Source organism: Melozone crissalis, unplaced genomic scaffold (genome assembly GCF_028551555.1).
Source record: "Melozone crissalis strain CALT ecotype California unplaced genomic scaffold, PUWL_Pcris_2 ptg000023l_1, whole genome shotgun sequence".
NCBI classification, from domain to species: domain Eukaryota; kingdom Metazoa; phylum Chordata; class Aves; order Passeriformes; family Passerellidae; genus Melozone; species Melozone crissalis.
Genome location: NW_026535801.1, coordinates 19181772 through 19242819, shown reverse-complemented (window position 1 = coordinate 19242819; position 61048 = coordinate 19181772). Strand labels below are relative to the sequence as shown.

At 38.9% G+C, this 61048-nt stretch overlaps 1 protein-coding gene across 1 annotated transcript; it reads left to right on the top strand.

The window, feature by feature from the left end:
* Positions 1 to 9458: 9458 nt before the first annotated feature.
* AGPS (alkylglycerone phosphate synthase) lies at positions 9459 to 58667 on the top strand. The gene is made up of 20 exons (XM_054277873.1): positions 9459 to 9652; positions 20137 to 20226; positions 23771 to 23861; positions 28032 to 28152; positions 28234 to 28308; positions 29911 to 29982; positions 30779 to 30858; positions 32455 to 32535; positions 33602 to 33727; positions 35771 to 35879; positions 36304 to 36431; positions 39033 to 39084; positions 40221 to 40297; positions 41465 to 41577; positions 43106 to 43175; positions 44158 to 44219; positions 45856 to 45945; positions 46332 to 46431; positions 48095 to 48152; positions 55202 to 58667. Exons 1-20 carry the CDS (start codon positions 9459 to 9461, stop codon positions 55321 to 55323), a joined length of 1911 nt encoding a protein of 636 aa, XP_054133848.1. The 3' UTR covers positions 55324 to 58667.
* The last annotated feature ends 2381 nt before the right edge of the window (positions 58668 to 61048 follow it).

Genomic DNA, 61048 nt, shown 5'->3' with positions numbered 1-61048 from the left:
GGGAATGATTGCCCCGAGGTTTCTCACCAAGCTGCTTTCAGCTCACAAGGGCATGAGGAATCACTTAGTACCTCTTTTTATGCCTAGTCATTAGGTATATTTACAGTAGTACTTTCTCCCTCAAAGTCTGGCACTGCTTTCTTTGCCCCTACTTTCTGTTTTACAACTGTTCCTTTGCTCCTAAACTTCCAGCCCTGCAGCGCTGAGGAGCCATGAACACAAGGACAGCTTGTTTTTTCACTTCTCAACACACAAAGAATGTTGTGTTAAAGAGAAAATAAATTCTGTTTTTCTCTCATTTCAAAATGCCTACCTTCTTCAGCGACATCACTGCATGTAATGGAGCAGTAAGCTGGTCTCCTATCAAACAAAGCAAGCAGCAGAGATTAATTATCTCACAAATATTTTGGAGAATCAAGCAGTTCACCCATTTGTGCTGCTCCATTTCCCGTGTTTTCAGCTGAAAGAGCAGGCTGCTGTCTAAATTGATGGCATCCTTTTCAGCTGAGACCAGCTTAATCTATTTTGTGTTCTTCAAAAAAGGAGCTGCCTTTGTTGTCCCTTGTATGTGCCACATTTCTCTGTTGAAACAAAGCACTGGAGAACAGCACTGGCTTGACAGTGCCCGAGACTGGAGTCCTCAGGTCTGGCAATGCAGCAGCAGCAGGAGCATTAAAGGTGTCCTGCTGCTGCCAATTCCACAGGGTAAGCTGATGCCAGTCATTAATTGTATATACTTAATTAAACTTCTACAAGGCACAAATCAAATATGCAGGTTAGTTCAAATCACATCATCATCAGGAAGGAAACAACATTTTAAAAAAGTTAAAATCAACAAATAACCAATATTTCTAAAAGGAAAGGGAGACAGACGGCCAGGCTGCCTGTTGGTGACTCTCACTGTTCTGTCTGCTTTAGCAGTGCTTGCTTACTTATTGGTAATGATGCTTTTTAGTGGTTCCTACCCATGAGTGTCCACTTTTCTCCATGAGGGTCTCTCTCTCATCACAAAGACAGTTTAGCTGCCTGTGGAGCAGCTGCTGAACTGCTCCAGTTTATGGCCTTGCATATTCAGATAAATTGCCACTCATTTCTCTTAATATACTGTGCTGTAATTTGAAAAACCCTGAAAATCAACCCTTTCTATCAGTATTCTGATGTTAAAACTATATTTTCAAAACAGCAACAGATTTGCATCTGAGCAGAAATGTTGCTTTTACTCATTCAGATATTCTGTTCAGCTGCCTTGGACTGCCCCAGCCTAAACTAGAGTTGAATCAACATTTGTTTTGTTTCGCATAATGGCAGAATTAGCTACATTTGTTCAAACTCCTTTGATTTAATACCTGATCTTATTATTCAGAATTCAGTCTGTCTCCTCCTTTTGTGTTTTTTTGAGCTCTGAAGGGGCAGAACTGAACAACTTAGATCCAGTTCCAGGAAAAAGGAGAGTAAGTTATGGAAGCTGTGTGCTTCTGCCCCAAACAAAATGCAAATGGTCTAGTACTGGCATAATAACAATTTAGCTGTAAACCATTAAATCACTACTTTTCTGCTGTGGTTGACCACCAGTGCAACACCACATGGTGGATGGTGCTCACTAGCCTGTGTTTAGATTCCTTGTTCACAGCTCTGTGACTCTGGTTCCTCTTTCACTGACTGCAATTCCTCCTTCCCATTTCTCCATTCCTTGAGTGACAGGAGAGGTACAAAAGAAACATGGTACAAGGAAAGAGAATATCCTGTGTTCATGACATTGGCAGTCTCCTGCCAAAGCTTTCTGTGGCAAGCTCAAAAAAAGCCATTTCTAGATGTTCAGTTTGCCTCCATTATCTTGCCATGTAATTGCTTAGGGTGCTCAATTCCCTCTTGGCACAGCACATGAAGGGACCATTAAATGCCTGATAGCACCAGGTGTGTTTGTCCACACTCTGCATGACTCTCATCTAATCTGTTCTCATTAGCTGCGCATGTATTCCTGAATGTCTTCATTCTGAGGCATGTCTCTCAAAATGGATTGTATTACTCTCCTACATTACTTCAGTACATACAGGGAGAGCACCTCTGTTTTGGGAGTCCACAGGGAATTTGAGCCAGATTAGAAGGAATCACAGGAAACTTTGGGGGAACAGACTAAGAAGGAAATGAATAGCTCTCAAGGCTGAAAAAGGATACAAGTTCATGGGACAGGAGAAAGTGGCTATTTGGATAAGCATATCTAAAAGTAGTTTAGTGCATAAACTGCAAATCTGCAGAACATCAGGAGTCAGCCCAACCCATCTCCCCATCAGACCTTAAATGACAGTGATAGTCTCTACTCTTAGCTGTTTGTTAAAAGACTGTGCATCTGATTTATAAAAAGGATATGGGTGCCTGCACATTTCAGAACAAATACAGATGCCTCCATTGTAAACTGCCTTCCACTTTCACAAAGCATCTGGAATTTCAGATGTTTAATAAAATTTCCTCTTTTTAGCTATATAATCTTGACTTTCCATTAGTAGCTACCTTTACAGGGCAATTTTACTATTGTGGGGGAGATAACTATCAAATGATGTGATATGATATGATATGATATGATATGATATGATATGAAAATTATTGAGAAAGGCTTAATCTAAGATGTAGATATTTTATTATTTTCTGACATCTAGTTCCCTCAAGATCATGAAAACCTATTGTTTTAAGCAAGGGAAAAGACACTGTTCCACATGAAAAGTGACCAAACCAATGGCACTATGTGAAGGGAACCCTAGAAGTAGAATCAAACACGTAAGGTGGGTTTTGTTCATTATAAAGAGTCACTTAATTATTTGTCAGCTTTCTTTTGGGAACAGTTTTTGCACAGTCTGTTCAAACACTCTGCCTGTCCCAAACATTGTGTTTACACAATTACATTGCTCAATTGTGTGTCTGATGTTGCATACCTTGGTTTTCCCCAGAGCATACATAGGGAATTGTCTTAAAATGCAATAATCACTAGAAGAAAATGTTCCTTCTCTTTAAACTCCAAGAATTTGCAATAGCTGATTTGTTTCTTAAGTTGCCTGGCTATCTGATCCAGGAAAGGGTTTTTGTGAGTCAGCTACAACAGTCAAGTGTTAGAGTTTTAACTGAAATATGTCAAACATTTCTGCCAAGTCATCTGATAAATGTCCCTGTTCAGCTGGAAAGAACTCTGTAAAAGATTCAGTCAAGAACAGTACAAATACACTAGGCTTTTTATTAACACCTTTTTCTTATTTTAATTGAGTAAAAATTCAACTGACTTAAACTGCATTCAAGCACAATTAGCCCTCTACATACCCTTGTATTTAGCCTCCTCCTGAGAAGCTGTTCTCACCCAGAAATTGTAGAGCTCTTGTCATACTTAAAATCTTCTCAAAAGTATATAAAAGGATTGAGCTTCTAAGTAAAACACAAGCAACAGTCTCTTTCTAAGGGTGTATAACATATAAACAATACAGTTTATATGTTATACACCCTTAGGAGTAACAACAGTTATTAGAACCAATACTTCTAGGGACATGAACAAGGAAAGTGCAGAATTAACCAAATGTCATTATTATGTAATTTCTTCTTTCTCCTCTAAATTCTGAGAAATTGCAGGAGATTGGGAGAATTTTAATGTAACACAAGTAGTGCATCAAACTACATTATTAGATTGGATATTAATTAATGTAGTCTAATAACTATATTATTAGACTGGATATTTCAGCAGAGTGCTGTAATATAATCTATTTTACAATATGGAGAACTGAGAATAGTCATGAGATAATGTCATCAAGACAAAATGCAGGTGAACTGGAATTGCAACAGGCAGGAGAGTATAGATGCAAATAGTTTCTACAGAAGCTCCCTTGTCATGCTGGGCAGTTACATTTCACTTTAACTGACAGCTCTCTTAAAAAAGGGGAAGTGGGAAAAGTCTTGGGGCAGTAAAAAAGGAGTGTGCACTTGAGCTCCTTTGGGATATGGACCTTGTATGCTAACTGTCTGTAAATGTCAAATTATGCTTAACTTCACTGACCAAGCCATGAGAGGACATCTATGGTAACTATGGTTTTACAGAATTGCCTCAAAAAGTAAATACAAAAGATTTTTCTCTTGACAAGCTTTTGACATACACTGTGGAAGAGTTGAAACTGGCAGGGCTATATATCTCCATGCAGTTTTCTCTGAAGCTTCTCTCTCTTCCCTTAGTTTTTTGGATGCAGCAGGACTGTCATTCCAGTAGAATGAAGAAGGTGAAATGAGTTCACTGTGCACCTGCAAAGTATGTATATTGATAAACACACCTGCCACTATTGCTACCAGTGACAGTGCACAACTGGTTTGACTACCAGAAGTAATCAGAAGAAACAGATGCATCTCCTTCTGTTTGCTGAGGCAAAAACCTTTGTCAGCTTTGAACAGAGGGATGCACAAACTTATCTGTGCATATAGCTGACAATTTAGAAAGTATTTTTCTTCCATGCAAAATTGGTATACAGAAAATTTAGGTCTGGACTTACTAAATACAGCAATAGTAAAAGAATATCACTGATAACTCTGCTTTGGAGCACCAGTGGAAGGCTTAGTGGAGTTACAGCAATTTCAGTGAGGAGTCTAGATACATTTTTAAATATACCATGGAGAAGAACTGGAATCAAACAAGTTTGATTCTCAGTGAACATCTCTTGTTCAGATACATATTTACTTTTAAGTTCTGGCATTTCTAAGATTTCAGATCATCTTGTTGACTGAAAGCTGAAATAGTTAAGCTCCTTTTACACTTTCTCTCTTTATTAGGAGAGAGTTGACCATCATGTACAAAAAATCTGCATTTCTTGTATGTTTAAAGACAGAACATAGTGCCCACTAACCTTTTCTGTATAAAAAAGGTCAGCTTCTGTTTGGAGATGCCAACATTAGAGGTTTCATTCATGGCCAATGCTCTCTCTCATATTTTTTTCTCTATCATCATTCCTATCCTTGTGTAATCTTTCAAATCCAGGCTGATCCTTGCCAATGGCTTGAGGTCCTGCAGGCTGCTTTGTATCTCTGAGCTCTGAGACCTGGGCCTTTCTTCTGGGGCACCGAGGCTGCCAAGCTGAGCTCATAGTGCTGTAAGCTGGTAGTGCATGGATGGACTGAGGGATGAATGCAGTGCCTTTTCCCAGGGATTCTGCTGACATTGTAAAAGTGACACAATGCCTAAGTAGGTGTTAGAGAAATTGGCTACTTTAGGGAAACTTCTTGGGCCATTCCATATCAACAAACTCCTCCCAGAGCATGAATTACTTGGTGTTGAATGACATGTTCATGAATGTGTGTGTGTGTGTAGGCTTGTTTTGTTGTTTTTTCCCCCTCTGGTGAAAAAAGGAGTAATCCAGAGGTTATCTCAAGGGCTTATGCCTTTTTCACGCTTTTATTGCCTCAACAGCTTCTTCTGAGTCCATGATTCAGCTGTGGATGTCCCACACCCACCCTAAACCTAGGGCAGGCAAAACCCCACCTCTTCTGTAGGCGGTGTCATTTTGTACAGGGATACAGAACAAAAAGGTGTTCTAATACATTTGTGTCAATCACATCTTAATAGTGGCTGAACTGGAGAGAGCAAGAACACCTGGAACACGCCTTATTCAATAGGTGTTTCCTTCTGTTTAAACCTTTCAAGCAGCACCATGAAATGAAGAGTCTTGAAAAAATTAGTTTCTACTTTTTCATTTATCTAGAAAGCAAAAGCTTCTTTATGTCTATTTTCTCAAAGCCTAGTATTATGATAATGTTCTTCTGTTGCCTTCAGAAGCAGTGAGGTGAATTAAGAATTGTAGCTCAAAGCCATGTCATTTTAAAAGGAAAAATAAACAAAAAGATTCCCACAACTTTTTCTGCTATTTAGTCAGTAAAGGAATAGCATGGACATGTACTACAGCACTGCGCTTCCTGCCAGGACTGGGAACTTTCTCATGCTTCTATAAAACTTCTTTGAAATGTTTCAAAATTCTTACCACAGTTTAGGTTGAACACTGTACCTTCTCTCAGGTGTTTGTATAGTTGCTACTTGCCATCAATTAATTTTCTGCATCTGATACCTGCATCTCAGGGGCTTTCATGCTACGTTCGGTGATTCTCTAGACCCTGTTGCAGGACTCCACTCAAGGCAAGAAGATTTATCAGAAGAGTCTTTTCTTTGCACAGCCTGTGTGCAGGTTGCCTAGGAGTGCAGTGTTTGTCCTGAGAACATGCTCCCTCTGTGGTCTCCCATGGGACCACTCTGTAATGGAACTCTGAGACACCTTGTTTTGAAGACCTCTCTGAAAGTTTACAGTACTTTGGCAACTTTATTTTGTATTACACTGTCAACTGGCTTTAAAATTGTGTTTCCTGAAAATGCCCATGTGCAGAATTCTGGAAATGCAGGCCTTGTTGACATGAGGTGTCACACTGAGCTGGCATCTCACTTATGCTTACAGATGCACTCTGTTTTGTGGGCAGGACAGCTCATGGAATGGCAAAGGCTGCTGCTTTGGCTCAACAACAATTAGAATGCTTCCAACTACTGCATTGTACATCTGCTGGTATTTTTACTGATACGAGTTTTCTTCCGTGTCACAACATATTACTTTCAAAATCCTGTTCCCTAAGTTTTCTTCTCAGCACTACTACTTACCAGAATGAATTATATGGTTAAATTAGATATAGTTTTTGAAAACATGCCAGTGGTTCACTTCAGCAAATGAGAAGCAGTGACCTCACAATCTGATAGCATATTATGTGATTGCTGCTTTTTATGAAGATTGCCATCCTTCCAAGGGAAGCAGAGATTGCATGCAGAGCACGGGTAGGAGCTTAGCATTCTTACTGTAAGAAAAGACTCCTGTTGCACAAAAATGAGGTGTGACTTAGCTATTCCTCTGCTTTGCAAAAGACAAGGCTCTCAACAGTTTCCAAATCATACCCCTATGTCTCTAGCATACCCAGTTAAACCTTCATTCACACACATACTTTAAAACTAATTTGGAACTTTTTTGAGAAATAAGTTGTGAGGTGATGACAAATATTATTTATCAGATTCTAGTTGAGGTCAATTTTTTACTGTGAAGCTCAACAATTAGGATCAAATAAATGACCAATGGGCTCACTATTGTTCCTTACAAGTGACTGGGATACAAGGAAACATTCTAGGAAAATGTGAAGCCTACTACAGGGGATTTAGTATCCGTTTGGCAGCATTCAGCAGTGTGGAAAGTTTTAGGTAACTGTGACTGAAATTCCCCCCAGCTATACCCAGAACTTCAGTAAACAATGTGAGTGGAAGTTCAGTCAAGAACTGTGTTTGTTCCCTACAGACTGCCTCCACAGCAGCAGACAGCTAAATGTGGGTATGCATGAGTTAATCCAGAAACCTGTACACAAATTATTCACTGGGGGGAAATTTAACTCCATAACCAAACTATCGAACTGCCACAACAGCTGTTTATGTTGCACTAATACCAGAAACCTAACTTAAGGCTGAGATCCCATTGCAACTAGTGCAATCACTGCCCCAGGAAAATTGCAAGCTATTTCCTAGACAAAGTACACAAAGGGCATAAAATCAATTAACAATGGTGAGAATAAAAGCAAAACAAACAGTAATAATACCTGGGTGGCTTTTGTGAACTGCTTCTCATCAGTAGGCATTACTGGGGTTGGTTCTATGTTGTGACACAGTCCACAGTGTGTTTATCTTCAGACCAGTCTCTTTAGGGAGATAGTGTTACCTTTGGTTTATATGTGGGGAGCTAAGAGTCGAAGAAGCACCAATATTGCATGTGAGGTAAGGAACTGAGCCCAAGTCCCACTGCTTGTGCAGTGCAGCCTGCTCCCTGGAGAACTTGCTGCAAATTGCTTACTTAATGGAAAGGTACCATGTTGAAGTATCATGAGGTCCCTAGAAGAGGTTTGAAAGAGGGTAAGAGCTTTATCAATTTTCATGGGATTTTATTTTACATAGGTAACAGACATCTGAGGAAGAAATGAACAAATAAATCAACATTGATAGTTGATTAGTATCAGTCACATAGATTGCAGCAATCCACTTCAGGACTTCCAAAGAGCTGGTCAGTGCCAGTCAGTGGCAAAAGCCAATCATGAAAGTAGGTCCTGTGTGACAACTGAGTAGGCTTCAACAGCGTGAGATACTTCATGTCACAGAGGAAAAGTTGGAATTAATCTGAGCAGGTCATCTAGCCCATCACCTTGCCCTGAGCAGAACTGCTTATAATGGTATGTCTGATAGATGTACGTTGTCCGTTCTTAACGTTGTCTAATGAAGGTGACTTTGTTCTCTACTTAGGCAGACTACAACAGTTTTTCATTTTCACTGCCATTAGAAAGTACTCTAATGCTAATACTGAACTTATATCTTGCAGTTTGAGCTCATTACTTCTCACCAACCTAGCTGGGACATGAAGGGCAGATTGATTGCTTCCTTTCACTCTGTACCAGTCTTTTACATATTTGAAGACTGATAACCTATCTTCCTTAGTCTTTTGTAAGGGACTCGGTTTGTTAAATGTTTTTGCATTCCCTCATGGAAAAAAGTCATCTCATCTGTACTACTTTAACATGTTTCCAGTTTTCACATCCTTTCCTGAGTGGAAATCCAAAGCATTCTAGTGCATCGAGGTAAATTCATAGCAGAAAGCACCTGGGGTTGGCATCAAATCTGTATCTCCCCTTAAATCCCAGTTCCTCTCCCTCTTCAAAGTGATGCTACAAAGTGAATCCCAGATGTTCCCAGAAGTCCCAAATATGGTCAGGATTGTCAGTTTTTGCAAGGATTGGCCCGACGCTGGGTATCCCAGTTAGAGAAGGGGATGCATTGCCAGCAGTCGGTCAGGCTCAGCACTCATTTCGTGGCGCGGGCTGAGCGGGGAGCAGATCCCGGGGACCAGGACGGTCCCTGCCAGGACAGCCGGGCTGCACAGGCAGAGAGAGACCCGGCTCAGCAGCCCGCACTCACCGGGACCTTGTGGCCCTATCAACAGCCATGATAAAATCTGCAACACCTGTAGATTATCTGCCACCTCACCGACCTATTTCTTAAGTAACCCGCCTATGCTATTGTCATTAATTAGCATTTCATCATTAACTTGGGCAATCCTCATCTCTAAAGGACACCTTTGTGTTCTCTCAAGTTTGTTCAGCGACCCAGAGGGGCTGTAATTACAGCACCGGAGGCGGGAAATCTTTAATAAACGCTTTCTGTCTCTCTGTCTGCGGTTTGCCCCCCGAGCCCAGCGCTGCCGCGGCAGGAGCTCCGGCAGGACGCGCGGGCCGCGCCGGGGCACGGGGAGCGAGCGGCGCGGGGCTCCCTGCGGCCGGGGGGGGGCGGGCGGTGCGGCGGGGCCCGCGCGGGGAGCGCCGGGCGGCGCCTTCCGCCCGCGCGCCCTCTCACCCGGCGGCGGTCGCGGCACAACACGGAAGCGATGGCGGCCGCGGCCGGGGAGGCAGCGGGAGGCGGCGGCGGCTCCCCGTCCTCCGCCCGGCGGCGGCTGCGCATCATCTCCGGGCACCTGCGGGGCTCGCCGCGGGCGCCGGGGCGGGGAGCGCTCTCCCCGAGCCCCTGCAAGGCGCAGGGCGGCTCCGCCGGGCCGGCCTCCGGCTCCATCCCGAAGAAGCGGTGGGTGCGGGCGGGGGTCCCCGCGGGCCGCGCCGGCGGGGCCGGGCCGGGCGGTCTCCCGGAGCGCGGGGCTGCGGGCCGGGGCCGGGCTCTGGCAGCGCTCTGCTCCCGGCGGGAACGGGCGCGGGCCGGCGGGGCCCGGGGAGGCCCCGCGTGGGCTCTGCGGGAGCAGCTGGGCTCCGGCGGGCGGGAAGGAGCGGCGGGAGGAGGGTGAGGCAGGTGCCGCTCGCGGGTGATGTACATGGATGAAGCCATTCGCCGCTGCGGGCACTGGAGCACAGCGAAAGAAGGTGGTCTTCAGCCTCTTACCTGTTTCTGTAGTAAGTGGGATGGTGATAAAATGGGAAGTCGTTCATGGTCATCTGATTCACGTCTGCAGATGTGATGGAGAAGTTTTGTTTTTGTAAAATACTTGAGGCTGCTCTAATGAGGATTGCAGCACGTGTGAAGACCAAGGTCTGTGTCTGGTCTCTCAGTCCTCCCCTGTTCACAGAAGCCTTCAGCTGATGTGAATACTGGCAGAGTGTGCTCATGCATTAGGTTCTAATAAAAGTTTCTTAGAAATGAATAATTTTAAAGCTATGAAATACTTTTTCTGGTGTTTGCTGTGTGTAGTAGTAAGGAGTCAGTTCTTATGACACCAAGGGAAGACAATCAAATTCTCTAGGTCACAGTTATTTCACTGGCTCTTGGATTTGTTTTTCTGCTAGAATTTTTTAAAAATGCTGTGGTTATAATACCATTATGTAGTTCCATATAACTTATTATTATGTGGCCCCCTTTCTGCTGAGGTGGACTTGTATTAGTTTTGTGACTTTCTTTTACTGCTCCCCATTTCTCAGATGTGGATTCCGTATGTGTGTGTTGGCTTGCTATCTTACAAGAGCATTTTAAGTCTTAGGTTTCAGACAGCCTCCTGTTCTCTCTTGAGCTGTGGGCAGGAACTAGTGTGTTAGTGCATGGGGGTAGTCCAGAGGCAGACTGGGCAAGCAGTGAATAGAGGAGCTGTTCCTCGTTTGAGGAAAATGCATTCAGCCCATGCTTTGCTCTCAGCCTTTTCAAAAAGAGAGCAAGGAACAGCCTGGATTCTCCTGACAGGCAGTTTGTGGCCTACGGTCACAAGCTGAGCGTGCCTGCTTTGGGAGGACTGAGCTGTCATGCACATGCAGTCGGATGTGAACACTTTGAAAGCAGTTAGTTATCATTGAGGGGAATTTGATGCTTGTGCTGCTCACTGGGACAAATGGGTTGTTCTGAAGTTGCCTTCCATATTGAGTTTTTGTTTGGTGTGAATCCAGGAAGAAATAACTATTTCCAGAAAAATACCAGCTTAGTTATTTTTCAGGGATTTATTTTAAATGGATTGCTGTATAATTTCTGCAGCCAGTTATTGCATCTGTAAAGAGCAGGAGAAACAAACTTCTGTGAAAATGCCTGTGACTTGAAAGCTGGCTTCTTTCTCTGTGGAAACACAGGCTTGGGGAACTTAACATCTCTACTATTACAAGTTACTGACATTGCTCTTCCCTATTAGGACTTGCTATAGGATCATAATGGGTTAGTGTTTTTACTCTAGGTAACTTGATCTGGAGTCAGAATAAAAATTTGCTGTGGGAGTGTAAGGGAAAGCTTAGCTTGTTCTTCACCAGAGGTACAACCTTCTTGCTGTACTTAGAGCCCAGCCTATTTGTATGTGTAGAAACACAAAAAACTTAAAGGGAGCTTTATCTCAGTCCTAAGTTTCTGTCTGAACATCTGAGATATGGTTGAAACACACTGAAGATGCTGCATGTGAAAATTGAGACTTCAGTGTAGCTAGGATATGAGGATCTTGGTTGAGCTCATGTTTGAGGATGATACCCAGGTTTTGGAGTGGTGGAGGAGAAAGTTCTGTTGCCTACACTGGTGGGGGGGGGGGGCAAGTCATGAATGCCTGAGTCTTGTTGCAGCTAATCTGGAGCTGATTTTTATTTGTGAGGCCAAGAAGGTTGCTGGAAGAACTTAGTAAAAATAGCTGACCTAGAGACAGTGCATGCCTCTTTTTGGTAATATTAGGACAATGCAAAGCTGGATGATGTTTTCTTGTAGTCTGTTGAATGCTGATTCAGCTCTGCTGCCTCTTTTGAACTGTTACGTTAATTTTTCCTAGCAAAGCTGTAGCCAAAATACCTTAAACAAAATTTTTGTTCTTTACACCTGTTGCATCTTTCCTGTAGTGTCTGAAATAGTAGCAAAGCTGTAGACACTACTTTAGCAGACTCAGGTGCACTCTTCTCATGTTCCATTTCTTCTGCAAGTAAATGGCTTTATTTGATGGAAAAAAAAAAAAAACCCTTTGTAGTACTTTAGGTCTGTGATGACAGAATTTTTTTTCTGGCTTTTCTGGCTGTTTTTCTAATAGTCAGTAGACAGTGGCCTTTGGAAACATGACTTTCTTGTTGGTAGTTCAATGACCAAACTGCTAAAGATCTTATCCAGACATTATTTCTCACCAGCCAGGGGAGGATGGAGGGTACATGGTATTGGCTGAAAGTCTGTGGGTCTCATCCAATTCTTCTTGCTTCCAAATAAAAATGCCTTGGAAGACTGAGCAATGCATTTGCATATTGATGTGTTTAAGGATTATAATACACTTTCTACTTCTTCAAGTTTTAGTTATTGAGATGGGAAAATTCCTCAAAAGACAAGTAACTATGTATTTGTCTGAGTACCCTCTTGAGGGGAATCTTAGGCACTGTAAGAGTAGAGAGATGTTATTTCTCAGTGGCGTTCCTGGCTTAAATGTAATATTTTAATTGAGTGTTGCATTGAAAGCTGGAATCATAGTTACACAATGTGTGTTGAAGCCTGAAGAGGATTATAGGCATGCTGAAAAAGTTGGTAAGACAGTTGAGCTGAAAATAGCTCTTCCTTGAAATTTGCCTGTCCTTTTATGTTATGCTGTTGACTTTTGTTGACTGGTAAGTTCACTTTGCTGGTGAGACTTGAATTGAAAACTTACTTAATCTTCAGAATAACTGTGTATACATGAAGTGTTCAACTTGTACTGCTTTGGAAGCAGTCAGGTGCTACAAATTCCTAGAACAGAGTTGTACCAGGGTAACTGCTGGGTGTGCTCAAAAGTTAGACTCCCTTATAGAAGGAATATGCACTGATGCTGAGCTCATCAAAACTTGTATAGTATAACTTACTCAAGCTTTCAATAATTTGGTCTTTGTTAAAGGGGCTAATTGATGAAGTTCAACTAAATGTTGACTCAGTAGCTTGTAGGCTTAAAATTGATTCTGTGCTAGAGCAACAGAAAGCCGGAGAGGATCTCCTGATTATCCTCTCTCTGTGGAGAAGCTGCTTTCCTAGGGGATGAAGAGAGGCTTGTGAATATCTTTTAATTATTATGGGCATAGTGTTACACAGGGTAAACTAAGGGATGAGTGTGTAGTGAGCTGCATGTCGAGTTCACAGGCAGGTTGTTCAGGGCAATGTGTTAATGTTGCTGAACCTTCTTCATACAGACCCTTGCAATTCTTGCTGATAATGATTATGATATTGTTTTGCAGCAACATGAACTAACGCCTAAAGAATTGGTACTACTTGAATATAACAGTGTCTTCAGAGAGGCTTTGTATCTTACCCCCAATACTCAGAGCAATCTTTATAATACAGACTTCAACCCTTAGAGAGCGGTGTTTAAGCAACACGTGGTGCTAAGCTGTATCCTGGTGTAGCTGATTTCTGAGTTTAAGGTGATGAAAAAGGATGGGGAAGGAAAGGGCTGGTGGCACTTCACACCAGTCTTAAGAAATCAGAAGAGTAAGAAGCTGTTGCATTGAGGAAGGTGTGGCAGTTCACAGGAGGTTCTGTGATTGCATCAAAGCAATTAATTGTTAGTCAAAGTTAATACTTGAGGGACAGATAAAAAAGATTCTCTCATGGAAACATTAACATGAAAAAGTGTCATAATCTGATGGTAAAAGTGACTTCATATGTTACAGCAATTCGTGTCTAACACACAGCTCCAAGTAGTTGCGTGTCAGGAAGATGAAATATAGGAAGTCTATAAAAATTCAAGTAACCCAGTATGTATTGTTAGATCATTTGATACCAAGTAAGCCAAACTGGATATAGTCATTAGCTAAATTTTGTTAGAAGAACCTAGATGAAAGTGTGAAGTGTTTAATATGTGGAGCTCAATACAGATTATTGTATGAAAATAAGTAGCAGTTTGCAGCACAAACTGAAAGACTTTGTAGATCAGCTGTTTGATTTCTACTGACATCTGAACTGTTATGTACAAGAAAATGAATATGTATATAGCTGTTTATTTAAACTTGATGTATTTATTTAAACTGAATAGAATTAGAATAATCTGATAATGCAATAGATTAAAGTAATTACTTGGACTAGAAGCTACTTTGAGCTGAAGCAAAGTAAGGAGATCAGTAGTGTACTAGACTGCAGTCAACACTTTCCTGAAGTGTTAGTGTACCTCTTTGTAGAAAATAAATAATGTGGAATATAAAAATTAATTGCAGGTTGAATGTGATGGACAAGCTAATGCCTCTATAGTGTTGTTATATCCCAAACTGGGCTATTTGTGCAACACCATTGGAGTTGATGGTGTAGGCCAGAAAGTTTTCTTGAGCTGTGATGTATTTGCTACAAAGCATGCTAAAAGGTTCTCTATGGGGTGGGTAAAAGGTGTCCAGGAACTGAATTTACTTGCACAGAAAAATGGCAGACAGTTGATTCCTTCATTAAGTTATTTCTTTTAAGACAGCAAAGCAAAACTCCTGATTTTGCAAGCTTTCAGAAAATACTTCTCAAAGGACTGATCTCTTTGGGCTGTCTCATTTACTGCCTGGAAGTAGCCATGTGTGTGCATTTTGTAGTAGAGCAGTCTCTTCAAAGATAAAAGTGAAACTGGTGTCAGCTGAAGTAGTAGGTGGAATAGAGAGAGCTTCTAGTGAAGTATTCTGTCAGATAAGAATCATAATTTGGCCAAGTGTTTACTGAGAAGAATGATTATAATGTCTTGGCTTTGCTTGATCTTTAATTCACCCTAATTGACTTTATTTATTGTGGAAGAACACTAGAGAAACACTAATTTCCTTATTCCTTGGGGCTTTTTTAATTACACTGTGGTGAAATGAAGAGTAATGAAATAGTCAAGGCTAAGAACATGTGTAAGGAAAGTGAACACTTGTTTTATCAAAACAGTTTAAAGAAAAGCACTCTGTTTTTGGGTACCTAAACCCTTGATGTTATGCCTAAAATCTGGTTGTCTGCATTTGCTGCTGTAGGTTTAAACTGTAATTAGGAGCCCAGGTTTGTGTTGTATTAGGTAGTCAGCAAACAGAAGAGCAACTGAATTGATGTATGTGCAGCTGCAGGGGCTTAGCTGGAAGTGTGGACTACAGACCCCAAAGTCTAAATAGCTTTGACTGATCTTTATGGATACATTTCCTGGAATCAGTTTGAAAGGCAGCGGTAAGTACACAAACTTAGAATGTGTCTAAGGTTATAAAACAGGTGTTACTGGACTTCAGCCTTGAGAACAATTATATTGGGTTTGCTGCAGGGAAGGTCTTCCAAGAGGGAAAAAGCATAAGAATGACAAACAGAGCAGATACTCTCTGCCTGGAGCATGGCATTCCTCTCCAGATAAACAATGCTTTCACAAAGCAGTTCTTGAAACAATTCCTTGGGCTGCATGTTCTTTGTTTATTTCAGGCACCTGATGCTGATTTACTGCTGGCTTCAGAAGCACTCTTGAGTGTTGCTTGGTTTAGAAGTGTGACTATAATCTGAACAGAGACACTGCTCCAGGGGAGAGGAAGAGGGATCTTCTGGTACCACCCATGGAAAGGGTTCTGAATTTCCAGCTGGGGGGTGGATGGGTAACCCAAAGTCCATCTGGGGTAGGCTCTGAGGAATTGTTCCTTGGGTAATGTCTTGTAACACCTTACCACCATAGTACTGCCTCAGTATTACTGCACCCACACACTGAGTTTTGCAAGAACTCTACAACTTGCAAGACTGTGTTACATTAGGCAAATACTGGTGCTTAAGCCCATGTGGGAGCCCTTAAAATTGCCACTTTAAACTGATTTCCAGGAATCTGCTGGCTCTTCCATTGTGCAACAGAAGTGCTTGTGAATATTTTATGTGCATGGGATTTTCATGCTGAGTGTCCACTGGTGATTGAAATGACAGTGTCAGTGGTTATTGTGAGGAAACTGATGGGAGCATCTGGGCTTTGCTCCACCTGAGTCACATTTCTCCAGCTGGACTGAACTGCACATTCATCTTGCTTCTCCAAAGAAGCCTTGGCTATCTGTGGGAGACTCTGTGCTTATCCTTCAGCTTCCTGTGGGAGAGATGAGAACTTTCTCATCCAGTCACTGTGCCAATCTCTAAAACCTAAGATTTGAACAGTGCTGGCCGGTACAGTTTGTTGAAGTAGTTGAAATAGTGTAGTCCCAAGGGCTTGAGTGACTGCATTCTTCAGGAGCACTAGTTCACCTGGTGGGCTGGGGGCCACCCTCCTGCCCCTCAACTGTAAAAATCCTTATCTAGTGAGTCAAACTAGTATTTTAGTGTTGGGCATTGTAATGAAAGTAGAATATTTAAATTCACTTAAACTAGTCATGCTGTGTTAATCTATTGTCACTGCTTCCATGGTGACTTGTTTTATTTCAGGCAATATAATTTCATGTATATATACAAACACACACATTAAAAACCTTAAGGTTTGATTTGTAGTACTTTGTATATTTCAGTAGTGAGTTTCTATCATTTAAGTTAGAAGGTGGTCTGTTTCTACTATTTCTGACTAAAGCATTTCACATTTCTGTCAAAAATGAGATAGTTAATGAGCTTGATATTTTGTTGAAGCAAATGTACTGAATAGGAAAGGTGTTGTCTTTAAATAAGACAGTTTGGGTACAATACTACAACAACAGTTTAAAGTGAGAATAATGTCAGATGTTGGTAAGAGTCTTGGCTATATATATATATTCTTGGAAAGGAGTCTTGTGAAGAAAACCAGAAGGGTGCATAAATTATATCTTGCTACACATGCAACATCTATGTGCAGCATACTCATTCCAAAAACAGCCCTTCCTGTCTCCAAATAGAAACCTCAGACTTGCTCAGTAGAGTTTTGAATATAAAAATCGGATGCTTAAGTTTCTTGTTCTGGTGTTTACCTGCCAGAAGATCTAGTACTGCCCATTGTGTGTGGTGGTGTGAAATCCCCTGCCTTTGTGTTACAAGGTAGCCAAGATGTTTGGGTCAGCTATTCTTCTACAAACATGCAAGCTGTTATCTTAGATTTTAATTTAATTATTATCATCACACCAATGATGGGAGTTGTGTTGTCTGGCAGAGTAAAGCTTTGTGTACTTAATTTTACTCAGGAATAGTTCAACCAGAAAATAAACTCTAAGGAGTTAAAACTCTTAAACTCTGTTCTGTATTTTAGAGCCTGAACAAAGTGCCAGGTGGTTTAACACCAGCCTAGGAAATTAGGCCTTTAGAACAGGCAAGCAGATGGGAATGTGGTTAGTGTAGCAGAAAAGCCTCATATCTGAATCTGTCTTTGTGTCCTTAATTAATAATACCTCCCCATGATTTTGTGGGAAGTATCTGTACTGATATCAGCACTAATGATAGTTTCAAGCCTGGCCATTATCAGTTTATCTCATGTCACCAGTTTCTTTGGGGCCTGGCCTTTTGTGTCTTGCGCTCTGATTGTCTCCAGATTTGCAGGTAGTTTCTCTAGCCTGTTTCATGCATCATTGTTGGCATATTTATTTGGCACTGCCTTGCAAGAGGGGAAGTTTGAGCCTTCCTCAATTTTGCTTAGTAATATCAAGTCTGTTCTGACTTCACAGGATTCAACAAACTACAGAAGTCAGGTATATAGAAATACTGCATTTAGTCAGCAGAGGGAGAAATCTTCCCTTGAGGAGGACTGTAGTGGGGATTTGAATGGAACATTTAGTTAAAAAAACAAAGTCTTGAGCTGGCCAATTCTATGTCACCTTCTTCTCAGCTGGGAGCAGCTCCACTGTGTGTGACTTGGATTCTTTGTGGACCATCATACAAATATATGCAGCATTTATAAGTATACATACATAGAAATAAGGGTAAAAATGGGCAAGTCTGCATAACATGCTGTAAGAACCCTTTTTGATAATATGTCTCAACAGCACAATGGCACAGGGCATTCCCATGCTATGGAACATGAGTGCATCCTTGTCCTTTCCTGAGTGAACCCTACATGTGTAAAGATCAGAGAGAGCAGGCAGCAGAAGAGGCTTCTCTATCTGGACAGCTCTGCTCAGTTTAATTTTGGCTGAAATTTTAGAATTGATTCTTCAGTATGGAAGGACAATACAGACTGGCTATTTCACAATACTGTATTGAGTCATTTCAGTACTCAGTGACTGATAAGTTTGCTTTTAGTGCCAGATTTCTCAAAGGCTGGTTGAAATGTCTGAATCAAACAATTGTAATGAAATACCTGACCATGGCTTTTTTCCATTTGTTTAATTAAAATCTTGCATACAGGCAGTTTGAAGGAAATAGATTTAGTTTGAGCCAAGTCTATTGAATTGCACTGATAGTATGTCAGCAGCCTGTGTTAATAATACATTTATAATGAAAGCCTTTGGTAATCAATCATCACATGGTTATCTTGCATGTAATGCTGGAGCTGGAAGTGATTGAGGCAGTGCTTTCTCTGAATCACAAGGTCTTTTTGAAATGGTCACCCCATATCATCTCACTCTTAGGCAGTCAGAGTAAGAGCTACATTTACTGTATATAGGGCAGGGAGGTGAATGATCTTTTGATAGAATTTTTAAGATACAGTTCTTTTAACTAAAATTCAGTTTCTAGGTTAGTAATTTCATTTGTAATGTAAATAAATGGCAAGCTTTTAAAGCAAAGCTTGATGAATGTGTAATTACTAGTAGTGTATTTCTTAAGTCTTAAATACACTTCTAGAGTTAAATACACTGATACACTTAAATACACTGATACAGTTCTGATGACTTTATCATAATGAAGAGTTTCTCTGATATGGTTGTGCTTAAGATTTTTCAATTTTCTGCTTTCATTTTGGCAGTTGTTAGTTTAGTTTTGATATATTTATAGTTTTGCTGTCACATTCTGGTTGTATTTGTTATTCTTGCACTTCTTAAGGTTTTGTTGTTTATGACTCTCAGTCCAAATGTGTCTCAGAGGTCCTCATCAACTGAATGTTAAGAATGCTGTGGGATTGCAGTACTGATGGCAAGCAACTAAAATCATTATTCTCTGTCAAGAAAATAAATTTAAATACTAAATGTCTTTTTTACTCTGAAAATATTTAGATCTTACCTATTTGTATGTTGATTTTTATGTAAAGAGTGAAAACCAAGCATCTTTCACACCTTACCTTTGCCAACTGGAAAATATCACTGTGTCTCTAGTGATCTAATCCTCTTTCTCTACACAGGAAAAAAGCAAACAGACAAATCCTTTCAGTCCCCACAAGCCCATGCACTGCTACAGGCTGGGGGCAGAGTGGCCCAGCAGAAAAGGACCTTCAGGTGCTGGTCAGCAGCCAGCTGGAGTGAGCCAGGGTGTGGCCAAGAAGGCCAGTGGCATCCTGGCCTGCATCAGCAATGGTGTGGCCAGCAGAGCTAGGGCTGTGATCATCCCCTGTTCTCAGCACTGGTGAGGTCACACCTTGCATCCTGGGCCCCTCACAACAACAAAGACATGGAGGGGCTGGAGTTATCCAGAGAAGGGCAGTGGAGCAGGTGAAGGCTCTGGAGCACAGGTCTGATAAGGAGTGGCTGAGGGAGCTGGGGGTGTTTGGCCTGGAGAAGAGGAGGCTCAGGGGTGACCTTGTCACTCTTCTCAGCTCCCTGTTGGCAGGCTGTAGCCAGGTGGGAGTCAGCCTCTTCTCCCAGGTAACAGGAGACACAGGATGGGGGGAAATGGCCTCAAGCTGCACCTGGAGAGGTCCAGGTTGGACATCAGAGGAATTTCTTGGCTGAAAGGGCTGCCAGACATTGAAACAGGCTGCCCAGGGCAGTGGTGGAGTCACCATCCCTGAAAGTGTTCAGGAAATGACTGGATGAGGCACTTATTGCTGTGGTTTAGTTGGCATGGTGGTTGGTGAAAGGTTGGAAATAATGATCTTAAAGGTCTTTCCCAACCTTAATGATTCTATGATTCAATACAGTGTGCAATGCCTTAAGCTGGTGGTTCCTTTTATAGAGCATCTGGTCTTTCAAGTTGTAGGATGCAATCTGAAGGAGTAATGGCTGTGGTTTCAGAATTCCTTTTGGCTCTAAGCTATACACTTTTGATGTGTACTTGATTTCTTGAATTGCTGTCTGGTAACACTTTTTCCCAAAACCATATAACAGAAAAGCATTTTGGATCTGCAGTATGCTAATATTGTCACTCATTTTTTTCCCCTTAAGGCAAGAACTTTTGAAGTGGAATGGATGGGGATATAATGACTCCAAATTCATCTTCAATAAGAAGGGTCAAGCAGAATTCACAGGCAAAAGGTAAGCTGAAAATTTATGTAAATGAAGTATCTTATTTAGTGGTTTATTTGAAAAGAGTTTAAAAGCTGCACAGTACAGTTAATTCAAAGAAGGCAAAGAAGTTGCTTCATTTCATAGGATAGGTTATTCTGCATTTAACAGGTTTATGGAAGTCTATACACAGGAGTCTGACATAGTAAAACAGACTGTGGGGCTTATTGAAATGTTTATTAAAAATGTTATAAAGACAAATTAATGTGAGTCTTCTCTGTAACTTGATATAATCTGTGGGTTAATGAAATCACGCTGGGAATCTGCACCATGTTATAAAGCTTTTAGATAACATGCAGCATGGTAGTGCAGCTCTGAGAATCTCTTGAGCATCAACTAGTTGCTTTATTAAATTTCTACTTTGTTTTGGATTTCTTAACCACTGTACATGGAGCTACTTTGTCCTCTGAACTTAAAAAGCTTGCTTTTCTGAGAAATACATTTTTGCAGAACGACATTAAAATTAAGTCTACTTGGGGATCTCTCAATTTTGTTCCAGTGGAATTTAAACCTATTGCCATCTTTGTGGTTTGGGATTTTTCCTTCCTGAGTAGAAAGTAACCTTACAGTCTCTTCCCTCTTTTAAAAAATACAGTTTCCATAAGAGTTAAAAGAAGGCAGAAGAGAAACAAATTCTGTCTTTCCTAAAAATTCCTTTCTAGTCTTTGAGTCTGTAAACTTGCATGAATTAGTTGAGTCAAAACTGCAAAAACCTAACTGGGACCTTGAGCACTTCAGTTGTTAGTTTTTTGATTTCAGGCCCAAATAAAAATGCAAAGCCTTGTTCACTGTATAATATTAGGGAGATTGTGTACAGAAAATCAAAGCACACTAAACAAGAAAGAAGGTCAGGAATTCTGTTTTTTTCAGGAGGAAGCATCAACGCTTCTTGACTGCTGTGTGACTGATATGTACATATTCTAGAAGGATGGGGTTTTTTCCACATCCACGCTGTCTCTAGCTGAGGCATAACATTAGAAATACCTTGTTGGGCCACACCAGTACAATTTCTTTGAAACAGTTTGCCACAGTGGCAAAAGGAGTGTTTGACATGAAAACAGGAGAATGAGCATCTGCACAGGTGGTGTAGATGCCTCATGCTTTCAGTACCCACTAACAGGTCTGTTGTCCGTCAGTTTGTCTAATAACCTCAAGTCTGCTCATACTGCCTGCCTATGCAGCAGCCAGTGGCAGCAAGCTTGAGTTCTGGTTGTGTGCAGTACCTGTGTTTTGCAACAAGCATCCCTTACTGTTTTGCAGGACTAGGTGGATGATAGTTCTTCAGCCTACCTACTGGGTTATTGATTATAAGCCTCAGTTATATCCTCTCTTGCATTTTCTCTCCATGCTTGTGGTGTCTGGGGCCCTTCAATCTCTGCCTGTAAGGCCCTTTGGTCTGTACAGTTCTCTGCACCCTCTCCAGCTCCACTAGATCTTTCTGGAGACAGGGACAAAAACTGTGTGCAGCACTCAAGGTGTGGATACAGCAGTTTTCTACAGAGCAGCAGAAAGAGATGAACTCTCTTCTTTCTTACCCCTGCCCAGATAATGCATAGCACTGTGGTCAGTGAAGGTGCCATGATACTGACTGCCAGTGGGGTTCTACCAAACATGCAATAGTGCTTTTCTTTCAGCTGTTGCAATTACCTTAGCTTCCATAGTTTTTGTCTGCTTAGTTTTTTTATTAAGGTCCTGAGTTCCTATCAGTGTGATCAATAAAGCCTGTCCTTTGCTTCTCAACTTAAACTTATGTTATCCTTCAGCCTGTAGAAGAACCTTTTCTTCAGTACTGTAGCAGTGTCTTTTCTTAAATAACTTTTGGGATGAACACCTGTGGAAATATAAAGGAGTGTGGGATTTCATGTTCATTGTATCCCTTTTATTCACTTTCTGGTTTTACGCCCTGATAAATCTCCAAGGATTAGTGAAACAGGATTCCCCTTTATGAAAGTTGTGTTGACTTTCCCTACAGACCATGTGTCAAATGATCTTTTTTGTTATGGACTCTGCCATCCCCACAGGGATAGATGGTACTTGCTAGTCTGAGCAACTGAAGCTGTTTTTTTGAGTGTGTCTGTGGCAGGTGTTTTTTGGGGGTCTTCTTGCACCCTCAGTGTGTGCATACAAAGCTTGCCTACTGATCAATCATGTATTGCAGTAAACTAACTTCTTCTATGCTGTGACTTCTGTCTGTGTCTTGACTTAAAAGTTTTGGGGTTTCTGATAGTTTTAGTTGTCCTTTGAGTAAGTGATTAAGGTTACCCTCACAATCCAGCTGTAATGATAGTTTGGCAATACTAAGAAGTAGGTCTGGAGAAGAAAACACACCAAGCTGACCTGGGTCTCTGCCTTCCTTGCAAACTCTTGATGCAAATGCACTAAATTTTCATTGCTTATTGCACTTTCCTCTTCAAAAACTTCACTTAATTTTTGGATGAGTTTGATGAAACAATAACAGCTGTCATAGGAGGAATCACTGAATACTCTCTTCCATGCTGAAGAGTCTGGCTTCAGTTAAGGTTGTTGCCTTTTAATTCTAGGAGTAGAGCAGGAAGTTTGTCAGAAGAAGAGCTGGAGGGGTAGTTGAGATGAGGAAACAAAAAGAATTGATCATTTTATGTAACAGGTGACTCAGTTGTAGAGTTGGTTGCACCAGCTGTGAAGGACAGAGTCATAACTGGATTTACACTGACTGAGTGATCTTAGAGGGAAGACCCACTTAGGTCTAATGCAGTCACCCAGGTGATGACTATGGTAAGGATTCTCAGCTGCTAAAAGCTCTTAATGTCAAAGGAAGATCTTATTTCTTCTCTCTTCTGGGAATACTTTTGAACACACAAACATAAACATGCTGAAGGTGTGTATATGTATACAATTAGTAGCAGTAGTTTCTTGCTGTTTTCAGTGTTTTCAGTCCCCAGCCTTCTGTGTTTTCACATGTGGTGCATGTGGTCAAAACTGGATCCTCTGTCCCTTGTCTCTAAGTCTGCATTTGTCACATGGCTAGGCTCTTGCCAGACAGTTTGTGCTGGAAATAATTTTACAGTGCTTGATGGATTCTGATGCATTTTGATGATGAAGGGGGAACCTCTAATACTGTTTGTTTCCTTGGAAGTGTAAGGTGTGCTGAAATGGGTTTGTGTGTCTGAGACTGCTGTTTCCATTGCAGTGTGTCCTCTGTCTGTAACCAGCATGTGAACTTGGGTGCTGCTTTCTACACTGCTGCAAGGGAGAGACCTTTCTAAAGAGTGGTGGGGTGGGATAACTGAAAAGCCTTATGGCCAAAGCAAATTATACCGTGCTGACAAATGATTTGATTCTGTGTGAAGTAAAGAACAGCTAAATATAATGAAATACGCAGTTGCATGAAAAATGAATGTGCAGAGGCCTTGCAGGCTCGTAGGTAAAGAGTTCCATTTAAAACTTCTGTTTGTGCATACATAAAATTCAAAGAAGTGTATCTGACATACATTCTTTTAATTTAAAATGACCCTATGTAATATTGACTTTTCAGGTACAGATTAGGTGGTATGGTATTACCAACTTTTAAGGAATGGATAGAAAAAACCTTTGGAGCAAGTCTGGAGCACAAAACTACCTCTAGAGTAAGTAAATAGCTGAACCAGTTCCTTTGAACATTAGTCTTGGTGATAATCAAGACCACACTGTTAAAGATGATTCAGCTGTCACACATAATTGATTTAAATATAATGTATTAATACTTCAACGTTTTTGGAAAAAAAAAGTTGGTGTAGAACTTCTATGTGAAACCTTACATGTCTTAGCATGACTTGTGGTTTCAGGATAACTGGTAGTACATTTATTGAAATGAAAGTTTCCAACACAGGATGTTTTTTTGTCCTCCTGTAGTTTGCATTTCAAGACTGTAGAAAGTGTTAGCCCAGAGGGAATTGTTTATACAACATCAATGTTATTCATGATAACAGAGATAGAAAATACAGGGAAGTTAAACTGTGATGTGTTTCTGGTGTATTGAAAGACGTCAAAGTTCTTATTTGACAGTAATTTTTATTACATGTCTGGGTGCTGAAAACTGACTACCAGGATACTCAAGATTGAACTGAATGTTTTCAGAAAAAGAACACATTGGGAATGTTCTGGGCTTTGGAAGTCATACATACTTTGCTTTTTAGAAAAAGTAACTTAACTTAGAGTCAGGAGACCTGGCTCCCTAATTAGAATCCCTTTGAAGCTTCAGGTTTCTGGCTAGATAGCTGCTAAGGCAGTATTGGAAGCAGGCTGTGCTTGTACTGTGACTGTAGCAACCCAGCTGTGGGTAATGGTTCTTCCCATCTCTTGAGTGAGTTCAAGTTTGAAGCACCTGATCTCATAGAGCCTGAAAACCTAAGTATTTCTTCAGTCTTCTGTTAATCAATACATTATTTCATCTGCTGTGGATTACAGGATCTCTACCTGTCAATATGTTTTGAAAAATTCATCTGGATGTGTTTTTGTTGAGCAGGGTTGGTCTTAACTGACAGCCACTTTAACTTGCTGTGAACAGAGGTCTAGAGAAATGTTAATCCCTTTTTACATGCAGAGAAAGGATAGAGCAAAGCAGAATTGCAGGACAAGCACATATTTTTTAATAATACCCTGATTCTACAGTACATCTTGCAGACCAGCTCCCCAGGATATCTGCCAGCAGTGTTGAGTGCTTTCCTGTTATGTTGTGCCCCTCTGGTTTTAATGGTCTTGTAATGTGAAACAGGCTGCCTACTTTGATATGGGATGGGACTCTTTGGAGTCTCCAATATACACCTGGACCTCTCATAGCTAATCTCAAATACTGCTGCAGGTCCCTCATTTTCATGGCTGTCATCACTCCAAGGTGTATTTCAGGTTGTCATGCTATGCTGGGTTTTCAACTTCTCCTATCCCCTAAGCATGAAGAAACTCAGATACAGGAACAGCAGTAGGGAGTGATCTCTTGGTTCATTTGTTTTCCTGTGCCATCTCCTCCTGCCTCTGTCATGTAAGATTGGAGGGTTCCCTGTTGCATGTGACTTTTGTGTTTTAATTAATAACAGTAAATATGCCTCTGTGATCTTCAAGATCTGTTAATGCTCTTTATTTTTTCAGACCAAACTTAACATAGAGAGCAGTTTAGACCTATTTCACATAGGTTTCCTGACTAGCTTTTCAGGGTGCAAATTTTAAGATATTTCAGTCCTATGAACATAAATAGAGATACATTTTTGTTTGTCACTGTGCATAAGATTTTTATAGATAAATATTAACTTTTTAATCTTGGAGATTAAAACTTAAAGATTAAAAAACTTGTGGAAAAGTTATAAAAATGAAGATGCTTAAAACCATCTGCAAGGAATTGTTATAGCTGTTAAGTAGTTCATGCTCTTGACAACAAAGATCTTCAGGCACTTAGTGTTCAACTTGATATGAAATAATTCTGTCTGTGGAAATCCATGAAGAAAAAAATGTTTGACATCTAAAATGTAATTACAGATTGTGAGGGTTTTTCTTAAAACAAATCATTTGAAGATCTTTATTTGGTACCTATTTGTTTCTTATGTTTCCTGTGTTGCTATCAGAGTTCTTTGGGCTAGCGAGCAGCACTGTGTCAATGTGCATTAAGAGCAGAATAGGAAGAGCAGCAGATTTACATCATGTTTACTGTGACTGGCTCCTAAAATCCAGGTGTCTCAGTAGTAGAGTGCCTCTACTTAACAACACTTAATTTCAGCTTCTGTGTTTGTAGATGACAAGATGAATATTTTTTAGCTGCCACCTCATTTCAGTAATTACAGCATTATCCTTAAAGCAAGTCAGGATGGCACATAGGCTCTTCCAGAATTCAGATCACTGTTAAAACTGCATTTTCTTTATGTCCTATGTTCCACATGAAAATTCTAGCCCAAACTTTTGGCTATTCACTTGAACCTGTGAAAGATGCCAGCTATTGCTAATGAACATCTCATGCAGCAATTTCTTTCTGAATTATTCCTGTCAGTACTCTTAATTTCTCCATAACCTTACATAGTTTTTGGAAGGTGGACACTCCATCACAATGATACAACTTTGCTGATAACTTTAAATCTTACCTTCATCAACTCTCACAACTTTTACACTCAACCTGTTCAGAATAGACTGCTGCTGGTTTTGCCATATATTGGCAAAAAGTATCAGCTGCTCTGAAGGTTGTGTAGAGCAAAGATAGGAAAAACTCTGTTCTAGGAAAGAAAACTTTATTGAGAGTATACTTTTTGTAGAAGGCCAACTTCAGAAGAGGAAAGCACAGTGAATTCCATTTTGTTATTCTGTGTTTGCATTTGTCATGAAGCATAGGTAGGACTTATCGAGGAGATGTCTTAAATTTCTTTGACTAGGTGGGACATTACTGCACAATACTTTTTGATGGTAGGGCTGTAAATGAGTTCTTTCCGCCATCTTTCCTGACAGCTTTATAGCAAAAGTGCAAGCACATTCTTCTCTTTGGGTTGGTGTCAGTTCATTTTCCAGCAAGGCTTGCATGGAAGAAGTGTGATGGCAGTGTACTCTTTTAACTAATTTTTGTTCAAGCCCTGATTTTAAAAGTGTATTTAAAATAAAAGACATGGTGGTAAAAAAACTTTCAGTTCTGCTCTCAGACTTGACGGATTCTGTTAACAGGAAATAAGATTCTTGACCAACATTTTCTTTTGCAATAAGACTTGAAGTCAAGAAGTTACATTTTAGTCATCAGACAAGCTTTTTATCTAATTAAAGAACTCTTTAATTAGAGGCCATTTGTGATAGAAGACATATTCCTTTAGGGAGATTACTCATATTTGCTCCATTTTTAAGGAGAAAAAAAGGCATGATTTTTTGGAATCTTCAAAGCACATAAGAATCGTATACTTAATGTCTGCAAAATATTTTTTTTCATCTGGATCATGTAAAGAATTCTTGTTCTCTGAGTGGGTTTTAAAAGTTGACACATGAACTACATTCTTATGTGCCCAGTAATTGGAAATGGAGCTCAGAAAAGAGAATTAAGTGGTTGTGTCTACACTTTGAGAAGCTGTAAGAGTACTAGACAAGACATCTGTTGGAAGAACCTGGAAAATGGGCTGTTAGAAAATCTTAAGCAGAGGTTTTCCCTCTGGTTTACAGAATCTTGATTTATGGTCTGTTGGTAAGTCAGAATGTCCTGTGTAGATTCTTGGAAAGAAGAACACCTTTCCCAGATGTTGTTCTTGGGGACTTTAGATGGAGACACCTCTATGTATGTGACTCAGGCATGGGTTTTATGGGATCTTTCTTATAGGTGAGGTCTGCTTAATGCATGCCAGTTATGTTATATCAGTCAATCTTAGTTTTGCCTAGCTCTGGACTTCTGATTAGGCTTTGGTCCAATTTGCATTTAAATCTCAGGACATAGAGGGGAGGTGTGTTAGTGAAAACAGAACTGTAAGGAGAAGAATTTGCAGTGTGTAGTGGCTTTAGTATGTGTTCTGGTACCTTGGGAAGTCTTAAAAAGAGAATTTGTTCAGTATGCATTCATAAGCTCATATATTTCTCCGTATTTATCAGGAGAAAGAAAGGTAAGAATGTGCTACTGAAATAAAACTTCTTGTGTGCAGAGTAGGATAAGCTGGATTGGTGGTTTGAAGATGTGAAGGAGAACTGATGTCTTTCTGATATGGAATAGATGTGTTTGGGTATCAGTGTCAGCCTGTTTTTATTATTTCTATTGTACAGAAATACTGTGAGAGTGAAATTACCTTAAATTTATTTATTTCCTTGTATTGTAGGCATCCTTAAATGTTAATGATGTACCTCCATCCATTGTAAATGAAGAATTTCTTCAGGATCTTAGAGCCACTAAAATCTCATATTCCCAGGATGCAGAAGATAGGGTATTCAGAGCTCATGGTAAGAGAACTTCATTTGTGTAACTGTGCTGCTTTCAACACTTTCTTGTCTGACCATGGTAACTTATTGTTTGTGTTCCAGGCCACTGCCTACACGAGATATTTGTACTCAGGGAAGGAATGTTTAAGCGAATTCCTGATATAGTTGTATGGCCCGGTAAGTTTTTATTGTCATCTCCCTTCTGAGCTGGGCCATTGTTTACTGAACTCTTGTGCTTTCTGGTCAGGGGAAATCTGCCTCTTGGTTCACTGACTTCACTCATCTTTACAGAAACTGAAGGAATTTTCTCATGAATGGTAATCATGATTGTTTAGCATCTAGACTGCAGGTTGTGTCTGTGAAATCCCATCATTTTGTAGTGAAGTCAATTTATTATTAAATATAGCTGAAGTTTGTTGGCTGATGAATTCACCACTTAAATAACAACTGTGTAATGTGAATGTGTATGTTCAGCAAGAGCAGTTGTCAAAAATGACAGTCTCAATTTTGGGTTCTAAAGGTGTACATGATGCTGGAGGGGTAGTGAAATGTTTGCACTGAAGAACTTTTGGTTTTTTATATGCTGTACTTTAGTTTAAAAAAAGTGTAACACTTGTAACTCCTGTCAGAACACTTCGCAAAAGATCAATGACTGGAAGAAAGAGCAGTGCAATCTGAGTATAGGCTAGGCCTGCTTGTTTCTGTCTAGTAATAGGATACAAATGCTTTTTTTTTACTTGAGTCATGTGCCCTCTGGTCACTAGGAACTACTCCATGTGTGAACCAAACTTCACTTCAGTAGTGAACTAAAAGGTCATTTGATCTAAGTAAATGTCAATTTCTGTTCAATTGTATGATTCCAACTCTTTTGTTACTTTTATAACTTTGATAGCTGTACTGCATTAAAAACCCCAGAATTTCTTGTAAGAACTTAGTCCTACTCAGTTTTTCCTCCTTTATTTAGGGGAAAAAAATACATACAGGAAGCATGAAAAGAGGCACTATAAGATGAAATTCATTACTTGAGGCCAGGTGCTTGGGAGCACTGGTGACTGTGAGCAGTACTTGCCACAACTTCTATTTTGTGTAGCTCCAAAAGCTGAAACAAAATGATTGACTACCTTCATTTAAAACATCTCTGTATGACAAGAGCGAAGCAGCCGGAGTTTGGAAACTATTTATTTAGTCCTGCTCAGTCTTTGCTATTTCTACAAACTCATGTATGCAATGTATTTGATCCCTTTTTTGATCCTTTTACTTGGCTGTGCACAAGCACTTCCACCTCCCTCTTTGACCAGGTACAGAATGCATCCTGAAAAACTGGATTTCATCAGCAACTCCTCTTCTGAAACTGAATGTCATTCAGGAAGAAAGCAATGTGCTGTTCATCTCTCAGAAGAGACTTATTTCTCACTTAAAATAAATTGGACAGCCAGTTTTCAATAAAAGCTTTACATGTGATGTGTTCCCCAAAATACCTAGATGAATTGTTAACTGTTTGGTGGTCCATCTTGCCCTGAGAATTTGCAAGAGGTTTCAATCCATGAGTAGAGCAAGAGACTAAGACTGTAGTTAGTTCTTCAAATGTAGAATTGTTTGAGTCTAAACTTTACTCTATAACTGATGCTTCTGAGCCCAGCTCTTATTTACTGCCTAACTTTGAAATGTCCTCCTTGCTGGTGTTGGAAAAGGGGCTGCTGCTTAATGAGACTGCAGTATTTAGTAATAAGCACAAATAACAAGCAAAAGTCTGGTTTTTAACTGTTTGTTCTTTTTTAGTTTGCCATGAAGATGTAGTTAAAATTGTGGAGTTAGCCTGCAAACACAATCTCTGCATAATACCATTTGGTGGTAAGTGAAATTATGAAATCTCCTAACTGTTCAGGGTTATTTGTGAAAATGTCTTCAATTTAAATACGTGTTCTTAATTACTTGTGCTGTGTTCCACAGCTTATATAAATTAGGGGTTTTTGTTGCACTGTTGAAATTCAAAGTTTCAGAGGGGATCGTGGTCAAAACACCATCTCAGAATTATGCTATTTTCCTTTTAGATGTTGTTCAGTAGAAACTCCTGTTTCAAGGGGTTTTCAGGAAGTATTCCAGATACAGAGTACAGCTAAAGGCCTGTACAATCTGTGTCCTCCACAGCCTAAAGAATTGATAAAGGACTTCCAGTTTTCACTGTGGATGTCTTCTCCTAGCCTGCTGAAGTAGAGCTGTGAGCTACCTTGTTTTAACATAGAGCTTAGGAAACATGGGGTTTTGGCTTTCATGAGCTCATTCTGTGATAAGGTTTTTGTCAAGAAACTATAGTTCTCTGTTTCTTGAATGGCTTTCTTTGTAATTTCTTATCCTTCTCTGTTTTAAAGCTCTGTGCAGGGCTTAAGAGAAGCAGCTGAGATGGTCGTAGAATGTCATGTTTGTTATGGAGTGCTGCTACAGCATTGTTCAGCTCCACAGCTGCCTTGATTTTGTGAAACCAGGAGAAGGGGCAGCCTTAAGAGGCTAATCACTAGCCTCAAACAGTTCACTTCAGTGATCTTGCTTTATTCAGTTCTTTATCAGAAAGGAGGGAGAGAGGCATTCTATTGGAAGAAAAGCTACCTGAGAATTTTATGATCACAAAATATCATTCCCATATTTGCAGGAGGGACCAGTGTCTCTAGTGCTCTTGAATGTCCTGAAGAAGAAAAAAGAACAATTGTCTCCCTGGATACATCACAAATGGTATGATCTCTTAAATAAGTTTTATTTTAGTTTTTTTAAATCATCCTACAGTTACTTTGGTGATCATTACAGAATGACATTTCTTTCTTTTCCACAATAAAGTAGGGATGGAAGTATTAATTATCACCATGATTATTAAACAGGTACTCCTTCAGTTTTTTTTTCTGATATTAGTCCTGTACTACTTCATATGACCTGTATATATTCAATAAGAAAAAAAAAAATCACTGTTAAGCCTTATAGCAGCTTCAAGTGATCAAACTCAGAGAAAGCTCCTCTTCTTCTATATTGGAATTTGTATCTGAGGAGAAACGAAAGACCAGGAGGAAGTTGTTATTGCAAATTTCACTAGTTCTTGCACTAGACTTCAAATTACTTAAAGCAAAGATTGATAAGGTGACCTAATATATATAAATCAACTTGAAGGATAAACTTTCAAGAAATAACTGGGGTTTTTGTCTAGATAGCATCTTGAGAATGTGAAGTTCATAGCTTTATGGCAGTCTAGAAATGAAGTTCTGTAAAATTTATTGCTAGTTTTCATCTTTTCATTATGAAGGAGCTTTGTACTTTTAAAATAGATTTATGGCTACTTGGTAATGAGATGCTTCAGAAACAGCTTTGTATCTTTGATGTAAGGCTCTACTGCCTTCAGGTACTTGCTGAGCTTATTAACTCCTTTAGCCTTGAAGGTAAGACCTGGGGTTTGGCTCAGTTTTCTGCACTCGGTGGTTCTTCAGTTAAACAAAGTGATTTTTTTCTGCAGAGGTGGTACTTGTATGTTGAAGGAAGCTCTTCAGGTGTTTGTGCAGAATGAAATCCAGCAAGTGACTTGTGACTCAGACCTTCATTTGAACTCCTTGATTTATAGTCCACAGCTTTGACTTCTGTCAGGTTTAGGTGTGGCAGGGAAATGTGGTTAATTCTTACTATCTTGGTTTTTTGTCAGCTAGATGGGTAAATAAGCATTGAGTTAGAAAAAAAACCAGGTTCAGGTGTCTTGAATGACTGCCAGCCAGTTCTTGTAATCATTAATGAAGAGAGAAAACAAAAAAATTAAGGTGAAAGAAAGCATTGTCAAAGTTAAAACAAATGTGTCTCAGAGCAGTTAAGATGATTGCTGAAGCTTTACTATTTTAATAAACACTTAATAGTTATCTTTATGTTATATAGGGTCCCTATTTCATAAAAACTGATTTATATAGGCATCTGAGATCAGTTAAGCCATTTATGTTGAAACTGAAGCAGCTGAAATAGTTGACTTTGAATAATTAGTTAGCCCATACCTTGTGAGAGGGAGACTCCTGCAAGAGTTTTGATTTAATTATTTCTGGCTTTTTTTGCTTTTTATTCTGTAAACATCCCTGGTATAAATTGACAGATAAATGTGTTAGTCTCTTGTAGTGGTGACTGTAAATTAAAACCTGTTGTGTAGCAGTTTGAGGGAGTGAAGAGCCTCAGCTTCCACTGGTGTAGTAACTGGAGTGGTATTAATAGTAAATTGTATGACTAAGTATGTTGATCCTATAGCATTAGGGAAGGAAGTAAACAGAAATCTTAAACACTCATTCTTAGTTTTAATTGGCTTTTCGACAGAATCGGATTCTCTGGATAGATGAAAAAAACTTAACAGCTTGTGTAGAAGCTGGCATTGTTGGACAAGATCTGGAAAAACAGGTATTTTTATCTGGTTAAGTTTCTAGTATTGTTTTTATATTTTTCTTGGGTATTGTTCATATTTTGTCCAAATCATTGAATTCTAGCTTAATTCTTGTGTGTTTTCATGCAGCTGCTAAGAATTAGATGCAATGGTTATGAACCCACCCTTCCTAACACATGACCAGTAAACATACAAAGCCACAAGTTCCTGTGATATAGAGAAAACCATGAGCTAAATGAATTGCTGTAAACAGGATGTAGAAGTCACTTTCAGCCTTAAAGTTAGAACCACTGTGTACAACAGAACATAGTTAATGATCCGTGTTACATGGTATACTTAAATACAGCTGTTCAACATGATTGTTATCAGTTGGTCAGTGAACATTGATTATCTCAAATGCACTAATGCAGTTATCACTTAATGTGAGACTGACTGGCCTTTAATTCTTGCTGTTTGACAGCTGTGGTGTTGTGATTCTGAGGGCATCCCGTCAACCTCAGGTGCTGTGCAGATGGCAAGGCCAAGTTAATGCAGAAAAATGAGAAGCAAGTGACTGCTTAATGTACAGGAATGCATGATCTGCATCACAAGCAGTTGACAGTGTTGCATACAGGAAGCCCAACCAGATGGCTGTATATTAAAACACATCTCTCCTTGAGAGAATTAAGTACAGGCAATTTGCTCAAATTTTCTGCAGACCTGCTGCATATCACATTAGGATAGAAGAAACAAGAGATTAAGTGCCTTATTTATTGGCAGCATTTGTGCAAAGTTGGCAGTTAGTTAAGTTATAACTTCTTTTTGCAGATGAATTTTCACCTTGTTTTGAGCAATAGAGTTCTCAGTTTTAAAATACAGGAGAAGGAGTATCACAGGGTGATATGTAGCACAGGTATGCACAGTAGAAGCAGAATCAATTTGCATGTCATGTACATATCCAAGATAAAAGTTTCATAAATGGGTGTGTGATAAGGATAGTTATTTTAAAAAAAATAAACAACCCAAACAAGTATAGCATATTGAATTTGGAGTACTAAATTAAGGCAGGACCTGTAGGATGTATTTTTTCTTTTCTTTCTTTAGCTTGCTGAAAGTGGCTTCTGTACAGGCCATGAACCAGACTCCATGGAATTCAGTTCACTAGGAGGCTGGGTAGCAACACGAGCGTCAGGCATGAAAAAAAACATCTATGGAAACATTGAAGATCTGGTAAGTATCTTGTTTTAATGCTTGTTATAATTTTTTAATACTTGTTATAATTTTTCTGTTCAGATATTTAACTTGTATAATGACTCACAGTGGGAGGGTAAATAATGTTTCTTTGTGTAATACAGTTGTGGCATCAAGTCTTGACTGACATGCTTGTTTCCTTGTTTTTGGTATTAGTACTAGTAATCCTTATCTCTAACATAAAAGTAATTCTCATTTGAGCACTCACTGACCAGCTTAAGGAATTGTTACTCTGTCGTGACTCTGGTGCTGTCTTCTACTCTTTTGGACTCTCTATTCATCCAGTGTAATAATCCTGTCAAACTTCCAGAAGTCCCATGTTCTCTCCTACCTGTTGTGTGTACCTGAAGATGTCTATCTGAGCTGACAGCAAGCAAGCTCCCCACCTTGCCACATGCCCGTGGTTAGCAGCATGGTTTAAATCAGTAGGCTGATCTGATTGAGCATGTGGGTGCACAGTGGTGAGATCTAGTGCCACCACATGGTCTGTAGGAGCCCAGAGGAAAGCAGCAGTGGACTGGAATGGCGGTGTTCTACTCTTGAATTTGTTTTAGTCATTAAAATGGTTCAACTTTATATTAACTCGGATAATTTTTTTACTTTTAAGCATAATTTTTTATTTTAAAGTCTATGTTTTCTGTTACAACAAGTACATTGAATGTATTGAAGATAAATTATCAGTGCTCAGACTTTGCCTGCCTTCTTGCTTCAAACTTCCAGCTTTCTCTCATAATTTGTTTAACCCTTCCATGAGTGAATGTTTTCCTTTTTTCATGCAGCACACTCAAGGTGATGTATCCATGTTACCTCAGGCTTTGTCATCAGCTCATAGCTTAGACATATTTGTTCTGTGCACAGATGTGACACTTCACTGTCAGTGACTGAGGCTGGCAGGAACTACTCAGTTTTTATTCAGTAGACCTGGCTGAAGTAAAACTCATAGCACTTACAAAGTGTCATTGTTCCCCTGCTGCCTGAATGGTACAGTTTTGCTTGTTCTGGGAGTTGGAAGAAGGCTTCTCTATTATGGAAGGATAACTTCAGGCTAAAACTGCTTCTGAAATTTTCATTAGGAGGAAATAGGATTGAAAATTGATTCAGAACAGTTCATGAGTTTCAAAATAGCACAGTGAGAATGTTTCAAGGAGTGTTTACCTTTTGAGGAGCTTTATATCCTGAAACAGTGTGTTATATAAGCTGCCTAAAATCCACTTACTGCAGAATCAATGGTTCATAAATTGCATAGAGTGAAAATTACTTAACTACCTGTGCGTGAAAGTTGTAAAGCCATTAGCTGAAATTCAGTACTTTTGCTTAATTTAAAGGCATCACTAAAGCAAAGCTGAAACTCTGCCCTTCTTTGGTATAAAATAGAGGATTGAATTGAATAGAGGATTAAGAAAAAAATCCACATGTGGGCTCTATTGCATTGGCCTGAATGAAGCTGGAAACAATAACATTGAAAAATATTTTTTAAAAAACAACCTCCTAGCCCTGCTCATGTGTCAGTCTTATGGCAGCTTTTATATTGATAATCTATTTCACAAAGTATTTCACTACTTCTGTCTTTCCTCCTAATTGAAATATTTCTGTAGCAATCAATGACTAAATTACAGTAGCTTCATCAAACAGCAGTTCTAAAGCAAAACTTAAGCAGAGTTTAAACCCTTACTTTTTCCCACTGTAGTACAATGTATATTCTGATTGAAGTCCTGGTGTATATAAAGTTCTATCTGTGAACTTCTACACTGAGGAGCAAAACAGTTTTAGCTGGTATTGCCTGGATGTACCCACAAGTTGATATGATCTGTCGTAGAATGGAAATTATCTGCTGTGTGGGGAATCCATGCTGTATCAAAATCATGGTTGGTAACAGTTCTCAGATTCTTGGGGTTGCCTACAGAATGTCTAAAACCTATAAAGCCAAACTGTATCAAACTTAATATGTTTTGTGGAAAAGAAATATAATAAAAATCTGTGCTTAATGCTAGTACTGATAGTCACTGCACTTTGTTTAAACAGGTGATCCATATAAAAATGGTAACTCCTAGAGGAATAGTAGAAAAAAACTGTCAAGTACCTCGCATGTCAACAGGACCTGATATCCATCACTTCATTATGGGATCTGAAGGTACAAACAGAGTAATTTCTAATGCTGCATCTTAATTCAGCTTCAATAACGCTTGATTATTTGAGCATCTTTAATGCTGTGGCTTCCAGCGTGTCAATGGGTGGCATTGTGCAGGCATGAATTTCTTGTGTTAGAATAAAACATTGAGACCTTAATTAGAACTGTGCAGTTGCAGCTTTTAACACTGCTTTAAATGGACCTGTGGAGTCAGCCTACAAGTCTAGTAACAAAGAGCACAATTTAGAGAATATTTTGTGAGCATTCACCATGTGAAAAGTAAGGAATAAACCACCTGTTACTGCAAACTGAATTTTGGGGATTTCTGATTTATGTTAACTTACAACATTCTGGTACATGTTAAGTTGGGTAGCTTGCAAGCAGTTCATCTTGGAACATTTTGCTCAGTTTTTCTCCTCTCCTGAAGGAACGCTTGGAGTGGTTACTGAAGTTACGATAAAGATTCGCCCGGTCCCCGAGTACCAGAAGTACGGCTCTGTGGTCTTCCCCAACTTTGAGCGAGGGGTGGCCTGCTTGAGGGAAGTGGCAAAGCAGGTAAAGAAAAGCTGGCTCTTGACTTCACTCAAGGACTCATGGATTCTAGCAGTAGGGGTGTATTTATGCTTCAGTATTTCTGCACTTGATAACCAGGAATTTGAGGTAGGAATCCCGTAAGCGTGTATGGTCCATGAAATGCAGGATATGGTCCATGAGGATTTTGGAAATTACTCATTTGAGGACTGAGCATGTTACGACTTTGCTTGGTATTCTGAGCCAAAGCATGGACAAGCCTTTTAATGGCTTGTTTCAGTGCGAGTTATTTTCATATTGCAGCCTGAAATATTCAGCTTTGTGTCTCCTTCAGCTGAGAACTTTACCCTCAGATTAAACAGGACTGTGTAAAAGGGACCAGTGTTTAAAGGAATTGACTTGCAGCATACATATAGAAGGCAGTTGAATTCATGGCTTTGAAGTGGTAAAGGAGCAAAAGGAATGCAATGGAAGGATGTGGCCTGTATTTAGAAATCACTGCCTGGAGCACAGTGAGGCATGGGCAGGTGAGATGGATATTACCAAGTGGAATTGTGCTTACACTGTGGTATTTAAATAGAGAATAGTGCAGGCAGATGGTTTCAGGTAGTGAAGTACTTAGATATCTGAGTTTTGCAGTACTTTTCCTCAAAGCTATGCATCCAAACAAATCTTAGTCTGGTTAGCCACTTTCTCCACTGACTAACTTTGCTCTGCTCTGTGCAAAACATACCAAATTATATATATGAATGGTAGAATGCACCCTGAATTGGGGAAATAATTTCAGAAATGTTTTAATTAATGCCAAACTAAACACAGCTTTACATTTTTTCCAGTGATTGGTCTAAATTAATGACTTAATGTTCCAAGCCAGATGTTCAAACTGGTATGTGAATGACATGTATATGCTAGTCAGCAGCACTTGCCAGTTTTTCTGTCGTGCTTCTACTGCTAGTGCTTGTCCTTCCTTTTAAAGGTACCTAAGCAGACTTTTTGGGAATGCTTAATCATATGGCTGATCAACATTTAAAACCAGTTAAGGAACTCATGTGTTTTCCCTGTCTGTGGGCTTAGTTAGAGGGGAAAAAAAGAGGCACTATTTGCCACTTAATGTTGCTCCATTTCTAAGCTTCTGTTGCTGCTGCTGCTGTTTCTCTGCTTACTTGAGCCTGAACTACTTATTCACTTCTGTTGCCCCTCGCATCAAACCGAGTAGTAATTAAAATGACTGCTGTCTGGAAAGCTCTTTTATGTATCAGTCCACTTTAATGTAAGGATAATCAGCCTGTAGGGTGTGGGTGGGTTGGTCTCATTTAAAACCACTCCCACAGCCTTCTGTCCACCTGCCTGGTGAGCTTCCTTATCTCTTCATGTTCTTTCTTCCTCTTGTGTCACCAAATACATATTAATGGTATTGTGAGGAGTGAATATGTCAAATGAAGTGAAAGAGCAGTACTTCCATATCCATGTGATTAGATGATGACTAGCCTAAAATTCAGACTTTTGTCATATTCCTCTGGCCATACGTTTCAGTATGACTGGACATGGCCATCGGTGAGTGTAGGATGTAGGCATATACATGACCAGAAACTTACCTAAGTGCAGGCAGCTGTTCTTACAGATTTTCAGATTCCTGTACAGAATCTAGATTAGACCCAAGTACAGATTTTGGTTGCAGTCTGACAGCAGAGCATGAGTGTACCAGGTCTAGCCAGGATGAAGTCAGCTCTTTTCATAATAGCATGTGTGGTGGCAGCTTTTGTACTTGTAACCAAAAGTGTTAGTTATTGCTAAACAGTGTTTTAGTTATTGCTAAACAATGTCTACAGTGTCAGGCTTTTTCTGTTTCTCCCTCTCTTCCCACCACCAAGTGTGTTGGAGCAGATAAGAGGCTGGGACAACTGACCCAGACTGACTAAAATCAGATACCATATTGCATCATGATCATAAATAAAATAGAGGGAGATGTTTCATAGGGGTTGCCATTGCTTGAAGACTGGCTACATATTGGTCAGCTGTTGGTAATTGATTGCTTTTTGCATTGTGCTTTTGTGGGGGTTTTCCCCATTTTGCTTACCAAGCTGTCTTCATCTCAACCCATGGGTTTTTCAGCTTTTGCCCTTCTGATTTTTCTTCCCCATCCCACTAGGGAGGAGACTGAGTGAGCAGCTGTGTAGTGCTCAGCTGCATGCCAAGATGACCTTCAACAATTAAACTTTTTCAATGGATTTTTATTATGTGTGTGTCTCCGATTACACAGAAACATAAACTTGATGTAATAAAGTGTACTATCTTTAGTGCATATGCCATTTTAGAAAAACACTCAAAATGTGAAGATCAATGTTTTTGGACTGTTACTGTGTTGGCTTCAGGTTAAGCTGAAGATTCTCAGTGCATCATATCTAGACCATCTACTATACCTAGTAGATGTTGCTTTTCCAGTGAAAACAACCTTATAGTCACCCTGTTTCAATGATGGTGATGGCCAGAGGTCTCTGGTATCAAAGTATGCTTTCTTATATGCTATTTTGTAATGAAAATTTAATTGCTATGAATTTTAAAGCCAACTGTATATGTAATCTTTTTATTCTTCCTTCCTCTTACTCCCCTGACTGTGCCTCCAAGAGATGTGCTCCTGCATCAATTCGCCTTGTCGACAATGCACAGTTCCAGTTTGGTAAGTATGTGGATCATCATGGAGTGTCATGTTTCCAAGGCCTTTTTAGTAGCTTATGCCTGTTTTAGGTAGTAATTCTTTTGCTCAAATCTAGACAGAGGGCAGTGAACCCAGAGTTCAACTTCAGATAGTGCCATAATGTGAGTTTGGGAAACAGAAGCCAGTCTTTGTCTCTGAGGAAACACTATGCACTACTTGAGTCAGTGAAGAGCCATGCTCTGCCTATAAATGAGATGGGTTTTCTGCTATGTTGAAAAAGCTGAACTTCATTTTTCAAATCAAGGAAATTGTGATTTGGAAGAGCTGAGAGGCCCAGCAAGCCTTGCTGCTTGCTTTGCTCATTTTGTGTTACACTGTTCTGCTCAGACATGTCCAACAGAAACAGGTGCATTTCTTTTTCTTTTTTATTTGGGAAGCACAATTTGACCAATTGCAAGCTGTAAACATAGTTTCAGGTGTGTCAATATTGATTTTTCTTGTAATCATTAAGTAATTTTTTAGACTGTGGTTTAATAAATTCATGATTTCTCTGTGCTTACTGAAGTGTGCTTGTAGATGTCCTCCTTGGGGTTTGTATCTGCAGAGAGACTCCCTCTTTGCCTAAGAGGAAAAAAGAGCACATAGTTGTTGAAGTTCATGTGTTATTGAGGAGGAAATGCTTTGTGAAGTATTTTAGAAGGAAGTATCATGTAAATGGTGCATAACTTTTTATGAATTGGGCTCACAGCATGTAGACCAGATGCCAGGCTGCTAAAGTGAAGCAGTAATGAGAGTTCAGAAGTTGTTTGTGACTGAAAACAATGAACAAACAGTAAAAGACTTTCATCTCAATTAAACCCAGTCCTGAGGCAGAAATGTTAATTTAACAGGCTCCAAGACACCATTTATATATCCTGGTAATTTTAGTTCCCCGTTTGTCATTAAGGAAGCAATAACTAGCTTTATGTAGAAAACTTCACACAAGTGATATAACTGTTAAAGAAAAAAAATGCTTAACTCCTAACTTTCACCATTTTTGGCTGTTTGTTTCAGTACTTTTGGTGTAACTTTAAAAAAAAGTCACTGTTTTTTGCTTAGTTTTGTGGTGTAAAAACTACTGTTTCCCTTAATGTGCCTTTTTCTGCTTTTTGCCAAAGGTCATGCTCTTAAACCACAAGTTGCTTCCATTTTTACATCGTTTTTGGATGGACTGAAAAAGTTCTACATCACAAAGGTAATTTTGGGGTTTTTTAATAATGGTTTGACTTTTGCATGCTATTCATAAAATTCAAGATTGTTTGGTAAACTGCTTCTAATGCAGCTGAGTTTGGGTGTAACTGATAATGCAATGTAAGAGCTTGAGGTTCTAAAGGTGGTTGAATTCAAATGAGATTGTGTTTGAGGAGTTACTCCAAGGGAGCTGTTGTCATTGGTCATACCTGCATAAGAGATTAATGTGCCTTGTTTAACAGTAACTTGGTGACAGGGGAAGACTGGAACCAGTTTACCCAGCTGGCAGACCAGTGATAATCAGTGAATACTGATGGATCAGTGAATACTGCTACTATATTTTCATCTTCCTAGATTTTTTCCAAGGCATGATCTACCTTGTTATTAGAGTGAGCTAGAATTTTGCAAGATCCTCAAGATATTTGGCACATTTTCCCACACAAATTGGTTTTTTGTCTTTCTGGAATTCATTCATTTTTAACCTACAATGATTTGGTGCTAAAATGATGTCACCTAGGCTTTTGTATTAAATATGTTATCTTATTATTGATTTTTTTCCCTCCAGATTACCTAACTAGAGAGTTACTACAAATGTGGGTATTCAAATGTAGAAAAATTTCATTATCTCCCAAGAGTGGGTGTACTTCTGGAAGACAGTGACCAGTGTTGATTCTGCTGTTTTTACTTAGATTATTGAAGTGGGAAATAATATCTGTCTTGGGACTTCTTTTGTTAGGGAATACATATTCTGTTTAGAGATAGCCCAGAAGTTTTTCCTTCCCTCCACATTCATGATGGTCATAGTTTTCTTCTTGCTTTTTCAGCTGTTTAACATAGGAATAGTTGATTGAATATAAATGTCTCTATTGCTCAAAGCATTTAAGATCTTTTTTTTTTCTACAGCATAGGTAGACAGCTGTTATGCCTATCCTGCTTTTTAGCAGGAGGAAAGAGGTGACAGATAATTTCTGTTATTTCCATTGACCTGTCCTGTCAAGGAAAAACCTAAGTGTTTTGGGACTAAATTTTGAGACTTTTTTCCTCATCATTCCTCTTAATTACAGCAACACTTCTGACCAGGGCACATGCCATGTATCTGTAAAGTAAGAACCTGTTCCTTGTATTCTGCCATGTAGACTGTGACTAATGGCAAGTTTGTTTCTCTTTGCAGTTTAAAGGATTTGATCCCAACATACTGTGTGTAGCCACCTTGCTCTTTGAGGGTGACAGAGAGAAGGTTCTTCAGCATGAGAAGCAAGTCTATGATATTGCCACCAAGTTTGGGTATGCTTTTCAAAGAACATTTTCAATGTGAAGCTGGGAATGAACTGTCCAGGAAAAAATTGGACTACCATATTTTTGTAATGGTTACTGTGTGGATATGTTCTTGATTTACTAGTTTGAAGTGGCAGCAGTCAATTAGCTACTGAATGCTCCCTTTGATACATATGGCTTGTACTAATTAATAGGTAACTTTACTGAAAAACTTCAGCTGTCTATTGAAGAAAAATATTTACTAAATATAAAATGAATGTTATTAAAATGGAAACCAGCCCTTTTAATTGCTTACAGGCATGGAAGCAGCTTGTTTTGCAATCCTAGACTATATTTTCACTACAGAAAGGGAGACAAAATCATTGGGGTGATACTAAACTTTTGCAAAGTTCATGTGAGTATATGAATACAAGAAATTTGTTTAGTTGAAAGAGTGCAGTGATTTTCTGTCCCAAAAAGGGACAGAAAACACCCATTGAAGTGGCAGGCTGAGTAATGATCAAGCAGTTTCTTTCCTTCTGCCTTGATTAAGTGTGGTTGATTAAAACTATCATTAAAACTGTGATTTGTCAAGAATGTACTGTTATTGTTAATACTAGTCTCAGCTATTCAAATATACATATAAGTGCTGTTTTATCCATTTCAAGGCTATAACTTCTGAATTTTGTGCTTTTATCGTGCTTTCGTTCTGTTACTTCAACTGTGAATTCTTTTGTATTCTGGTATTTCAAGATGGTAGTGTATTGGTAAGGGGGGAAACTTGTCTGTGTTAGAGGCATTAGAAGATGGTGCTGTCTATGCTGCTTTATTAAGCTATTAGTGAAGTCTTCAATAGGTTAACCTGTTTTAAAATGCTAAACTATTTAATGGCTTTATAGTATAAAATCCTTCAATTCTATGCTGCTTCAGGGTTCCTGATTTCACACCCATACCCACCTCTCTCTCAGATTTATGGGAGCTTGTAGGGAGACTGATTCCAGAGGCATAGCACTTTCTTATTCTTAGAAACCAATAGTTAAAAACAAATGCTTTCAATAATCCTTGCTAGACTAGTGAAAGCAAGGCTTCCTTTTTCTTTAGTGCTATGACCTTTGTGTCTTTTTTTAATTCATTCAGATCTCTTATGCTTTGGGGATCTTAAGTCTTGGGGTCTCATGAGTTGTACACATAAAAGTACACAAATTCAACCTGCTTAGAAATGTAATTACCCATGTTCCTGTAATGAATATCTGGGATATATTGTGTCTACTTGTGTTTCTCCACTCTTTTGTGAGTTTTGAAGACTGTTTTCTAAGATTACATTAAATGTTTTGTGAAGTTCTTCTCCAGGTTATGGAATGAAAAGAGGAATGAATAAAGATGTGGTCTGAAGTAACTTCTGATTTCTAGAGATGAGACCTTGCTATTAACAACTATTTTAACACAGCTTAGGCAGCTAAACTTGCACATATGTTTAATAATCAAAGTTATTTTATAAATATTTTAGAAACTGGTGACTAATTTGGTGGAAAATTAATTAAATTCTTGTATATTGCAGTGGCTTGGCAGCAGGAGAAGATAATGGACAGAGAGGATACATGTTGACATTTGTCATCGCTTACCTTCGGGTAGGTCAGCTTTTGTCTGTCTGCTGCAACTTCTGCTAATTCATGTAACAAAACATAGACATGTTTCTTTGAAGATGCTTGCTCTGAAATCTGAGTGCAGGCTGCTTTGGATGGTGTCTCAGAGGTTGTATCAACGCAGGATCAACCTAGAGGTTGTATCTCTTCCATTTCTGAGCAGTGATTATTCATGGAATTCCATCTGCAAGACACCATATAGACATTAATTTATATTCTTGTAAAGAATAACAATAATATTAATTTATTTTCTTCTTAAGAAAATAGCTTCTTATAAAGGGTAGGGAGATTAGATTGAAGAATCCACAGGGTGAATGAAATCAGAGGCATGGAGTGTGCTTGAAATACTCATGGGCTCACTTGTCTTTTTACTCTTCTTTGGCAATCTGCTTATGACTGGTTTAAATCAGAATTCCAGCACAAAGGACTTTTAGTTTAAACTGCTGCAGCTGTTCTTACACATTTTAGTCTTACTGTTCGAGATTTTTTTATTTTTCAGAACAATATGCACATCCTGAGTGTTTGATTTGTTGGGGACAAATCACTGAATCTCCCTTTATTTCAGCAGGCTGTGTGTAAGATGGGAAGATGTTTGTCTTTTTTCTATCTAGACAGCGATTCCATTGCACAAAAATATTTTCACTAGGTATTATACTGATGAGCACAAAAACTCTTGGCTTGGTGGTACTATAGTGATAAAAATATTTGATTAGTGTAGACATACTAACAGTCTGACAAGTTCTCTCAGTGTAGCCATGACATCAAAATGTTTGTCATCTTTAAGAGCTTCCCTATTTCCGTATTAATAATAAACTTACATCAGTGGGACGTATGGGTGTTTTTGCTAAATTAGAATTTCTGTTCTTCTGCAAACTGAAAAGTTATTCCTGATAACTGTGTAGCATACACAGGAATCCCAGATGCTGATGCTGAATGTTACTGATAATTTCCTTACTCTTTTTATTAGGACCTAGGCCTGGATTATTACGTAATAGGAGAATCATTTGAGACATCTGTTCCTTGGGATAGGTAAACTCTGATTACTCTTCAGAATTTCTTAAAACTTGATTTCATTCAAATTACATTAGTAATTTATTAGTATTATTAGTATTTCATCTTAGGTTACCTTACTGTAACAAATTTAGGATTTGAAATTGCCCTGTTGAGGAGGCAGGACATTGGTGGCAGTAATTGCAGTGGGGGATGAGCAGCCACCTGTGTGGGACCAGCAGTGTTATTTCAAAGGGATTAGTCTGTAGTGAAGGTGAAAAACATCAAGTATATTTAAGTAAATTTTTTTCTTTTTCCAGCAGTGTAGGCAAATACTGAAAAGGTAACTTCTGCCCAAGATTGAATCTTTTACCTAAGGGTATTTTACCTATTAGCTATGGTTGAGAAACATTTGACCACAACAGAATTTAATATACAAAATAATTTTGGATGCTCCAGTCCATTTGGTAAGGCTGAAATCTCTTAAATAGGATCTAAAGTGATTTGAATCACAGCTTTACAGCATTCAATGCAAAGTCTGATGACTTAAGCTGGCAACCCTATACCCTTGCTATTGAATTCAGTGGCAATTGTAAATTCCAGCCCCGGTTTGGAAATTGACACAGTGTCCTGAGAGTGTAGAAGAAATTTGAGGACAATTTTAAAGTGAAAGTGCTCTTCCTTTAGCTTTATAGATTTTTAAGCATGCTAACTTCTGAGTCACCAGTGTTTTTTGCCTCTCCCTTGTTTTAGAAGACAATGAATTTTTACTTAAAGTATTTAAGATTGTCCTCACCAAAGCAAATGCTTTGAAAACCTTTTTCTACTTTGATTCATAAGGACCATGTAACTTTCTATAAACTGATTAACTTGTTCTTGACAGGTAGCAGATACTTGAAAAAATATTTAGCTGACTTTCTTATTCACTAAATGCCTAAATCCTCTTGTGTTCTGTGAATCTTTAATGTAGTTCTAAATCTGTGTAAAACACCAAAATCTGAATTATAGCTCTGCAGACCTTTGTGGGAGAACGTGTAACTGAAGAAATGGTAATTTGAAAAACAGTGATATATTTTGGTTGCTTTAGCAATTTGTTTGCACCTGGGTCTGTCCTAGAGGCACTTAAAAAGGCAGAACAAGTATGGCTTCCAACAAGGTCTAATAGCTCATTGCCATGTTAGAATTATAGCATTTCAAGTTGGCAGAGTAGTGCCCAGCTGAAGGATCTGTAGGTTTGGCCTTGCTGCAACACAAAGGTATGGTGGTAGTACAGTTTGCCAGACCTTTGAGTTCTCAGGATTTCTTCTGTATTTGTTAACTACTTTGCCAAAACTTTGAGGCTGTTTTGCTGAGAAAATAAAGATATACAGAAGTAGGTGACCTCCTTATTTTTTTAAACACTGTTGACACTTCTTCCTTATAATGGCCCTTATAAAAAAAAGTTTTTAGGTTCTCTGTTTCAGAGTAAACTTGCTATTCAGAAGTGCAGAAAAAGCAGTGGAGTCTTGATGAGGACTATTCTTAAACAAAGGCTAAGCTAGTTAGCAGTGATTTTAGAAGGTACTCATGTTGTATTAGACTATGCTTTTTAAAAAATTTGTGAAGTATTTTTTTTTTTTAAGCTATACAAAATCAAATACTGAAATTTTATATATTAATGTGTTTCCTGTTACAGGGTTTTGGACCTTTGTAGAAATGTAAAGGAAAGGATAGTACGAGAATGCAAAGAAAAGGGTGTTCAGTTTGCTCCTCTTTCCACCTGTAGGTAAGTCATGCAATAATAGAAATAATTTTTCTTGAATCTTTGTTCAGTAAGAGATCTGGTGATGATATTACAAATACCAGTAGCCTTGACCTTCCTCTTGAACCTGCAAGTGGATTACATGGAAGAGTTGGGAGTTCAAGCCTAAGCACTTGCTTAGGTTTTAAACTCTTGCTTATATGGACAGGAGTCAATTGTAATGACTTAAGAGCTTCAACTTTCAAAGTCATAGCATTGAGCTCCTGGATTAGGAGCAAAAAGGATGAAGAAATTGAAAAGAGGCTGTCCCTTTGAATAAGATAGGAAGTAATCTTAGGAATTTTATGCTGTCAAATAGTGTTTGGCTTAACATCATAAAGCTTTGTTTGTAATGCAGTTCTCTTCAACAGGGTGACACAGACGTATGATGCAGGTGCATGTGTCTACTTCTACTTTGCCTTTAACTACAGAGGAATTAGTGATCCTATTCATGTCTATGAGCAAATTGAGGTAATGTATAAAGAAACAATAGTTTAAGGGGGGAAACCTGATGGACCTGTATTTTGTTCTGAACCTATTGGCCAAGCTTACTGAATTTTGCAGGAAAGATCTCAAGAGTTTCTAAAGCTTTGTTCATTATCAGTAATAAGAGGTACATGTTAATAGTTCATCAAGTAGAGAAAAGGCTACCAGGTGACAGTTTTAGATATCAGTACATGAATAGTTCTGACTGTGAAGTATAGAAGAACTTGACCTGGAATTTCTTGGATGGCAGAAGCTTCAAACCTCAAAAAAAACTTTAAACCTCAAATCCATGGGAAACTAGTCTTCCTTAGTTCCATTACTTACAAAACTACTACTTCTGCTTAATACTCAGTCTCTAAAATGCATGGTAAAACTGTCAAGATCATACCTTACGAATAGTGCTGCATGTAGAGAATAAGGAATGGCACTGTCTCATGCCTTTTCTGTTAGGTTGAGATAAGCATTGCTCTAAGTCCAGTCTGTTAGACCAGATGTAAGCTGCTTCAGCATTGGCCAACTGACCATACCTAGTTAGGTGAGACCTTGTCCTTGTTACCTTCAAGATGCAATTCTTAGAAGGACTATGGCCCAACTGCTTTCTGTCCTACCTTCTGGTTCCTAGCTCAAACTTCAGCACCAGAAAATTGCCAATAGGACTGTAGAGAAATAGTATTTATAACTGGGATATCATTCTTCTCATGCTTATTCTTTAGAAATTTCTCTTGAATTTGGCGAGTGGATGCCAAGTTTTATCTACAAGTTCAGAGGCTTCCATGCTGTTGCATATAGGGCACTGAAGAATGTAATACTTGAGTATTTATTTAATGACACTTTCCTATATTTCCTATATTTCTTTTATTGGAATTAGTTTGTGTGATGACCTGAATGCACATTTTCCATTGGAGTAACTAAATTTAATCTAATAAAGTGAGTTTGCTGACCAAGTGTATGTACTCTATGGCAGACTGAAAAAAAAAATCTCTTAACTGCACAGCTGCAGTTATATATGTTATTCTTAAAAGAGTACACTCTTTAGAAATGAAAACATTTAGTGCGTGGGCTTAGAAAAGCTTTCGTTGTTTACACCTTCTAAGCTCTCTAATTATTCAGAAATTAATGGCAAAGAAGATTCTACAAATTTAACATTCTTAACATAAAAAGCTAAATTCTGTTTTCTGCCACAAACTACACCCATGAAAGGATTGTCTGTTGTAAAGTTTCTCACTGCCTCAACCAGGATGATGGAAATCTGGGTTGAGCTCTGATCTGAATAAGGATCTTCACTTGCTCTGATAAGCCTGTTTTCAGGCTTCTTTTTTGAGACTTAATCATCTTCCAAATGAGCATCCCAGCCACTGGATATTTCAGTTTTGGCAACAGGAAAGTGATCCAAAATACTCTATTCTTAAATAGTACATTTGTTACAAGAGATGCCATTTGAAATGTCATAGCTTTGATGTTTAATTAGAAGACTCTTACTTACCTTTATCTGCAGGCTTGAGCTATAGTGTTTACCTATATCATGTACCCTGATTACTTCAGAAACTTTTCATATGCCTGTGTGTATGAGTGCAATAGCAAGCATTTCATGAAATCCAAAAGTCTTGTGCAGTTGCTGTTGAATGAATACCATCTCTTTCAAATTTAGAGGGCTGCTAGAGAAGAAATACTTGCCAATGGAGGAAGTCTTTCACATCACCATGGAGGTAATGTTCTCAGTCTAATGTTAGTCTCTTTGATACTGCTAAATACTCATGAGTACATAAAATAGTTTGTAGTAGCATTCTGAAAAATATTTCATGGCATTAACTGAAATTACTGGGGGAGGTCTGAGGGGGGGAAGATCTCCTGGCATTTTATCTAGAAACTTATCACTCTTTTTCCAGTTTGATCAGGTTGTCTTAAACAACTTTTACTGATCCTTGTGTAGATATATATTCAGTTACTAAAACTTCAAATGTGATTTTCAAAGTTTTAACAGTTTTGTGTCCCTTGTGGCTTTGTGAATGCTGTTTGCCCAAATTCCAGAGCACTTAGGCCAAGTGTCTGAATAAAAGAGCCAGTGACTTTGAACTGGACTATGTTGCAATCTACCATTTGTTGCACAATTGATTTTATGCAAGTGTTGACTTTACTGGCCTGCTATCTGATAAGTTCTAGTTCCCTAGTTTCCTGTCCTGGAGTTTGAAGATTGCTTGTCCTGTGTTACTACCATCTCCACAAGATATTTTATGCTTTAATATTAAGAACCAATGTCATGTATAAGCAATGCTTCCTATACCTGGTGCTTTATATATGCTTTTCCCACATACATGGGTAGTCTAATTTGATTGCATGCTTTCTATATAATGTTATAACCTTGGATGCCAGGAAGACTTGTTGTGATGTCAGTGTGATTTGTGCAGCTACCTTCTTGAAAGTGATTATTTTCATATATTTCTTCTCTGCTTTCTTGGGGCATTGCCCTGTCACAGATAAAAGAGCAAAGAAGTGTAGTGGTTTAAAACTAGAGAAAAAAATTGTAATTCTAAAAGCTCTGTGTGGGGCAAAAAACTAAAGGGCAGAAGCTGTGCTTTAAAACATGTCAGTTACCTCCTAATCTTGAAGGGAACTTAAACTTTTAACAAGGGCTGTTTTCAGGCATCTTGTTTTGTGATGGAAACTGAAATGGACTCTGCTTTAGCAGTATGCGGATATTGAAGGATATGTAGGTAATAACATGAGTGAAGAGGTTTCAGTAGTTTTGGTTTGATATGCTCTTATGGCCCCCTGATTAAATCTTGAACGTGGTGGTGTAGTGGACCTGTCAGTTCTCACACACTGGATGTGAGATTACCCCCTTGATGTACTCTCATGCCTTCCCTGCTGTGGCACTGTTTTACTGTGACTAGCATTTCATCCAACTCACTACAGTTGGAGCTTAGCACACATTTGGATGTATTTGCCCTCACCATGTAAAACCTTGCTTACCACATGTGTTAAACAAGAAAAAAAATTATATAGCATTTTCAAACCCTTGCATGCGTGAACCTTGTGACTCCACAGCTATGAAAACTGGATTTCTGTTTGACTTTGTATGCTCCTGTTGTATGCGTGACTGCCTCTGATACTGATATATATTTTCCACTTTGAGTGGTTTTGTCTGGCAGTTCATTATGTTTAATATTCAAGATTAATTTTTTTCCAGTGCTTAGTAGATGTGGTGCTGAAAATTAGCCTAATATTGTCAGTTTTATTTACTGACCTTCAAGCCTTGTAACTCTTAGCACTGACTGGTCTATTGTGTAGGGTAAGAGAAAATACTGGTGCAATTTCCTTTGGTGTTTGTCTTGTAATTGTGATTAATAACAGTTGTTTTCACTATCTGGAAACAGACAGGCTGATTTGTCTGCCTACAATCACACTGTGATAAATGGAGCTATTTTAACTCTGGGTTTGTGTATCAAAGAAAACAGATGTAGTCTGGGACTTGAGGCTATAGAAAATACAAAGCCTGCTTAAGTCAATGTTCATATACTCCTTGAGCGAAGAAATGGTCATATATGACAGTTTGAGTTGTGTAAATGTATAAATTACTTTACATCTGGAGTGGTACCAGCTGCAGGTAGGTGCACAGTGAGAACTGAAATCATGGTACTTTTAACTTCCTGAAGAGTAGCTTCAGAAGGACTTTACTGTGGATAAATCTTCCTTTCCCCACCCCCCACTACAGTAGTCACCCTGTCTTTACTGTGTCCTGCGCTCAGAAAGGGACCTTGCACATCTCCAAGCACAGCTTTGATCCTTCTTTCTGGGCACTAGGATTTAGATTGAGATTTAGATTTAGATTTGAGAGTCATGTAAGGTTGCTAGAGAGCCACAGATAGTGTTTAGAAACTTAGCATTTAAAAAGCAGCATTATGAATGGCAATTTCTTGTAGATACAAGTTTAAGTTCAAATAATTATTCTAATCATTTTTGGCAAGCCCTTAAAACACCCATATGATGTGTCACACTTGAGTTCTTTTATCAAACATGGCTTTTTTGCACACATGAAATAATGTGCTGAGGAGGCACCAGTAGGTATGACTGGTGTATAAATACAACCATAACTCCTTTGGGGTACACCATCAGAAAGGGAGAAGGTTGGATTTGTACCTGATCCCTATCATATTACCAAGCTAAGGACCCATGTAAAACTAAGCAGTGTAAAAAGTAATGACACGTTGCTTCCCTTTGAGGCCCTGTTTTAACTACAACTGGTTGCTTAAGGAAACAATTATCAGATTGTGGGATTGAGGAAAATAGCCCCATTTAGCCACTTAACATAATAGAACTCATTTTCTTCTTCCTAGACAGCTGCTTAGAATAAAGGTTAACCAGGTAGCCTGTGCTGCATAGGTTTAGCTATAGTATCAATGGCAGTTTATGTAGGAAAACAAAAAATAAGAAAAAAATCCCACAACACTAAAAGCAAAAGCAAAACTCCTAAAACAAAACAAAGGGGAAAACAGACCTTACACCTTGTTTGCATTCAATTACATATTTGACATTGCAGTTCTTTGGCATTGGGAGGCTGTGGCTTATACACTGCAATAACTAACTCAGACAAACTACAGAATCTGAAATTATAAAGGTCTTTTATGAGGGGGAGTTGAACACAAGCACATTCTTTTCTCTTCTACACAGGAGAAAAAAAAAATCTTCCCTTAGATTAAGTGTATTAGAGCTTGTTCTACTCATTAGAATGAGTTGAAACTGATACATTTGTTAGACATAGAGTAACCTCATGTGAAATAATACAATAACACAGTTGTATTTTCCTCCTTGGTCTGTTGGAAGTCTTAATAGTCATCTTCAGTACTTTTTCAAAAAAAAAAAGAAAAAAGGAAAGGACCTCCTGATTCATCACCACCAAACTTGAAAGTATTATTTCAGCTGTTAAGATACCAAGTGAAAATAGGCAAAGTGTTATGGTGGTGAGGTGTTAATTATGCAGTAGACTTGGTGTACCCTGGTCCACTATCCTCCAGTGCTGCTATGTTTTACATTACTGCACTGACCTTTCTCAGTATTGCCGAGTTCTCCCTGGAAGAGTAATAGCATGTTAAGCAGACTCTAAGGGCAGAGAGCTGCTTTCTGGAGGGACAGCTAGCTTCAAGAAGAGCAACAGCTGCATGAGCCTCATCCTTCTTAGGAGCTGTCACTGCTGCTCCTGTTGCAAAGCTGTTGTTAGGCAGGAACTGACTCTTCAAGTTGAAAGGGCTGGAGCAGGGAAAGTCCAGAGCCATGTGCAGTGCCATCAGAACCTATTCCACTGGGATCACACACTGCTATAAATCTGTTCTGCATGGCTGTAGAGTAATTCCTGAAATCAATCAGCTGCATGAAAACTTTTCTTACAGAACTGTTCATGTGTTCCCTGGTACTTCATATTCCAAAAGGGAGAAAACCAATTGCTGCCTGCTGTTTGCTCACTCCATTTGTAGCCGTCCAGATGCATTTTCAGAGATGTGCAAGTGAAAAAGGACAATGGAAAGATGAACTTTTCCAATGACACCAACATGGAGCAGCATATATCAGAGCTGGGGAAAAGTTACTTAGCCGGTTCACATAATTCTCTTTCATATGTTGACTAGAATGATAGATAAAAACCTAAAATAAAGTTGGTGTTGGACTGTCTTTGGAGTTGCTACTGAACAAGCTCCTTGGCTTTCTGATCTGAAGTACCTTGTGAGAAGTAGGCTCCCTGCCATGCTGTGGGGCTGGTGCTCAGTGTAACAGGCTGGGGTTCAGAATGGAGGTTTCTGGCTTCCTAGCAGTGAATGTTTTAAGGCACTATTGGACTGCTCAGCACACCTCAGGACCAGGTCACTTGCTACCTGTGAAACCTGAAGACTGATTCTCTTGTACCTCATCTTGGATACATAAGATCAGTGAATCACAGAATGGGTAGGGTTGCAAGGGGCCACAATGGGTCATTTCATCCAATTTCCCTGCTCAGACAGGGCCATCCTAGAGCACCATTGCACAGGGCAGCATCCAAAAGGTTCTTGAATACCTCCACTCCCTCTCTGGGCAATCTGTTCCAGTGCTTGGGCACCTGAACAGTAAATAAATTATTCCTTATGCTTAGATGGGATTTCTTCTGCCTGTTGCCTCTTGGACTTCTGCTTGGCACCACCAAGCAGAGCCTGGCTCCATCTTCTTTACAGATGCAAGATTAAGTGTCTTCAGAGGGAGAAGATGCAAGAAGGAAGGGCTGTGTGTGTTTCCAGGATTGTGCATGTGATGGTGTGTATGGTTGAGTGGACAAGTAGTAACTTGCTTGCTAAGCTACTACAAACACATTGTTAATAATGTTGTTATGTAGCATATAGAATCAGGTGACTTTGATCTCATTTTTTAATTATGAAATTACCTACTGTAAGTGGTAGATGTTTGTATCTGTTCTGGTTTTGTGCACTGTCTCCTGTCAGTTCCAGACAGATGCCATCATGTAGGGCTAAAACTGAAAAGTCTACTTTCTCTAGGCTGGAAATGGGAAGTTGGTTTTCTGTAGTCTGTGATAAGATGAGATCTTGTTGGTGGGAAGTTAAGGCTTCCTTGAGCACAAAGCTGTTCTTTAGCTAGGCTTAGAGTGGAGGTAGGCAACTGTCACTTAGAATTATTTTTATGTTCACACTAACATCTTTAACTATTATGGCATTTTCTTCCTCTTTTCCTTTTCTCATCCTTGAAGCCATTTGAGTTGTGCTGTGGAGAAGCACCAGAAAATGTATAGCAAAGCACTAACCTGAAGTGAAACTGTATATAAATGACCTAAGTGCTGCTCTTATTTTCACAGAACCTTTCCTTCACTTGGTCTGTTTTCCATTTTATCTGATGAACCAGCTTAGAATTAGGAGAGAGTGCTTTAAGGCTTTTTAATTCTGATGTGAAAACTTGAGTAGTTGAAAATTCCATGTATGCTTTATTGACATGAACAGTAGGAGCAGGGAATCAACATCGCTGTTACCAAGGGGTTAAAATCTTTTTGTTGAGCATGTTTGTGAAGGACTGCTGGTGACTGTAGTACAGCTTTTTTTGTTTCCAGTTCACTAATCAGATGTATGTTAGATTTATTATTGCAAAAGTATAAACCATAGAAAATTTGACAAGATAGATGTGTAAATTATCACTTTGACAGAACTAATGATGCACTCCAAGCACCTTCTGTTTTCCAGCACTTGGTGAGCGACTTCATTAAATATGCAACGACTGTTTGGTGCTGCTCAGACAGTAGTTCAGTTCCTTGTGGAATTGCATTATTACTGGAGGTGTAAAAGAGGCAGGCATGCTAGCTGTTGGGCATCCTGCTGTGATTCTAATGTGCTCCATCTTGTTGGAGCAGTTGTTTGCAGTCTTTTCAGGACAATTACATCCATAACCACAGAACACATTCACTGAAACTATATTACAGATAACAGTTGAGAATAGTAATGACTGTTCTTCAGCTGCTTGTGTAAGAGCCAGTGTGAGTGACTTGAGGGGATGGTCAAGCCACATCCACAATTCAGGTGTTTTGTAGCAGTATTAAAGTTTTAACAGATTAAATTTGGCCACATCAGTGTGCTCAGACAGTCACATTGTAGTGACAGTATATTCACAGATGGAGATTCTTTCTTGAGCTGGGGCTGCAAAATACAGCCAGGGCTCGTACCACATGACAAATTCTTTTTGTCCTTCAGTTGTGATCTTTGATCTTGACACACATGCTGCTAATAGTCATTTCCTAGCAAACTGCAGGTTTCATTCTGTCTCACATTATTTGCTTTTTCTGTTGGCATTGTGACTGGCTCATATTCCTTAAGGTATAAACAAATATACTCTGTTCTCCAGAGGTGTCCCTGTAATTTATTATTCTGATGACAGTTTGATGGCTACCCTGAAACAGGGCACAAAAGATAGCTTGAATTCAGATTCAGATACTCTTAAAGCTTCCGTCTCTCAAACCTTTACTATGTCTTTTCATACTAACAAATGGATTGTGTTTCAGGCTGGAAAATTTAATGCTAAAGTGTGTTTAATGAAAAAAATGTCCTCAGTTTTGAATGATCTGTTAATCAGAGTTGATGATTTGGTTAATTAGCATGTGAACACTTGGCCATTTAACAGGACTATTGTGAGAATTTATTGAAATGAGTTCTTAAAAGATTGTTTCAGCTTTGTTTGTATTTGGTGTATGTTGTGAATAGCCATTTTTACATGGGAAACAAAGCTCTTGTGTAATGCCACTGAGCAATTATCAGCCAGCATAGAAGTTTTTAAATTCAATATTAAGCCTTCTTCATATAAAGATTTTTTTGCTGTTTAAACCAATGCTGGTTTAAGCTTGATTATCGAGTTATGTTTTCACTTTAAGTAATCAAAAAATGTGAGGTTCTGCTTTACAGTAATCTCGTCTACAGTTTACAACTTAAAATTAGTTTGTGGCTTTTTAAAACTTACTACTGATTCCTTGTCTTAATAGAACATGTGATTTCAGCCTAAGCTTCATCTAAATTTCATCGTTTCTAAAGAAAGTAGACAGTGTGGAACACAGTCTTCCTCTGGGAGTATGCTGAGCTTAATGAGCTTGATAGTCTGGTGGGCTCAATAAATCAAATAAAGCAAAACATTTCTCATTTTTGAATAAAAGCATTTATCACACAGTGTTTATTCATTCATGGTCACAAGATTGATTGGCTCCTAGAATCCTGCCATATATTGAAACACTTTGTTTTTGTTTTTCCAGTAGGCAAATTGCGGAAGCGCTGGATGAAGGAGAGCATCTCTGATGTTGGCTTGGGAATGCTGAGATCTGTTAAAGAATATGTGGACCCCAATAACATCTTTGGAAACAAAAATCTTTTATAAAGCCCTGCACAAATGATGTACTAAAAATTAAAAATTACTGTTGAAATTCCTCCACTTTCATTGTATTGATATCCCAGTAATCAAATATAACATAGACTAAACTTTCAAAACTAGTAACTTACGTTGATTTTTGCTACTCCCTTCCCCCTTCCCCCAATAAAGTGTAAACATCACTGTTAATGTTTATGGACTTTTACTTAACAATGTTCCAACCTACTGGGCACAAAGTACTAACCAGGAAATGCAAATTTGGGTTTCCAAGTTGGGCTAGGCAGCACAGCTGACAGTATTTTCAGTGCTGGATACTGCCAGATGTTTCTTACTTAAAGCATCCCCCACCAGGAGGACAAAGACTGACAACAGTGTTTTCTACAGATGCAGCTGCACAGCCCAGCCTCTTGCTAAAGGAAAGCTGCTGAGACAGATGAGAGAACACCAAGGAGTACCTCCCTGTACTGCATTAAGTATGTAACAGACTTGTAACCAGCAAGTACTTAGAGTATAAATATAGGCTTTCATCAAAAGAGACAGTGTAAGTCAAACTACTAAAAATTCAGTAGTCTGTCACTGTAATACTACTGGAAAATCTTACACAATCGAGCTGTTCTGAGTTGTATTTGCATTGCTGGGATAATCTTAAATTAATTGTAGGTCAGTCACTAAGTTTTGTACAATGGACATTTCTCACTGTATGTTGAAAACAGGTTTGTAACAAAATTTTGTGTTCATCTGTACTTCAGTCCTAGTGTGTATGGGTTTTGTTCCCGTTGTTTGTTTTGCACAGATGCAAAATATCTTTTTCAGTTACTCAGATGAAACTGCCCAGCACTGTCTTTTGAAACAGTCACAACAGTTTAATAAAACACTTAAATGGACAACCTACTGTCATCCTGGAAGTGAGATTTCCCATTTAAGTTTTGTACAGTTTCCTATGGCCTTTATGAATCATTTATTTACTTCACAAGTAGCCACTATTTTAATTGTCCATTGAAGTTTATGAAAATGAAATATTTTCTTGATCAGTATCATGTGAGAGTAAGCATTTTTACATTGAAACTTGAATCGTAATCAGTAAAATAAACAAAATATTTGTCAATACTCATGATCCATTTTTAAGGTGGGTTCTTTCTTAAAGCAAATTATCCAACTTTTTGATAATTAATGTATATGCATAAGATAGAAAAAATACAGACTATCCTTTGAGGACACTGTCTCTAGTCAACTGCTTCAGAGCTCTGTAGTGTCAGTTTGGACACCTTTTGTATTGGTAGTGCCCTTAATGAGGAGAAAATTATAAATTGCATTTTTGTTTTTAAACTATTTTAGAATACTCTCTAATTAACTTTCAGTTTTGGAAATATACCAAAAAGAATATAAAATGCTTGAAAAGATACTGCATATCAGACAACTCTGAACTTGTTTTAAGATTAATTTCAATGCTACAGTTCGATGATTGAAAAACATGGACACTCAGACCATAACTTTAAACTGCATGCTGTCAAGGTAATTAAAGAAAACTTTTTTATGATCTGCTGGTCGTAAGACAGAATGTTCATGTGATATTGTTAATGCAGCTGGAATTATTTTGAATGGTCTTTATTTCACAACATTTCAGTATAAAAATCTATTCTTTTTCCTTGTCCCCGGAGTTGGTATTTCAGCAGTAACCAAAACAGTAGGGGTAGTCTGTTGTGGGAAACTGAGCCTTTGCACTGTGGTTAAGTGTTCCTTATGTGCACAGAGGTGTCTGGGGGAGTGGCTCTGTGCATGGCCGTGCAGGGACTGCCTCACCTCCGCTGCTCTGCCCGTGGGCACTCCCTGGCCACGGCTGGCCTCTGCTCCTGACTTGTGCCACTCCCCAGTGGAGACTCTTCTAGGAGCTGGTAAATATGAAGGGTGTTTATGTGCCTCAATGAAAGTTTGTGTAACTATGAAGAATTAATTTTGAAGGAAAGCATGTGAAGCTTTTTTGCAGAATGACAGCACAGAGTAGAACAAGTAGTTATAGCTTAGTAATACTGTTCTCTTAAGATTTTGACTACAGTACAACACAGCTCTGCAACATCCTTCCCATTTTTTAATTTTCTGACTATGGTTTCCTCCTCCTTTTTTGTATTGTAAGTACACAGGTAAAAAACTCCTTACACTCTCTAACCTTTACATAGCCACTGACTTCTGAAGTGATTTAAAATGCAGTAAAGATTTTTACTGCATGTCAATTGTCCTATGGGAAGGTGAAATAACAGGCTACAAGGGTCCCAAATCACTGTCACTGGATATTACTGAGAAAGAAATTAACATCAAATGTAATGAGTATTGCTGTCTTCCTAAATATTATCTTATGAACTGGTCAGAGCTTAGTTGAAACTGCAGTTGAAACATACGTATTACTGTCTTTAATTTCACATTGCTAATGAAAATAGAAAAAAATGGAATGCAAGTTCAGAAGACCTAGATAGAGATCATTCACCATTTAAAGGAAATCTTACTGTCTCTAATACTGTAGTCTTCTACCACTCTTCCTTCTGTATGCTCTACTTTCTTTCTACAGACTTCACTTCTTGTAGCTGCAGCCTGTTCAGAAATGGAGTTTGATCCATGCAGATTAGAAGTGCTGGTGCATAACATAACTTTTGCATTTGCTTGAGTATTCTGGCCATACATAAGTTACAAGCAGTTTTAATTAAGCTTGTAATGACTTCCAATTACACAGTTTCTGCTCCCTTTGAAGGAGGAAAGGTACAGAGGGTGACTGTGGCTTGACTGTAAAATATGTTTACATTAGAGAGACCTTTATAAAAGTTTGGAGGGAAAAGAAGCAAATCTGTTAAAAGCTGATCCAGGATCTAAATCTTACAGTCAAAGAAAAACATGTCTTGATTTGACTTACATTACAGTGGTTAAGTTAGAGATGTCATCTTTGCCTTACAGCTGTGAACAGAGGCCAGGCCAAATAGTTCTTCCGTAGCAATGTTAATTAACTGAAACCAATTTCAAAGGCAGGGATACATTAGCACTGAAATCCAGAAAACACAAATTGCTTCTCTGTCTTGGAAATGTATGTTTATCAAGGTTGTAATTTAATTTTCTGAAAATAAAGCCAAACAGTGTTTGTCATTTTAGTGTGAGATTAACTGTAAAGCTTCAGTTGTAATGTTAAGAGATTACAGAACCTTATATTATTAATAAAAAGAAAATCAGCCTAAACCAGTATGTGTTTTTTGTGATGAAACTAAACAAATATATTCTACTAACTTGTCATATTACTTCATTTTAATTTGGTGATGAACTCTTACCTAAGGAAAACTATTAGGAAAGCTTTGGCATGTGCTGGGAGAGAAGAGACTGAATTTATAAATCTATGCTAATAGGAGCTGTGTTTTTGTGTAACGGGAAAGACAGAATTTCAGGGAAGGAAGGGCAAAACAGCACCAGGCTATTTGGTTCAGAATCTCACCTCTTTGGTGAGGGCAGGATGGGGACCATGTTCAGCTGCTATTTGAAAGCTCTTTCGATATAAGACAGAAGCAAACCTTGTCTTACTTAGCTTCCCCATATTTCAAAGCCCTGTTGTATTGAGCTGTTGCAATAGGTAAGTCATTTCCTGCTGCTGGGCCCATCTCTCATGTAACCTCCTTGTTACAGGTCCTGAATCTGTTAAAGTTCTGCATGCAGCAATGCATCACATGTGGGCAGAAGCAATATTTCTCAGTTTCCTGCATCATTGCTATAAAGACTTTGTGCCTTTTAAACCAAACTTGCTGAAATCACACGTTGCTTTTAAGAAATGTTGCGTTGTCTTGTGTTAGCAACGTTATTCAGTCTTAACACATTGCTCAAAACCTGCAAAAGTCAAAGTGTGCAGGGGACAGAAGAACTAAGGACATGGTTCACCATGTTGAACTATGACAATTGCTCAATATGATCCAATTTTTTGTGTATGCTTGCTCACAGGAAGGAGACTGCCTCGTCATCAAGCATTTGTGTTTTTCTTCTATTACCAGTATTAAAATGCAGTATTTTTACTTGGATCCAGTGAGTCTCAATCTGAAGGAGATTTTAGATGATGATATACTTGTCTCAGGATGACAGCCAGACCCCATCAGTGTTCTCTTTGTTTGAAATACATAAATTTTATAAGAAGTTGGATCCAAACTCACAGCTGTGTAAATACTACAGGCTCACTGTTTATGGTTTTATAGTCCCAACACTGACTTTGAATTCCACATTACCTTTAACATAAATTGATGTCTTTCCTCAGTCTCTCTATGGAGACCAGAATTGGCAGGTGGCTGCTTTTTTCATTGTCAGCTTTAAGGTCTGCTTTGCTCAAAGGGCAGAGGTGGTCAAAAATACTGTTCAAAGATGTTTGCTGTGCTGTCTCTGAAAATTACTAGTGCTGTTAGTTTGAAATTAGGGATTCCATTTCAAAAATGGGGCTACAATATTTTAAATTGTACTGTTATTTGCACTATTTAACAATACAAATTGCAATAATATGTACCTTTACTGAAATGCTGTGAAATGTTTCATTTATGAATTTGTTTTTGCACTTTGGAAAAACAAAACATTGATTTTTTAAAGGGAAACTTTATGAATCTTTCATTTTGATTCAGAATAAATCTAAATTTCAATTGACTGTTCATAATTTCCAGTATAACATTGATATCTGAGTAGCACTCTGCCTGTTACCACCTTCATGGTAGTGGTAATGTAGTAGTATTTTCTCCCCCCAAAATGGGGACCATAGCAGCTTCTAAATAATGTATTTGTTGTAGTACTGCAAAGTATCATAGCAGCCTTCTAAAGGATAAAACAGAAGTGTTGACCACAGCAGTGGATTTGTGTGTGTGCTAAAAGATGATGGACTAAATTCAATTATGTGATTCTAATCATGTAAAGTTTAAGCTGATGCTTCTAAAACTTCAGATCAAATTAGGAAATAAATGAAAAAATGTTTTTGTTTAGAAATTATACTTAAAAACTCTATTTTTAAATTATGAAGAATGTAAAATGATTGTCCCAGCTCTGCTGTTCAATATCATCTGGCTTGTCTGAGTGTGGCTGACTTCCCACAAAGCTTCTGTACAGCAAAATATAAAATGGATGGTGTCCAGACAGGGTCATGATACAGCTGCTCCCATTTCAGGCTGCTGGAAGGGCTTGGCTCTGTTCCCATGAGTGACACGGACACTGAGCGTGTGGCATCATCCGGCACTGCCTTTGCATCAGTCAGTGCTGGCTCACCCCCACGATACCCAAAGCATTTCAAAGGCAGGGAATATCACTGATGTTATGTACTCAGATTAAATAGAATGCACTTTATGCTTTCAGTTCAGCATAAAAGGGCAACTTGGTAAGTTCAGTTCTTGACTGGACTCAGTCCTGAGGCTGTGGTGGTAATGAGAAGGTGCAAACCCAGGCTGACCTTCCTCGCTCACAGCCCGTGGCAGCAGCACTGTTTCCTGTCTCGCTCTGTTCCTGCCACCGCAGAGCAGGAAATCCTGACTGCCCAGAGGCACGGCTTAAAAACCCTTCTGAAACATGAAGTGACACACATGCTCACATAGCAAATACATAGCAGCTGGGTAAATACATCTAGAGATGAGGCCATAAAAGCTGGTTATTAAGGAAAGTAAATCTGGCTAATGTTAGAAAGCAAGATGTGGGTGAGCTGAATGCGATACTTTGGTAAGTGGGTAAGCCACAAGGCAAATTTACCTTC

Coding starts and splice junctions, on each gene's coding strand:
- AGPS (XM_054277873.1), top strand. CDS start 9,459: ATGGCGGCCGCGGCCGGGGAGGCAGCGGGAGGCGGCGGCGGCTCCCCG. Junction 9,653..20,136: donor GGCTCCATCCCGAAGAAGCG/GTGGGTGCGGGC, acceptor TTTCCCCTTAAG/GCAAGAACTTTTGAAGTGGA. Junction 23,862..28,031: donor AGCACAAAACTACCTCTAGA/GTAAGTAAATAG, acceptor CTTGTATTGTAG/GCATCCTTAAATGTTAATGA.